Here is a 72,089-nt window from a genome sequence, read left to right on the forward strand (position 1 = left end):
GTAAATTTTTATAATATTAATTTTATTACCCTAATGATGTAGTATTCAAATTTCTTTCTGAATTTTGTAAATAATGAATTAATTTCTTTATGATGAGTTCTATTGAGAATAAATTGAGTTGATGGCTTGAAATGAATTGTGAAATGTTGAAATTTGGACTGAAATATTTTTGTATGAAATTTCTTTTTCAGGTAAATTGAAGAACTATTTTTATCCAGTTTTAATCATAACCACACGAATTTTCTGCAAAATTTTAAAAATGCCTAATTATTACTAAATAAGTTTTATAAAACATCCTTGAGTTGAAGACACTCAAAATAAATTTTTATCACCACGCTACATTTAAAAATATATTTATTTTGTCAAAATCTCTTGTAGTATATTTAATAGATTATCGGTAGATGAAATTCAGTAATATATTAGGTATATTATGGGATTATGTTATACCTTACAGAAGGGTAGGGTATAACAATTAAAATCATTGTCATTAATTATATAATGGTTGATTAAACTCATAATATTTTATTATTAGTCGTGACCTTGTTGTTAATTTAAAAAATATTTAGTTGTTTAATTGCATTTGTTTTTTTATTGGCCATATATTGAACCATTTAGAATATTGTTTAAAATTTTTGTTTTTCATTAATTTAATGAAATAAAAAAATTAAACAAGTTAACTGTTAAAATTCTTTATTAACTACCATAAATTTGGCTTATTAATGACCTATTTCATACTATTTTAGAAAATGTAAGTTAAATGCACATAAAATACTTAGAAAAAAATGTAAGTTAAATACATAAGTCAAATTATTATATTCGTCATTGGTTTCATAAATTTAAATATTATAATCATCATTAAAATTTGGACCAAAGTGTTTTTCAATAAAATATTTTATATATTTACCCAACATTTAAATTATATAAAAAGTTTAAAAGCAATCACTGATAAATGACCCATATATCATTTATTTGATATTTTTAAATCAAAATTTAGAATATTAACGAAACCAATTAAATGGTATGTTATTTTTTAAGCTTTTAAACTCAAAACTAATCTTTATGCGAGTGATACTCATCCATAATCTAATTCTTTTTAAGTAATAAAAAAAAAGTTTAAAAAAGAATATGTTGATTACTTAAATAAAAAATTTATATTTTTATTAGCTCACATAAATAAAAAATTAATGAGATCATATTTTAATTTTTTAAAACTTTAATTAATTAACATTAATTGTAATTTATTAAAATAATTTAATTAATTAAAATTGAGATTGTAATATTAAATTTAGTCCTTAAAAGTTAGGGGAGAGCATTCGATTCAAACCGAATCAAATCATGAAAACTGAATTACATATTTTAGAAACTGAACCGAACCGAAATAGATGAAAAATCAAATCAAATCGAACTCCTCTATTTTGATTCGGTTTTGTTCGGTTCAAACTGATCGGTTATGATTTTTTATTATTTTTTAATTTAGACTTGATTTTCAAGTTATTTGTTCTAATTTTACCATTGGTTTGAACCTAATAACTAATAATCAATGAAATTAAATAATTTATATATATAAAATTACATATAATTCATAAATTCTCCAAAAATAAATCAATTCAAAAATCAATAAAACTATTCAGTTCGATTTAGTTTGGTTTAATCGATTTTTTTTCCTTCAAAATCGAACCAAACTGAAATAATTAAAATTTTTATAATATAAAACCAATCAAACCGAATTATCTTAAAAATCAAACTAAATTACCAAATTAAAGTGATTCGATTTATTTTTTCTGTTTAAATCGAATAATGCTTTCCCTTATTAAAAATTAACTAACAAAATTTTATAGATATAGGTAACAATAAATGCACAATCGAATATTTTAAATTAACTATTAGTCATATTCTAATAATCTAAACAATTTCGATAAATATTTTGAAATTGTGAATATGGAACATCGGTCAAATATTGGGTCAATTTTTATTTTTGACCAAAAATATTGGCTTACTACCCTATGCGGATCAAGTTGCTACAACCTGCATAGCCCATACAATGCTCCCCGTTTTTTTTATTTATCATATTAATATAATTAGTAAATAAATAAGTATTTATATCAAATTTATATTTTATAGAATAAAAATTATTAAATGTTAATTATTATTAAATAATAATTTTAGTCATTCATTACATTACTTATTAATTATGTGCATATACTTTAATTTAAGATAAAATAATATTAACAATATGGTAATTATTATTTACTTATTATAATACATTGAATAAAATATAATTTAATAATAAAAATATTTAATTGTAGAGCCTAATTATAAAAGAGGATAATAATAATTAGTTAAAAACATTAATTAATCTTTTTAAAAAAAAGCCTAACACTATTTTTATGATAATAGGATAATAGGTTTGGTGTTTAAAAATAATATCTATGTACATTGTTTTAAAATATTTTTAATTATTAAATAATTAAAAATATTTTAAAACAATGTAAATTAATTATTTTTTAGATAATAATAATAATAATATTATTATTATAAAAGCATAATGATATCAATCAGAATCATATTATTTGAAAGTAGCGTTTATAAAATAAAATTACTAAAATATATTAATAATTTATTATTATTATTATTATTATTATTATTATTATTATATTTTCACTGTAGTAAGATGAAAGTTTAATATTTCATTAATACAATATTGATATATAAAGTAATATTCATTTTATCATAAAATAAAATCATATTAAAATTGTTTTAATAAATATAATAATAATTAACACAAATTTTATAATTAAACAGTCAAATAATTCAAAAACAATTAAATAACAATGATAGAAGAATAAATAATTAAAAAATAATTAAAATTCATATACAAACAATTAAGTAGATTGAAAAAATAAATTGAAATTCAAAAATTTAATTAGTAAAATAAAATACTTAATTAAAATTTTGAAGGGGATTCAAGTGTTTTTTTATAGTTCAGAAAATTTAACCAATTAAGAAGACAAAAAAAAAGTAGAGTAACATGTAAAAAATTTTCAAAATATATCATGCAAAAATAAAAAAAATATATATTTTTTTAGAAATAAAATAATTAAAAAAAATAAAGACACTGGAAATAAAGAAACACAACAGGAATAAAATAATTATAAAATTATTATTAGAAATAGTGAAGACTTTATTATAAATAAAATTATTTTATTGAAAGTAATAATAATAATTAAATAATTTTAAGCAATTGAAATTAAAATAAGAATATATATATATATATAATTTAAATATATTTAAATGTCCTATATAAGTAGTTTAAATTAAAAATTAAAAAAAGAGAGTGATAAGGTAATTTTATTGTTTATAGTATCAATAAAAAGCGATGCTTTTAAGTATATTTATATATAATATAATATAATGTATCGGAAAAATAATATTTGCAATGGTTAGCAAAAGGCCTAGAAGTAAGTATATCTGTTTACGTGGCACATCACCAACATCAAAGCAGATAAAAAAATAAAAAAAGATTAAGAAAGGGATAGAGAGGTCATTGTACTTTTCACAAGGAACACTACAAGTTTGACCCACTTTAGTGATATGTAATAATTTCAACTTCAATCATAGTTCGTAGGTGAAGCCTTGTGAATCACCATGCAATTCAAGATCCACTTGTTGCTGCTATGAGCCAAAGTTATCAGTTTTAACTTGTGGCTTAAATTAGTTCAAGATTGATCATGAATCCTCTAATTGCCTTTATTATCTTGTTTTCTACTTAATAGCCTTAACAAGCATTTGCTGATAGATATGCATTGCTATTACAGCCCTCCCACGGATCAAATGGCCCCAAGGTTGTTAAGGCTATTGCTATTCCAAGCCTCAAATCCGGACATGATCAAGGATAATAATTCAAATGTTATCTAATATATCTATTAGTTCAAATATTTGAATTTGTATTACCTTGTTTGTAGGATCTTGTAACAGACCTCATACTATGTATTTATTAATATCATCAATGAACAAAAGAAATGTAAGGTTTTCAGTTCTAAATTTTCTCCTATTATCAAAGCTTTTCATGGTATCAGAGCTTGATCCATAATTATCAATTTTTCTTATTTTTTCTGCAAATCTATGGCTTTATCTAGTACTAGTAACATCACCCATAACTCTAGTAAATCTCTGGTTGCAATCAATGGAACTCAACTTCCATTGAAGCTTTGAGCTCAGAATTACTCTACATGGCGTGCTCAGATCACTCCACTTCTTCGAGGACACAACCTCATGGGTTATGTCACTGGCACTATCACTTCTCCTCCTACTCATATTGAGAAAAATGGTACTCACATTTCTAATCCAGATTATGAGTTTCGGGGATGCCAAGATCAGTTAATCCTAGCTGCTATCATTGCTTCGGTTTCCTTCTCGGTTATGAACACCATTACAGATGCTAAAACCTCAGCGGAGGCATGGAACAAACTTCAGGTAGCCCTTGCAAATAAATTGGCGACACGAATTCTTTCTTTACGAGAAAAGCTATCACGAACCAAACGTGATTCTCGCCCAGTTGCTGAATATCTTCAGCTTGTCAAATCCATTGCGGAAGAACTCTCCCTGTGTGGCAGTCCCGTAAATGATATGATGTTGACCTCATCATTCATGTCTTGGGTGGAATTGGCTCGGAGTTCCGTGACATTGCAGCGACAATCCATGCCAGAGATACTGTCATTTCATTTGACGAACTTCAAGATAAGTTGCTTGCCCATGAATTATATCTCAAACAGATTGATCCCAATTTCGATCCCACCCCTGTAACAGCAAATCATGTTCGCAAGGCAAATTCTAGCAGGCCATCCTATCATCAATGGCAAGGTAATTCCTATAAACCATCCAATCCAATTCAGTCTGCTAACAATAGTTCTCAGTTTTCAGAGAACTCTTCCAGCCTTGTCAACTCCGCATCATACTGTCAGTCATCTATTTCATCCTTACAATAAAAAATTCCAGCTCCCAAGCCAAAGTACAGTGTCAGTTTTGTGACAAATATGGTCATCATGTGAAGAAGTGTTTTCGGGCTAGAGATTATTTAAGGGTTCTCTTCTCGCAAAATCCACAGGCTCACCACTCCACAACCAACTCTAATTCGAATTCTCAGTGGCTTCTAGATACTGGGGCTTCTCATCACATCACCAATGACTTGAGGAATCTCTCTCTCCACGCACCATATGATGGGAATGATGAGCTGCATCTCACAGATGGTTCAGTTTTGTCTATATCACATGTTGGTTCTGGTATTGTGTCTTTACCATCCAAAAAGTGTCATCTATCCAATGTTCTTCGTGTCCCATCTGCCAAAACAAACCTTATTTCTGTATCTCAATTTTGTGATTCCAATCAAGTGTCTATTGAATTCTTTTCTGACTCTTTTCTTGTCAAGGATCAATTCACGGGGGAGATTCTGTCCAAAGGCAAAATTGATCAATCTCTTTACAAGCTCAAATCCTCATCTGCACCAACTTGCTTCAATGTTCGCCATTCCTCAACTGCTTGGCATCAACGTCTTGGACACCCAATCTCCAAAGTTTCCTTTGTGAAAATTTGATTTGCCTGTTTCTTCTGTCAAGGAGGACGTTTGCCATCCTTGCAAGTGTAATAAAAGTCAACGTCTATCCTTTGGTACTTCAACTCTTTCCAGTTCTAGACCTCTTGAACTTTTGTATTCCGATTTATGGGGTCCAGCCCCAGTGCAATGACTAAACGGTTTTCATTATTACACAATTTTTGTGGATCATTTTACTAAATATATATGGCTTTACCCGTTAAAGGCAAAATCTGATGTTCACAGCGTTTTTCCAACATTCCAAAAATTGGTTGAAAATACTTTCAATGCTACAATTCACTCCATTTACACTTATGGGGGAGGGGAATACATTGCCCTTAAAAGATACTTTCAATCTCGTGGCATTAATCACCTTCAAACACCTCCACATACTCCCCAACATAATGAGGCTGCTAAGCGTCGCCATCGACACTTGGTAGAAACGGGTCTCACCTTATTACACACTGCTTCATTTCCATCATCTTTTTGGTCCTTTGCATTCCAAACAACAACTTAATTAATTGATTACCCACACCCCTTCTCAAATTTTCCTCACCTTACCAAAAATTATTTAACCGATCTCCCAATTACAATTCCTTAAAAGTATTTGGGTGTCTCTGTTATCCGTGCCTCAGACCATATGCAAAATCAAAGTTTGATCTCAAATCAGTCTCCTTCATATATCTTGGATATTCTCTTAATCAAAGTGCGTATATTTATTATGATTTCAAATCTCAAAAATTCCTTATATCTTGTCATGTTATATTTATTGAAAATAGTTTTCCTTTCCAATCTCAATCACCTACAGAGTCCTCGTCTTCCTCCACTTGGTTTGATTTTCCTTCAGCTGATCCATAACACATCCTAATTCCTTTTCATTCTCCATCTATCACGCAAACCTCATATCCTATTTTAACTCCATCCATTCTGTCCACTTCCCAAGAAGAGTCAGCTTCCCAACTTACATCTCCTTCTCACCCTCCAGCTTTAACGTCATCCAGTTCAACCCAAAATCACCATCCCATGGTCACTCGGTCCAAAAATAATATATTCAAACCCAAAATCATTCATCAAGTCACCAAACATCCCTTACCTGAAATACCAGAACCAACTAACGTCACTCAAGCTCTCTCTCATTCCTAATGGCGGTCTGCAATGTCAGAGGAATTTAATGCTTTACTTAAGAATGGCACTTGGGTTCTTATTCCTCATGAATCTCACTAAAATTTATTTGGTTATAAGTGGATTTTCAGGATTAAAAGACATGCAGATGGATTTGTTCAGCGATACAAGGCCTGTTTAGTTGCAAAGGGGTACAATCAAAGACCAGGCATTGATTTTGGTGACACATTCAGTCCTGTAGTGAAACCAGTGACAATTCGGGTTGTACTCACATTGGCTGTCACTAATTCATGGCCATTGCTTCAGCTTGACGTCAACAATGCTTTTTTACACGGTTCTCTACAAGAAGATGTGTATATGAAGCAGCCTCCGGGTTTTGTGGATCCTACCAAGCCTACTCATGTTTGCAAGTTAGTTAAGGCTCTCTATGGCCTCAAGCAGGCACCCCGGGCCTGGTACAAAGCCTTGAAATCATTCACTTTAAAATATGGATTTCAAGCATCTCGCAGTGATCACTCATTTTTTATATTTCAGAAAGGTTCCATCTGTTGCTATTTTCTGGCATATATTGATGATTTCATTGTGACAGGCAATAATTCAGCATTTATTTCTCGGTTTCTTGAAGATGTAGGAGCTCAATTTTCCTTTAAAGATCCAACAGATTTGTCCCTTTTTCTTGGCTTTGACGTGCAAAAAACATCAACAGGAATTTTTCTCTCTCAACACCATTATGTTCGTAAGCTTCTTCAACTTGCTCACATGGACGGTGCTAAGGGGGTCACCACACCTATGGCTACTGCCTCCCATCTAATTAAGTCTTCTAATAATGCACAGGCAATTGATCCTACCGAGTATCGTCAACTGGTTGGAGGGTTATAGTATCTAAATCTAACTAGACCTGATGTGGCCTTCTCCGTTAACAAACTGTTTCAGTTTATGCATTGTCTGAGCAATTCTCACTAGCAAGCTCTCAAGAGATTGTTGCGATACCTCAAGTCCACAATCAATTTCGGTATCCATATCACACCTCAAAGTCATCCTATTTTTCATACCTATTTCAATGCCGATTGGGCGGGTGATCCATCAGATAGGACTTCTACTTCTGGATATTTGTTATATTTTGGTCAAATTCCAATCAGTTGGAGCTCTAAGAAGCAAAGAACAGTTGCACGTTCCTCTACCAAGGCTGAATATAGGGCGGTTGCATCGACAGCTGCAGAGGTTCAATGGGTTAAGTCTCTTCTTTGTGAACTTGGGTATTCGGTTCCCATGCCAACCATCTATTGTGATAATATCTCAACCATGTATACCTGTCAAAATCCAGTACTTCACTCCAAAATGAAGCATCTGGAAATTGATGTGCACTTTGTGCAAGATTTAGTTCATCGTGGGGATCTTTGTGTGTCGCATATTTCATTAAAACATCAGCTTGCTGACCTGCTTACAAAGCCTTTGTCCAAGCAACAATTCATCTTAAATCCAAGATTGGCATCCAAGATGGATCCTCAATCTTACGGGGGAGTGTTAAGGCTACTGTTACTCCAAGCCTCAAATCCGAACATGATCAAGGATAATGATTCAAATGTTATCTGATATATCTATTAGTTCAAATGTTTGAATTTGTATTACCTTGTTTGTAGGATCTTGTAACTGACCTCATACTATGTATTTATTAATATCATCAATGAACAAAAGAAATGTAAGGTTTTCAGTTCTAAATTTTCTCCTATTATCAAATAAAATATGATCACAACAGCCTCTCTCTCTCTCTCTCTCTCTCTCTCTCTCTCTCTCTCTCTCTCTCTCTCTCTCTCTAGGCCTGTCGATATTAATGTTGAAATTATTATTAACAAAATAACTTTTTTAAATATACTAATTGAAAAATATTAAAAAAAATTAAAATTAAAATTAATAAATTTAGTCAAAATAATATTAAAATAATAAAACAGTTTTTTTTCGAGCTGCTTTTTTTAATGGTATCTAATATGATGCTTTTATTTAGAAAAATAATGTCGACCTTTCAAACGCAATACTAAACAGATACTATACACACACACACACCAGAATATATCAATCTTCATTGATATCTAGGGTTAAGCATATTTAGATCCAAATTAAAAATCAAATCAAATCGAGTTTATTTGGTTTGATTTTCCATTGCGAGCGGTTCAGTTCAATTTTCAAATTTAGATATTTTCTATTTTTCGATTCAAGTTTTTAGTAAAAAAAAATCATTTTGAAATATATATATATAACATTAGAAACCCTAACTCTGCAAAACCCATTCCTAGTGGCTCCCAACTCTCTGCCTCTGTCCTCTCTAAATCACGATGCACTTCTCTTCTACTTCGACTTCGACTTGTTCTTCTTCTTGATTTCTTTTTCTTCTTCTTCTTCACATGCAACAGGTCCGACAAGTGTTCGCACCAGAGCTTAGTTGATCCAAATTCATGAGGATTGGTTTTTGGCTCCTCTATATCATATGTGTATTGATTGAATCTATTGTGATTTGGGTGTATTTGGGAATTGTGATTTGGTTGTATTAAATTTGAGATTTGGGTGTATACTATATATATTTGCTTTTGTATTGAATATGTTGTGATTCGCAATGATTTGTATTGATTTGTATTGAATCTGTATGAATGATTAAATGAGTTTTGGAATTTTGCAATTTAGGCAACAAATTAGAGATTGGTGATTTGGGGAAAATTTTAAGGATTTCTGATTTGAACAGTTTGAGAGCAAACTGATGGTTTTAAACCAAATCAAGCCAAACAAAAATAGTTTAATTTAATTATGTTCCTCTATTAAATCGGTTCGGTTCAATTACATTTTTTATGAAATTTGGTTTTCGGTTTGAATGGTTTGATTTGAATCGAATGCTCAGCCCTATTAATATCAACAACTTTACATAGTCCATAATACTGGGCATAACAAGGCTTAACTACAAACCTAGCCCATAGCCATACATAAACTTAAGAAGTCCTATGTTATAATAAGCATGCAAATCTAAGACACACACACAAATCGCACAATCACACAGTATTGAAAAGAGAAGAAGAATAATATATAATTTAACGTGGTTCAACCGTAAGATCTACGTTCACAGGCAAGATAAGAGAAAAAAGTTACACTATGATGAAAAGAGCATGATACAATCAATCAGAACTCTCAAACCCTAATCCTAATGTATTTTCCGAATATCTCACAACTCTGCCACAAAAGGTAGAATATTACAATATTCATAATGGTCCATACTGTCCGTGCCCTCCATTACCACCACTGATTTCACTTTTTATCCCAATCGGGTCACAGTGCGAAACTTTCGGGTTGGGTCACAATTCAGGTCCATGAAAAAACATATCCCAAAATTCAAAGCCATAAAAATAACCATTCTTCCCCTTAGCTTTAATTTCCTCTATCATCAACAAAATAAAAATAAACACTCTATCTTGCCATATGCCCTCACAAGGGCATTATTGGGCACTACAAATACCAACCAAGTCTAAGCAATGCCTAAACTTGCTGACTGGGACTCCTTTGGTCATCATATCTGCTGGATTATCATGTGTAGAGACTTTTTGCACAACTATAGTCCCCTGAGATATAATGTCCCGAATGAAGTGATATCTGACATCAATGTGCTTAATTCGCTTATGGTACATTTGATTTTTCGTGAGATATATTGCACTTTGACTGTCACAAAACAATGTTTCCTTGTTCTGTATCAATCCAAGATCACCCACCAAACCTTGTAACCATAAAACTTCCTTTACTGGCTCTGCTAAGGCCATATATTCAGCCTCTGTGATAAACAAAGCAACTGTAGCTTGCAATGTTGCCTTTCAACTGATAGCACTTCTAGAAAGAGTAAACAAATAACCTGTCAAAGATCTCTTTTTGTCTACGTCCCCTGCAAAATTTGAATCCACATAGCCAACAACTGAATCACTCATCTTGGCCCTGTCAAATGTAAAACCAACATTTGTAGTACCCTTCAAACACCTCAAAATCCATTTCACTGCCTGCCAATGCTCTTTCCCAAGACACGCCACGTATCTACTCACAACACTAACTACATGTGAAATGTCAGGTCAGATCCATATCATAGCATACATGATGCTACCAATAGCACTCAAGTAGGAACACTAGACATGTGCTCCATCTTCTCATCTGTTTTTGGTAACATGTCTGCAGATAACTTGAAATGGGCAGCAAACGAAACAGTCACAGGCTTAGCATTATTCATGTTGAAACGTTTAAGTACTTTCTCAACATAGGCTTGTTGAAACAAGAAAAGCTTCCCAACACTTCTATCCCTGGTAATTTTCATTCCCAATATCTTCTTTGCAGCACCCAAATCCTTTATCTCAAACTCATCACTCAACTGCTTTTTTCAGAATATTAATTTGTGACATGCTTTTAGCAGTAATAAGCATATCATCCACATACAACAACAAATAAATAAAGGAATCATCTGAAAGCTTCTTATGATACACACAACTGTCATATGAACTACGATTAAAGCCATTACGAACCATGAATGTATCAAATCTTTTGTACCACTGCCTAGGAGACTATTTCAACCATATAAAGATTTCTTAAGTAAACAAACATGATTTTCCATACCTGGAATGACAAATCCCTCAGACTGACTCATATAAATTTGCTCCCCCAACTCACAATGTAAAAATGTTATCTTCACATCTAGTTGCTCAAGCTTTAGATTATGAAGAGCAACCATAGCAAGTAAGACTATGATAGAACTATACTTCACAACTGGAGAAAACACTTTATTAAAGTCAATCCCCTCCCTCTGAGTAAAGCCTTTTGCCACCAACTGAGCCTTATATAGAGGTGCTTCAACCCTTGGAGTTCCTTCCTTTTTCTTGAACACCCATTTGAAACCTACCACTTTTTGTCCCTTAGGCAATGTTACAAGCTTCCAAGTCTGATTCTTGTGAAGAAATTCAATTTCTTCACTCATAGCATCGACCCACTGATTTGCATCTGAACAAGAAATAGCTTCTTTATAATTATTGGGTTCATGCACATCAATTATTTCAGCAACTGATAAGGCAAACGCAACTAAATCTGCATATGCATATCTCTACGGTGGTCTAATCTGTCTTCTCTCTCTATTAGTTGCAATGCTATATGGTTCCTATTGCTATTGCTCAGGTGCATCCTCTTGTTGATCAAGATCTTGCACCTCATTCTCTAAATCACTGGACTAAACTGCTGAAGTATTAATATCAAGCTCCACCTGTTCTCTGACACCGTGATCTGATTCTGCTATTGACTTCTCCCTCTGACTGTTCAATGAAGCAAACTTATTAAATGTTACATCCCTGCTGATAATTAATCTTGGAGACTTTGCATCATTGCACCACAACCTGTAGCCTTTCACTCCAAATGCATACCCTAGAAATATGCATTTTTTTGCCCTCGGCTCAAGCTTACCATCTCTCACATGAGCATAAGCAGGGCAACCAAATACTCTTAGTTGAGAGTAATCAGCAGGTGAACCGGACTAGATCTATTAACCAAGAAATAGACTATATTAATTGCTTCAGCTCAGAAATCCTTTCCTAATCCTGAATGTGAGAGCATGCTTCGTGCTTTGTCACAAAGCATTATGTTCATACGTTCTGCAATACCATTCTGTTGTGGTGTCCTTGTACAAGTGCAATGTCTCACTATACCTTCATTGTTGTAGAATGCATCAAACTCACAATTGCAAAATTCTAACCCGTTATCAATTCTAAGACCCTTGACCTTCTTTTTTGTCTACTTCTCAATCATCATCTTCCACTTTACAAATGTTGAAAATGCCTTATCTTTTGTTTTCAGAAAATACACCCACACCATCCGAGAGTAATCATCAATCAAAGTCATGAAGTACCTGGCACTGCTCTTGAAAGGGATTCTGTTAAGACCCCATAGATCTGAGTGGATATAATCCACCGTTCCTCTGGTCTTGTACACTGCCTTTTTATCGAACTTGACCCTGGTCTGTTTGCCAAACACACAGTGTTCACAAAAGTCCATAGATTCTGTTTTCTGCCTGTCTAACAAATCCCGCTTGCTTAACATAGATAATCCTCTTTCACTCATATGACCAAGATGCATATGCCATAATTGAATCTGATTCTGATTATTACTTTCAGATGCTACTGCAGCTTCCCTTGAAATTGTATTGCCCTGAAAAAAATATAATCCTGAAACTAAACTACTCTTCATGAGTACCATAGAGCCCTTGCACACTTTGAGAACTCCATTCTCTACATGGTATCTGAATCCATGAGAGTCAAGTGTCCCAAGAGAAATCAGGTTCCTCTTTAGTCCTGGAACATGCCAACACTCTATAATTCTGACAACGCCATCAAACATCCTCAATCTAATGTTACCAATTCCTTTAACAGATAATGCACGATCATTGCCCTAGAAACACCTTGCCACTCATCTGTTTGTAAGTGACAAACCAGTTTCTGTGTGGACACATGTTATAAGTAGCACTAGTATCAAGAATCCAAGAATTTTGTCCATGATTTGAACTCACGAATAAAATTTCTCCAGCACTATCACCACCATTAGAATCAATAAAACTATCAACCACATTCACAGAACTTTCTTGTTGTTTTCTCTTTTTATTTTTCAACTTGGGACAGTCTCTCCTGTAGTGACCTTGCTCTCCGCACTCAAAATAGTTGGCCTTTTTCATTCTTGACCTAGATCTGGCCTTAGATTTCTTCCTGCTGGAAGAATCCTCCCTTGAATGTGTTTTTCCCCTGCTCACTAAACCATCCCCCTCAAATTTTTCTCTATTATCTGGAAATTTCTTTTTCAACTCCTTCGATTTTAGAGAATTACTAATATCGTCTAGTGAAATACTGTCTTTCTCATACAACAGAGTATCAACAAAAGTTTCATAGAGGGTGGCAAACAACATAAAACAATAAGGGCCTGATCCTCACTATCAATCTCAATATCAATATTCTTCAGGTCCATATTGATTGAATTGAATTCATCCAGATATTCTTTAATGGGCGTACCTTCGCTCATTCTCAAATTATAAAGCCTTTTCTTCAAATACAGGCGGTTGGTCAGCGATTTGGCAGAGTACAACTCCTCTAGTTTCTTCCATGCCGCAGATGTTGAGCTTTCACTAGTAATCTCGCATAGGACATTATCAGTTACGCTCATGAAAATCGCACTCAAGGCTCTCTCCTTTAGATCAGCCTTCTCCGCCTCTTTCATACCTTCTGGAAAGTTATCATCGATTGCCTTCCACAGACCTTGTAGAACTAAGGAAGATTTAATTTTAATCTTCCATAGACTAAAACTCAATCCACCATCAAACTTTTTCATCTCATACTTCGTTGAAGATGACGCCATCTGTAAACCCTAGATTTTGCGCACAAAGCCCTGATACCAGTTTGTTATAACAAGCACGCAAATCTAAGGCATAAACATAAATTGCACAATCACACAGTATTGAAAAGAGAAGAAGAATAACACAGGATTTAACGTGGTTCAACTATAAGGCCTACGTCTATGGGCAAGACAAGAGAAAAAAGTTCTACTATGATAAAAAGATAAAGATACAATCAATCAGAACTCTCAATGTAACACCCCTATTTGTATAGCCTGGTATATTTCACTGTTCTGGTGACCGGTGTCGGTCCGGACAATTAAGGGGATTAGAACCATACTTAAGACAATTAGATAAATCATAAACACAAATAATTAGTAATGTTCAAGTAGTTAAGTATAAATAAGAAAAACAGAACATAAGAAGTTAAACGAGCCGAGAGTCACAGCGATGGGTGACCTTCTCGGGAATGACTGCGAAGTCATTTTAAACTCAAATTTCGAACCGTAAAATGTGACGCTGCGGTCCTTAGGACCCTTATAAACACAGTGGAAAAGAGAAAATCACGAAAAAGAACTGTTAAGCCAGTCAAATAATTAGGTCAGGGAGCCGGAAAAAATATGAAATTACTTGCAAACCGAGATGAACCGGCGAGGGGCAATTTGGTCAATTGACCCCGAGAGCTGACTCCTGATCTAACTGTCAAATAAAATCGGAGAAAAGAAAATTTCGGAGCCGAGAATTAAATTAAAGAACTAATAGAAAAATAGAAAAAAAAAGAGGAAAATGAAAAAGTAAAAAAGGTGATGACATCATGCATGACCTCATGCATGATGTCATAAAAGAATTAATTAAATGAATTATTAAATTTGGATTTTATGGTATTCCATAAGCAAAATAAAAAGAAAAGAAATTGGTTTTTTTTTCTTCATTTCCGTCAACTCTCATCTCCTCTCTCATCTCTCTCATTTTCTTAACCTCCACCATTGAAGCTCACTAAAAAGCTTCTTAAACCTAAGATTTGAGCCATAAAATTTATAAGTTTCTTAATTACAACTTGTAGTTGAGTCTTGTTAAGAAGATTGGGAAGAGGAAAATTTAAAAAAGCTTGAAGAATCAAGAAGTTGGAAAGCTCCATTTGAGGTAAGCTCTCTTCCTTAATTTTGATTGAATTATAAGTATAGAAGTAAGATGAAAGTGGTTAGAAATACATGAAAACATGCAAAATCATACCTATCTAAAACCCTAGGAATTTTGGCCAGCAGCAAACTAATGTTGAAATGGGTAATTTTGATACAAATAATGAAGTGGTTAAGTGAGGGTATGAGTACTAAAAATGCATTTAGAATTCAACAAGTGAGTAAGATATGAAAGTTAGGGTTTGGACCTAGGGTTTGGGAGGCAAAATTGTGAGAAATTGGTAAATGATACATTTGACCTAATGTGAAGTGAAAAATGGTCAATAATGACCAAAAGAGATGTGTGGGAATTATTAGAATGGAAGTCAAATTCGTAGGTTGAATGGTCATGCTGCTGGCAGCACGACCAAGCCAACTTTGAAGGACCAAAACGGAAATTTTACAAGTCCAATTGATATGCCACCAATTGGGGATGAAAATAGACATAAAATGACACAATTTTCATTAAGGAACCATGCCCAAAAACTGACCAAAACCTAGTGAACCAATTGACCAAAGTTGGTTAAGAGCAGTCTGCCACTGCACAAACTGACCAAATGAACAGTATTTGTTCATTTGGACATAACTCGAGCTAGGAAGGTCAAAATGACCTGAAATTTTACCAGTAATTAGATAAGATATAGATCTAAAACTTTCATGAAGAACACCAACCCAAATTGTGCCATTAACCTAATCAAATTATTGAGCAAAATTGAGTTACGGAACCTGCAAAACTACAGAATTGCCATTTGAACAGTAAAGTTTCAATGGCTATAACTCTCTCTAGAAAACTCCGATGTAGGTGAATCTTGAACCGATGGAAACCTTAGACATAGTAAAACATTTCGTATGAAGGAAATTAGACCAAATTATGGACTTAACTTGATCAAATTATTGAACGAAGTTGGATAAAAAATCTGCCAGAACCAAAATCTGCAGCATGAGCGATCTGCGTGAACGATGGCGTATTTAAGCTATAACTTGAGCTACAAAACTCCAATTGGGGTGATTCAAAAAGGAGAATAAACTTAAGATAATGGGGAACATTTTCTATGAAGAAAGTTTTGCCAAATTCCAACAATAAAGTGACCAATGGAACAGTGCAACTTAGGACTCCAAAACTGAAATTTACCAAATTTGCCTAAAAGACTTAAGATTTGAGTAAACAACCAAAACCAAGTTTAGTGACCAAAATGTGGTATGTGGGTGAAGTTGGAGTTCTCATACCTATTAAGCCTTAGAAAGTCAACTATTTGACTTGAATAGTGTAGTGAATAGTAACCCGAAACACAAAAATTTCGAGAACGTCGAATTTAACACGTTAGAACTAGGTAAATGTGAAGCTAAATTTATTTTGGATTTATGTTAAGTTCTAGTACTGAAACATTGTAAAATTTTGTGTTTCAGTTGAAAAGAATACCGGGAAAAAACCTGAGGAACCGAGTGATGTGGCGAATCCGCAAGTATACGGGTCGTATCAAGTAATAAAGTAATGAATCAAGTATCGTTCCCACGAGGATTTGCTGTTTGATTACTAAACTATGAATGAAGCGATTATTTGGGCTAATGATTAATGAATAAATGGTAAATGTAAATGAGCAAGGTAAATTGATTAATCTAATTGAAATGGGTAAAGAGCAAACAAATAAATTCTAATTCTAGTTCGCAATTAAACTAAAATTAACAATGGGTAATTTAAACGAAAGTCTAATTATGGTGAAAGTGATTCCAGAGTTGGGGGGTTTATGCATAAATTAATTGAGATTTGTCTTGGGCATTCCAATTTTTAGGGAAAAATAGAGTTTGAAGGAAATTGATTCTAAATCCCTTTGATATCTTTTTCAAACAAATCAAAGTGTATTCTAAAATAACCAAACCTACTTTCGTATGTATTTGATTACTTTAGAACCCATTAAGTTTTGTAACCAATAATTAATTCCTCTTAAAGTCCTAGTTTATTTCTAAATCTAGGTGATTTTAAGTTCCAATCCATGATTACCCATCAATGACTTTCACCTTTCGGTCCTTCAATCAAAGATTAACACAATACCCAATGGGTACCAACATTAGGCAAGTAAATCAAGCACACAAGGAAGGAATCAAAACTCATATTCATATAAAATAAGGAGATACCCAGTCCAAATCCACAAATTAATCTAAGACATATTTCCCAACTCTGAAATCTAAAGAAATTACTCACTCATGATGGTATTTACAAGAAATATTGATGGAAAAGTAAAGGAAAACATGATAAGAGGACTGAAATAGAAAAACCCAGGTGGAAGAACCAAAGTCTCTGGTTTCTGGAGCTCCAAAACTGGTGCAGCAGCTCCTCCCCAAGAGAAAATGGCGTCTTCTCTCTCTCTTTCTATTAAATTTTCTTTCCTTTTTGTTTTTCCTCCCCTTCCTCTTGTGGCAAAAATAAGGAAATGATGAATTTATATGGTCCCTAAAAGTTGCCCTAAAAGTAATAAAAGACAAGGAGTGGATAGAAAATGAGGTGTAAAATTATCCAAGTCAGCAGCACTATTCACGTTCTGGGCATTCTGCTTAGGGTTCGGTTTAACCCTAAGCAGCTTATTAGCAAATCTTAGCCTCTGGTCGCACTGTCTGCTTAAGGTTAAGCAGACCTTTAGCAAATTTCGGCAGACTTAGAGTAGAATGGACTCTTCTGCTGGTGCTTGACTTGTGCTGCTCCTTAAGTACTGCCGCTTTACCCTAAGCATGACCTTAAGCAAAGTCTTAAGCAAATTTCGGCTAGTTTGCTCTTTCAAGGCTTGATTTCTTCAACTTTCCTCCATGCTTAAAGAACTTTAAATCTCTTCAAATTATTTCCTATTGCACTCATTGATCTTCGATTTGCCACAAAATCCTATCAAAACAACAAAAATTACGAAAATCAAATATAAAGTATCTAAAATTAACAAATAAGATAAAATAAAGCTAAAAATATAAAATATACTAAAATATGAGGGCAAAATGAATGCAAAACTACCCTAAAATGCCTATATGAATTGAGTATAACAAATTCCCCCAAACTCAAACCTTTGCTTGTCCTCAAGCAAATTAAAACAATTAATACAATTTAGGGTACCTTACCTTAAATTTGTGAAAATTACTTATCCAAACTCTCAAGCTTACCTTTAGCCACCAACACACCATATACCCACTTTCAAGATGCAAAGAATTCAATCCTTACCAAAGTTATCACCGCTTAGCCTTGGGTCAATTATCCATATCATTAAACCCAAACCAATCAATCACAAAGAATAATCATGCCTAAATAGACTATAGGGTAATCCATAAACTAAAGTGTCCCAAATAATGATGGAAGTAAATGAATGTATTAGTGATATCACAATCCCATAGGCAATTCTCCTATTCCAATCTCCACTAATGTAGCAAAACACCATCAAAAGATCAAAAGGACTTTCAAGGGTTGTAATGGGGCTAAGGGGGGTGATAATGTGGCTAACAAGAAAAGGATAAAGGTAACAAAATATGAGAATAATCAAATTATTAAAAGATCAAGATACACAAAATATATTTTTATTTTTTTTATTTTTTTATTTTTTTTTTTACGTGTAATCAATTGGGAGGAGGAACTTTACAACTTTTCACCAATGCTAGCATATAATTTTGAAGCTTTTATAGGGACTACATAAAAAACATTTACTTGAATTATAATTGTCCCTTTCAATTCACCCCCAAACTCATTTCTTTGTGTACTTGGGTGGTGAATTACTTTACATACTATAATTGAATTTGCTAACCTTTTTATTTTAGTCACTTCTCCCAACTAATTGTTATATATATTTTTTTTTCTTTTTTTTTTCTTTTTTTATGTGTATCTATCACTCAAAGAATTATTCTCATGGAGGGTAGGTAAGTGTTTGGGTTTATGGCTAGGCATTAATGTGGGTTTTAAAGAAATAAGAGGGATAAATATAGGCTCAAATTGGTTCCAAAGGGAAATTTTGAAGTGAGGTTGGCTAAGGCTAAAATATGGGTTTAAAATTCAAAGAATGCCTTGATCATTTCTTTTTCAAGTGCATGCTATGATTTCGCCTTGAAAGGTTTAGAAAGATTGTTCTAGGATTGGTGAGACATCAATTAGCTATTTCTTACCCTAGAGTTTTCTCTAGGCACTCAAAGTCAATGCAATTGATTGGGTGGCCCTTGGCTAAGAAGATATAAACTAAAGCAAGAATCTAATAACTTTGCACCTATCTAGAACTTTCAATCCATCAAACCCTTCTAAAAGTAAGCTTAATTGCTCTTCAAAGCAACTCTCAATCCTCTAAGGACAAGGTAAAAATTTATTTTTATGATATGCATGATCCTAAAATGAATGCATAAATCAAATTAAAACTAAGTATAATCTATATGAAAACTATATGCAAATGTATGTATATGGGTATAGACATGTGTGTGGTATATGTAAAAGTGTATGGATTATCTATATATGGATGAAAGAAATGCAATAAATGAATGCATGAAAATTTTAAAGAAAATTTTTTAAAAATTTTGCAAAAATTTTGCCCTCACCCCCAAACTCAAATGAAACATTGTCCTCAATGTCTAAAATGAATGCAAATATGGGCAAAATTGTGTGAACTAATCAATGAATGAAATATATACAATTGGGGATTAAATCAATATAAGCTCAAGTGTTTCAAAATTAGCTCAAAATGATATTAACAATGAAGCTTTAGAGAGAAAAATGTGGAAAGGTATCCCAAATGTATGAATTTACACTGCTTAAGATGTTGCTTAACCTGTTGCGTAGGGTAAAGCGAAAGCATAAGCATTGGCAACATACCATAATCATAAATAGTAAAAGGGTAAACTGTTACCTCTAAATGATGTGAAACAGATGCGGCTCAAAGAAAATTGTGCAACTCATCAATGTCAACAAAATTAGGATTGAAGAAAAGATAAAGTGCAAAAATAATGTGCAAGAAAATGAAAAAATGTAAAGAAATAAAATCTAACATTTAAATAAAAAAAAATTAAACCAAAAAGCATTCACAGAGTAACCATGTCCATAGCAGAAAATAAAATAGAGTAAACTAAAAGAAAGAAGTGCAGGTATAATCATAAAAACTAATTACCAAAGTATTACAACTATTACCAAAGTTTGAAGATTAAAATAAACAGATTACAAAATAAACCTAAAACAGAAATTAGAACTATTGCTACTGATCAAGCTCTGCTGTCAAGGCTTTGGTGCTGCGTCAGGATCTGCTTCAGGTTCTGCAGTAGGTTCATTGTGATCCAAAGCTTCAGAAGCAGTTTCCAAATTTTCTGTGAGGTCTTTCATTTCTTGAAACATGGCTTGGCCCCAATGATATAAATTGTTGTAGGATTGGGCCAGTTTGTTGTAAAGCTCCAACATTTGAAGCTGATGTTGCTTCTGTTTCTTTTTAAGAGATAAAAATCTCTTTTTAAGTTTCTTTTCTAGCTTCTTCTTTTGGTTAACCTGCTGCTGACCCATGGTTTCAATTTTGATTTCTAAGCTCTTCAAGGTTGCAAGAATTTCTGTGGTGTCAGGTGAGGGAACAGATGGTTGGACAGTGAAACTTGCTATTCTGGATTCCAAGGATCTTAAGAGGGACAAAATGTCTGCTGAAAACTGTGGGATAGACTTGGTTGGTTATGGTTCTGCTGGTGCAAAGGTAGTGGGGTCTGTAGTACCAGTGGCATCAGGATGCTGCTGTAACAGAGTATAGGTATGGCCTATTTTCTCACAAACATCCATATGCAGCAACATTGTGCTGTCTATATATGATTCCCCAGAAACTGGCAGCAATTTATATAGACTAGCATCAAAGCTAAATGAGTTTGCTATAGCAGTTATATACCCCCCAAAAACTATACTACCTTTAGTATGCTTCGTGACAATTTGATGCCAATGAGTAGCTATGAAATGGGCTGTGCTTACTTGTTTTCTCTCCTTCATGCACCATAAGAGAAACAAGTCACCAGCACCCACAATCTTATTCGTGTCCCCTTCCTAAAGCGATTAAGAAATGAACCTATGGAGGTATTTCAATACATGATCAACTATCCTAGAGGCTTTTGCAGTCCTCTGTCTATAGTAACCCCCAAAAGGTGCAATATCCTTCCAGAATTGAACAGGGTCATAAACAGTTTGCTGCCACTCAATATTTTTATACCCCGAATCTTGAAAACCAAAAATTGCATTCATAGCATCCATGTCTAACTCCCTATCAATTCCAGCACATCGAAAATATATCACATCTTTATGTTCAGGCACTGTTGGTTTGAAATTCAGCTTTAAGGAACTTAAAAATTCCAGGGTCAAATCCTTGTACACTGGTTCCCTAATTTTAGCAAAATCAGTCCATTCTTGACATCCAAATAGGCAAATACAGAGTCATAAATGCCTAATTCTTTCAAAATCTGCTCATCCATATACTTGTTTGCCAAAATAGGTTTAGAAACTAATTTCTCATAGGCATTTTTCATATCCATATCCCTAAAAGCCCAAGGTAATGGAGAAATTACCTCCTCTATATTATCGGCAGATGACGCAGGTGCTGGAGAGTGTAAGGGAGGCGAGTCTTGGTGATTGGACCACTGGTCTTTGGTGTTTGCGAGGAAGACACAGTCCTTTTCTTTGGTAGTTCGGAAGGGCGGTGAGGTGGAGAATTTAGGTCGAAAGGAATAGAGGGTACTCGTTTCCATTTTCCGACAGGGGTTTCCTTGGGTCTACCTGCAGCCCTTTTAGTTTTGTCTTTAGTTTTCGCTTGAGTAGGCGCAGGCTCAGGCACTGGTTCTGGGGAATGGGTGTCGAGAATTGGTGTTTCATTTTGCGGTTCAGTTTGCGGCGAGAGGGGAGTCGATGGAATGAGAGGTGGTATTTGGCTTGGGGGTAGTGGTGGTGACTGAGGTGGTGGCGATTGAGGTAATGGCGGCATTTGTGGTGGCGGTGACTGAGAGAGTGACGGACTGGGGCTGGGGTTAGGGTTTGTGGGCAATGAGGATGGAATACCCATTTTTGATTTGATAGAATGTTGAAATCTACAGAGTTTGGGTTTGTGGGAAGACCACATTTTAGTTCTTACCATTTTAATGAAAAGAAATAAACCTTTCGGCTTCTTGAAAAGATTGCCGAAAAAAATGGCGTGGGAAAGGAGTCGACGAGGTTTATCGGGAGTGTGAGCGAGGCTTTTGGAAAATTGGCGGACATTTTGGGCTATTTTAAATTGTGGGGCAGACTTGTGGTAATATGGGTCATGCTTGGGGTTAAGCATAAGGTTCAGCAGAATTTGCTTAAAACTCTGCTTGACAAGCAATGTCATCAGCAAGTTTCGGCAGATTTTGGGAAAAATTATGGTTTTGCTTACCAAAAACAGTCCAAAAGCTATGGAATTCTATTATGACCCTCAGCAATTACCAAATACACACAAACACCATAAAATTGAGGGATTTAAGTTCATCATCTCTAAGCACTCATCAAACACAATATATTTCCATTTAGCTCATGCAAACATTTTTCAATCAAGGCACTAATTGTGATTACCTTTTTGCACACTTAATGAAATGGTCTTCTTCCTAAACTTATACCAAAAGCACATTTTCAGCAGCATTTGAGACAAGTTCTAATCAATCAAAAATTGCAGAAAATACATAGAAATTGACTTCTTAAGCAGCATGAACAGTAGCGTGAACAGTAACAAAAATCTGCAGATTTCAAAAACTAGTAGCAATTCAAACAAAAACATGCAAATTCCTATCAGACTACAAAATTATATATACACTAAAAGGTAAAACTTAACAAACACTATTTTTGCACTTCAATAAAGCTCACATCAGTCCTAAATATCAAAATTGATCCTCATCTAAGTTGCATTTCACAGAATTTACACAAAACACACAATCAAACATGTGCTATCAAGTATATTGCAATATCAGCAATTTAGCACAGGTTTAAAGGTGTTACTGTTCACAGGCACTGGATAAATTGCAGAATTTTGCTTATACTTGCTTCCTTTCAATTCTTTGTTTTTGCCACAAGTGTAAACTTGCCCCATCTTCATGAATGACCTACAAAAGATAAACAAATGTCACTTTTGAGTTTAATGAGGGTAAAAACTGAAAATGAAGTGAAATGGAAAATTAATGAACTATAAAAGGATATGCTTGGGTTGCCTCCCAAGAAGCGCTTGTTTAAGGTCTTAAGCTTGACCTTCCACTCCAATTCACCTAAGTATCCCTGATTGGAGAACTAAGCCATGAAATCTCTACAACCTTTTGTGTGGGTTCTCCAACAATATAATGTTTTAATCTCTGCCCATTAACTTTAAAAGTCCCTGAGGTTTCATTGCCTATCTCAACAGCTCCATAGGGGTATACTTTTATAACAGTGTAGGGCCCTGACCATCTTGACTTTAATTTTCCTGGAAATAACCTTAACCTAGAGTTGTATAGAAGAACAACATCACCTTCCTGAAATTCTTTCCTCCTAATATGCTTATCATGCCATCTCTTAGTTCTTTCCTTGTAAAGCTTGGCATTTTCATAAGCATCCAATCTAAGTTCCTCAAGTTCATTTAGTTGCAGCATTCTTTTTTCTCCTGCAGTTTTTAAGTCAAAATTCAGTGTCCTTATGGCCCAATATGCTTTATGCTCCAACTCCAAAGGTAAATGACAAGCTTTCCCAGAAACTAATCTAAATGGGGTAGTTCCAATAGGAGTTTTAAAAGCTGTTCTATAGGCCCAAAGAGCATCATCTAACTTTAGTGACTAATCTTTTCTTGAACTATTCACTGTTTTCTCAAGAATTCTTTTCAGCTCTCTATTGGAGATCTCCACTTGACCACTAGTTTGTGGATGGTAGGGTGTTGCAATCTTATGCTTCACTCCATATTTTTGTAATAATCTTTCAAATTGATGGTTGCAAAAATGAGAACCTCCATCACTTATAATGGCACGTGGAGTTCCAAATCTTGTAAAAATGAACTTTTTAAGGAATTTAATCACAACTCTAACATCATTAGTTGGAGATGGTATAGCTTCAACCCATTTGCTCACATAATCTACTCCAACTAAAATGTATTTGTGTCCCAAGGACGATGGAAAAGGTCCCATGAAATCAATGCCCCACACATCAAATAGTTCCACTTCCAATATATTTTGGAGGGGCATTTCATCTCTCTTTGAGATATTACCCATCCTTTGACACCTATCACATGCATTTACAAACTTCCTCACATCCTTAAACATGTGTGGCCAAAAGAACCCTGCTTGAAGAACTTTTTCTGCAGTCTTTGTCACACTCATATGACCCCCATAAAGTGAAGAATGGCAATCTTTAATAACATTCCCTATCTCCTCATCAGCTAAACATCTTCTAATCAGCCCATCTCCACATCTCTTAAACAAAAATGGCTCCTCCCAATCATAATCCTTCACATCAAAAAGAAATTTCTTCTTTTGCTGCCATGTTAGATCAGGTGGAAGGATTCCACACACTAGATAGTTCATAAAATCTGCATACCAAGGGACTTGTGCATTCATGATTACTAACAGTTGCTCATCAGGAAAATAATCATCTATTGGGGGCTCTTTTCCCAAATCATCTCCTTGTTCTTGCCTCAATCTAGATAGATGATCCGCTACCACATTTTCTACTCCTTTCTTATCTTTAATTTCCAAGTCAAACTCTTGAAGGAGTAGCACCCACCTTATCAATCTAGGTTTAGCCTCTTTTTTCTGAAGGAGATACTTGATAGCTGCATAATCCGTGTACACTATTACCTTTGACCCCACAAGATAGGACCTGAATTTATCTACTGCAAATACCACTGCCAAAAACTCTTTCTCTGTAGTAGAGTAATTTATTTGAGCATCATCCAAGGTCCTACTTGCATAGTATATTGCATACACCTTCTTATCTCTCCTTTGTCCCAAAACAGCCCCAATGGCATAATCACTAGCATCGCACATTAACTCAAAAGGTAATGACCAATCGAGTGGCTGCATAATAGGAGCAGATATCAAAGCTTCCTTTATCCTGCAAAAAGCATTCATACAATTAGTATCAAAATTAAATTCCACATCTTTACTTAATAAATTGGTAAGAGGTTTAGAAATTTTAGAGAAATCCTTGATGAATCTCCTGTAAAATCCAGCATGCCCCAAGAAACTCCTCACTCCCTTCACAGATGTTGGGGGTGGCATTTTCTCAATAATTTCTACCTTTGATTTATCCACCTCAATACCCCTATTTGACACAAGATGTCCCAAAACAATTCCTTCTTGTACCATAAAATGGCACTTTTCCCAATTCAAAACTAAATTGAACTCTTCACATCTCTGCAAAACCTTAGACAAGTTAGATAAGCATTCATCAAAAGATTTACCGTACACAGAAAAATCATCCATGAATACTTCCATAATACCCTCAATCATGTCAGAAAATATGGATATCATACATCTTTGAAATGTAGCAGGGGCATTACATAGTCCAAATGGCATCCTTCGATATGCAAAGGTACCATAAGGACATGTGAAGGTAGTTTTATCCTGATCATCTGGGTGAATAGGGATCTGAAAGAACCCTGAATAGCCATCCAAATAGCAAAAATAAGAATGATGAACTAGTCTCTCAAGCATTTGATCTATAAATGGTAATGGAAAATGGTCCTTTCTGGTTGCATTATTCAATTTCCTATAGTCTATACACATTCTCCATCCGATTCTGATCCTTGTAGGTATTAGTTCATCATTTTCATTTTTCACTACTGTGATGCCCCCTTTCTTAGGTACAACATGGACTGGACTTACCCAATTGCTGTCAGAAACAGGGTAAATAATACCTGCATCAAGCAATTTCAAGATCTCCTTTTTCACAACCTCTTTCATATTTGGATTCAATCTCCTTTGTGACTCTCGAGAGGCTTTATGATTATTTTCCAACAAAATTCTATGCATACACACAGAAGGATGTATTCCTTTAATATCATCAATGGTATAACCAATTATCCTTCTATGCTTCCTAAGAACTCTCAATAATTTTTCAACTTCACAATCAGTCAATTTAGCACTAACAATCACATGATATGTAGAATCTTGGCCTAGAAAAGCATACCTGAGATTTGTTGGAAGAGGTTTCAACTCTACCTTAAGTGCTTCACTTTTCTCAAGCTTTGATGATGAAATTGTTTCTTGCTTCAAGTTCCCAATCTTTTCAATATCAGCCATAGGCAATGGTGGATTTCCTTCCAAAATTGTAGCATATTCTGCAGCTTCTTCAATCTCATCCCCTTTTTTGATGTTATGAACCAAACAAGCTTCTAAGGGATCTTTAGGATGTTGCTTTTTAAGCATTTCTCTAACCTCTTCATCTATCACATCAACTCTCAAGCATGAGTTTGAATCATCTTTCTTCTTCATTGCTTGAAACAAATTAAATTCAACTTTCTCTTCCCCAACTTCTAATGTAAGCCTCCCATTTTTTACATCAATCACAGCTCCAGCAGTAGCAAGGAAAGGTCTGCCAAGAATAATAGGTATGTGTACATCCTCCTCCATTTCCAATACCACAAAATCCACTGGTATGAAAAATTTTCCAACTTTCAGAGGAACATTCTCAATCACCCCAATTGGAAATTTAATAGACCTATCTGCTAACTGTAGTGATATGGTAGTAGGCTTCATTTCTCCAATCTTCACTTTCTCATAGATAGACAATGGCATCAGACTAACACTGGCTCCAAGATCACATAAAGCCTTATCTATACTGATATCCCCAATGTGACATGGTATGGAGAAACTTCCAGGATCTTTCAGTTTGGGTGGAAGCTTATTTTGCAAAATAGCACTGCTTTCTTCCGTGAGAGCTACAGTATCAAATTCCTCTGATTTCTTCTTGTTAGATAAAATTTCCTTCAAAAATTTAGCATATGAAGGCATTTGTGCTAAGGCATCAGTGAAAGGAATAGTCACATGCAAAGACTTCAATACCTCCAAGAACTTCCCAAATTGTTTATCCAATTTTGCTTTCTGAAATCTTTGTGGGAATGGTAAAGGTGGCATGTAGGCTTTAGGTGCAACATATTTAGGCTCTTCTTCTTTGCTCTCCCTCTCCTTACTTCCTTTTTCTTCCATTGAATTTTCTTTCTCAGCTTCAATTCTAACTTCAGCTTCAGTTTGTTCGTCTCCTTCTCTATTTTCCTCTTCTTCAACTTTCTCTTCAATTTTTTTATCTCCATTTTCCAATATTTTTCCATTTCTCAATGTAATAGCCTTGCAATGCTCCCTTGAATTTTCTGGCTGGCTAGGGAGCTTCCCAAATGCTTTGTTACTTGAAGAGCTAGCTTGTTGAGCTATTTGATTCTCTAACATCTTATTGTGTGTTGCCATTTGATCTACTTTAGATGCTAATTGAGAAATCATTTCTTGTTGACTTTGGTGGCTCACAAGTAGAGTTTCAATCATAGATTCCAATCTAGCTGTCTTGTCTAGTTGTGCTTGTTGTGGTAGAGGTGGAGCAGGTGCATTTTGAGGTTTAGAAATTCCAGGAGGGGGGCCTCTATTCTGCTGAAAATTCTGATTTTGTTGATATCCAGAAGGTTGCTGAAAATTCTGATTTTGCCCTTGTCTACCTCCCCAAGAGAAATTGGGGTGGTTTCTCCATGCTGGATCATAAGTTGCAGAAAATGAGTTACCACCTGGTCTTTGATTGTAGTTCCCCACATAATCCACTTGCTCACTTGAAAAATCTTGATTAAGTGTAGAAAAATCTGCTGCACAATTGACATTTGCAGCTCCAACTTCTACTGAATTACTAGAACCTCCGGCTGAAGAATCTACTTTCATGCTTAGCTTGTCCATTTTCCTTGTCAAAGCATCAAACTTAGCATTAATCATATTCATGGCATCAAGCTCAAACATACCAGCTAGTTTCTTGATCTCATTCCTCTCACAACTCCATTGGTAGTTGTTATAAGCAATTTTATCAAGAGCAGAAAAAGCTTCATCTTCAGATTTCTCCATAAGGTCACCTCCAGAAGATGCATCAATTGTACTTCTAATGGCTGGTGAAACTCCATTGTAAAAGTGTTGAACAAGCATCCATTTAGGAATCCCATGATGTGGACATCTCCTTTGCAAATCCTTGTACCTCTCCCATGCTTCATACAAGCTCTCATCATCTCTAGGTTTGAAAGAAGTCAGCTCATTTCTCAGCTTAGCTGTCTTGCTTGGTGGAAAATATTGAGCTAAAAATGCTTGAGAAAGTTCATCCCATGTTGTGATAGAACCCGGTGGCAAAGAATGTAACCACTCTTTAGCTCGGTCTTTCAGAGAAAAAGGAAATAATCTGAGTCGAATTGCATCATCAGAAACTCCATTTATCTTCAACATATCACTGATCTCAAGAAAGTGTGCTAGATGCACATGTGGACTTTCACTTGGATTTCCTCCAAATTGTGATTGTTGACCTGACAGAGTGCAGGCTTCAGTTCAAAATTATTAGCTTCTACCCTTGGTCTTGTGATACTTGGCATGAAATCTCCAATGTTAGGATAGGCATGATCTTTCACAGAGCGGTTGTTATTGTTGTTGTTGTTGGCCATTTCTTCTTGTAATTCCTCTTTGCTCTTGTGCTCTTTCTTGTTGTTGTTGAGCTTTAATTTCAGCTTTTCTCCTCTTAAATTCTACTCTTAAAGCTTTTGCTGTCTTTTCTATTTCTGGGTCAAAGAATAAATTGATTTCTTCACTTTTTGTCCTTCTCATAAAATAATGCACCCGAAAAACAAAAATAAACAAATTCTCAAAGTAAATGGTAAAAAGAAATAAAATAAAATGCCCAAATTAACCAAACAAACAATTGTTCAATATCAAACAAAAATCAAATCCCCGGCAACGGCGCCAAAAACTTGATGTGGTGAATCCGCAAGTATACGGGTCGTATCAAGTAATAAAGTGATGAATCAAGTATCGTTCCCACGAGGATTTGCTGTTTGATTACTAAACTATGAATGAAGCGATTATTTGGGCTAATGATTAATGAATAAATGGTAAATGTAAATGAGCAAGGTAAATTGATTAATCTAATTGAAATGGGTAAAGAGCAAACAAATAAATTCTAATTCTAGTTCGCAATTAAACTAAAATTAACAATGGGTAATTTAAACGAAAGTCTAATTATGGTGAAAGTGATTCCAGAGTTGGGGGGTTTATGCATAAATTAATTGGGATTTGTCTTGGGCATTCCAATTTTTAGGGAAAAATAGAGTTTGAAGGAAATTGATTCTAAATCCCTTTGATATCTTTTTCAAGCAAATCAAAGTGTATTCTAAAATAACCAAACCTACTTTCGTATGTATTTGATTACTTTAGAACCCATTAAGTTTTGTAACCAATAATTAATTCCTCTTAAAGTCCTAGTTTATTTCTAAATCTAGGTGATTTTAAGTTCCAATCCATGATTACCCATCAATGACTTTCACCTTTCGGTCCTTCAATCAGAGATTAACACAATACCCAATGGGTACCAACATTAGGCAAGTAAATCAAGCACACAAGGAAGGAATCAAAACTCATATTCATATAAAATAAGGAGATACCCAGTCCAAATCCACAAATTAATCTAAGACATATTTTCCAACTCTGAAATCTAAAGAAATTACTCACTCATGATGGTATTTACAAGAAATATTGATGGAAAAGTACAGGAAAACATGATAAGAGGACTGAAATAGAAAAACCCAAGTGGAAGAACCAAAGTCTCTGGTTTCTGGAGCTCCAAAACTGGTGCAGCAGCTCCTCCCCAAGAGAAAATGGCGTCTTCTCTCTCTCTTTCTATTAAATTTTCTTTCCTTTTTGTTTTTCCTCCCCTTCCTCTTGTGGCAAAAATAAGGAAATGATGAATTTATATGGTCCCTAAAAGTTGCCCTAAAAGTAATAAAAGACAAGGAGTGGATAGGAAATGAGGTGTAAAATTATCCAAGTTAGCAGCACTATTCATGTTCTGAGCATTCTGCTTAGGGTTCGGCTTAACCCTAAGCAGCTTATTAGCAAATTTTAGCCTCTGGTCGCACTGTCTGCTTAAGGTTAAGCAGACCTTCAGCAAATCTCGGCAGACTTAGAGTAGAATGGACTCTTCTGCTAGTGCTTGACTTGTGCTGCTCCTTAAGTACTGCCGCTTTACCCTAAGCATGACCTTAAGCAAAGTCTCAAGCAAATTTCGGCTAGTTTGCTCTTTCAAGGCTTGATTTCTTCAACTTTCCTCCATGCTTAAAGAACTTCAAATCTCTTCAAATTATTTCCTATTGCACTCATTGATCTTCGATTTGCCATAAAATCCTATCAAAACAACAAAAATTACGAAAATCAAATATAAAGTATCTAAAATTAACAAATAAGATAAAATAAAGCTAAAAACATAAAATATATTAAAATATGAGGGCAAAATGGATGCAAAACTATCCTAAAATGCCTATATGAATTGAGTATAACACCGAGTCAAGGCCAAGAGGCGACTCGCTTGAGGTTTGTGCACAACGTATACTTTTTATAATCATCTTTTGCATACTGTTTTGAATAATGTGAAATATGGAATTATGGCATTCTTATGATGTTTTGATTTAAATTGTTGAAAGTTATTATGTATATTGAAATGACAATGTTTAGCAAATTGTTAAGATAAGTTTTGAAACCACAGTGTCATGACCATATATTTGAACACCTCACTAGCACGACTAGTAGAGGTAATTAGTTTCGAATTTTGATTCCTTCTCTGGAGAAGTGTTGAGGTGTGCTAGTAGAAGAGGATGTGAATGGATATCCATATATTTGAGCTAGCTAGCCTTGTGATGTGATTTCTCTTTAGCCTCTGGCTATTGAGATTCTATTTGTTTCGAATGGCATGATCTAACTGTGGGTTTTATGAAATGTGTTTTGATACTTCGAAATGAACTTGGTTTGCATTAAAATTTCATAATTCATGTTTTGTGTTTAATGCTTATGTTTAGTCAAATTTTTGAATAAATGTGATTATATTCTGCATAAAGATTATTTTAGTATGTTGTGCACCACTGAGTCCTAGTACTCAGCGATGGCTTCTATTTCTGTCGCAGATACAGAGACTAGAGGAGCAGCAGACTAAGCTGCTGAGGTGAAGAGCTATCAGCTTAAAGTCATCGGGTATAATTTATACCCTAATTGTAAATATTTCTTTTCATGTATGTATTGCATATAAATGTATGGACGTGCAAATGGGTCTTGAGCAGCTTGTACAAAAATTTGTATGAAGTTTGTAATAAAGTTTAGTTTGTATTTCTTTTGATGTAAATTTTGTAAGAATGTACATAAATTGTGTTGTCTCTAATGAAATATGAGTACAACTATTTTATTTAATTTAAATGAAATGTATTGCTAGTATGCTGAGGATTATTGAGTTTTGAACTTGAGAAATTTATTGAAATGATTGTGAAATTGATTGAGTTTGATTGTGAAATCGAAGTAGTGGTTAAGAAAAACTTTTAGAAGTGTTTTTTTTTACAGGTATTTGAAGAACTGGTTTCTCAAAATACAGACAGAACTCTGTCAAAATTTTTATAAAATTTGCGGAAAACTAAAATGGACTAAAAATATTAATTAGATTTATTTTTAATCATATGTTTTAAACACCTATTAGATTATGCTCACCACTTATCAAAAATAAGAAAATTGTTTTAAATTCCCTTGTAGGGTACTTAATGAGTTATCGGTAGGTGAAGTTCGGTAGTTCATTAGGTATTCTACGGGATCATGTTATGCCTTACAAAGGGGTAAGGTGTGACACTCAAACCCCAACCCTAGTGTGTTTCCCGAATATCTCACAACTCTGCCGCAAATGGTAGAATATTACAATATTTATCCTAGTTCATACTGCCCGTGCCCTCTGCTACCAGCACTGATCTCACTTTTTATCCAAATTGGGTCGCAGCGTGAAACTTTTGAGTCGGGTCACAATTCGGGTCAATGAAAAAACATATTCCAAAATTCAAAGCCATAAAAATAACATCCTAAAAAATTCCAGATATCAGATCTAGTTCGTCAACTTGGCAAGCAAGAAAGGAAACCTTTACCACTGCCATTGCTCTGGGTTACTAATATTACGAAACAAGCACACAAGGTAGGAAACAGCTGAAAACTCAGCAAAACTAAAGCACAAACAAACTACTAGCTACCTCAGAAACAATGTTTTCATACACTAAAACAAGGAGCACCAAATGAGCTAGAAAGGCAGGCGCATGTCAAGGTAGTGATCTAGGACCATGCAAACATCAGTGAGGCCAGAAATAGGCTTGGTAGCGCTTCGGCTTTTCACTCTCATATAATCAAAGGATTAGAACCAAGCAACCAAATGATCAATACTCGAGACACCCTTAAGTTGCCAGTCGAACGCGGATAATTCTAAGAAACCAACATTGAACTTTCACAAACAACAGATCCTATTCTCAGTCCCTCTCCCTTCAGCACCAAATCTGCATCATAAACAAAACTAACTATTCACAACCCACAATCGGAGATAAGGAGGGATGGATGCAACACTGGTCAGGCAAGTAGCTATCTCCCCCTGATAAGAGCAAGGGACAGCAGTGAACAGCCTCTCAGCGAAAACTGACTAAATTGAGAGGAAGAATAAACTTTCACTAACCAAGAGAGACAATGGCTCTCACTTGATATCGTTTTTCTCTATATCTAATATTAAGAAATGAGGTTGACAAAATTAATATGTAATCTATAGCAAGCTCCTCTATTATAAATTTGTTCGTCAAAACACGCTACCTCTTGGGATATGGCTTGAGAGACATAAGCTTCATGTATGAAAGGTTTATAAGTGTTGTCAAACCAAATCAAACCACTATGACTTACAAATCTCACATATGAAGGGTTTACAAGTGTTGACAACTAAATCAAACTAAAGTCATTTTAGTAGTGGGGAGGCCAATTCATCATAGAGGTCCGCCTATGCATGTTTTATGAATCCAATCTCCGAGCCCACGAACTTGAGCATGTGTTTGGAATATTTGGTCGTTGATCAATTCCAACATGGTATCAAAGCATTGATGTCCAAGAGCCTAAATCCAAGATTCGAAAGCACGGTGGGCAAAGGGTGAAACCTGTAACTTGAGCCTAAAAGAGCCAAACCCAATGGATCTAAAAGCTAGTCAAGGAGAGCTAAACCCTGAGGGCATAGCAAAGAGAAGGTAGATCTAAGTAAATGGGCCATCTATGTAATGGCAAGTAACAATCAAGCCTATGAGCCTAAACTTTAACCCAATTACAATTCACAGTGAACGCAAGCATGAAAGGTTTACAAATACTAGCAAATCAAACCATGCATTTTGGTGATTAAAAACTCAATTTCCGTCGCAATTCAGCATAGAAGCCAACCTGTGCTTGTTTTATGGATCCACTCCCCGAGCTCGCGTACTTCAACACGTGTTCGGTGTGTTCGATCGACATAGACTAGCATTAGATCATTTATTTAATCATATGCAAATACATATGTATATTTAAAGTAGCTACTAACCTGTCAAGAATCAGGTCCTGAATTTGAATGTTGAGTTTCTAACTAGTGAAAGTGACAAAGAACTGAATATTACCCTGGAAACATGTAAAGAGAATTAGGTGCATAAGCATTCTCTGGAAAATTAGGCTTACCCACCACTACTTCATTGGCCGCACATAAATTTTAGAAATATAAGATTAGACATAGCAGATGCGAGGTCAATTTTGCTTCATTATCTATACTACCCCAACTGTGACTTAAAAAAAAAAAAAGCCCACATATTGCAGGCACTGTTAATTGCACTAACTTAAAGATATGTTGTAATCTGAAATGACTTGCTACCAAAAACAGCAATAGGATAGCTTCAAATCTATTATCTTCACCGACCTGAAGCTACAAAATTATTATTGAGAAGCTTAGTTTGCATCGGTAATTTTGTGCTCATGTGCCATAGTCATGTATATAATTATTTTCCATTTTCAAATATCATAATGGTACAAAGACTATATTACAAATAGACCCCAAAAAAAAAAGTACATTATGAAGAAGAGGGCTTATTTTTAGACAAAGGGAAGCGTAGAACTTCTAGATACGGAGCTTTAAAGTGCCAAAAAGGCAAACGTATCAGCCTTAACTCTTCACTAGAACTTGAAAAGGACACGTTGCTTAATCTTGTTGATTTCTTCTCTTCCAATTGAAACGAAAATACAACTCTTCACTGACCCCATACTCTTTCTTCACTTGCGTCTCAATTTCTTGAATTCTTCAGTCTCTTTAATGGCAAAGAAGCACAGAAAACTCTTCCCAGCTTTGAGTGCAACAAACCAGACTGGAGATTGTCCAGACTTCTGCGACCCAGCCTGCCCCTATAACTGCTATCCTTATGCAGATTACTATTACCTGTCTCCATCACCACCACCTCCACCTCCTCCTTCTCTCTTACCCCCAGAGCATCACCTGTCACCTTATGTGATCATTATAGTTGCTTTGCTCGCCAGTTTCTTCCTTGTTGTTAGCTATTATGTTATCATAGCTAAGTCCTGCCCTGGTTGGTGCAGTTCAAGGAACAACAGGCAGCCACAAGGTGAAGCGGATAATATGGATGAAGAGTTTCTTGACGAGAACCAGGTTGATCACCCGATTTGGTTTATCACGACAGCAGGTTTGCAACAGTCGATTATCAATTCGATCACAGTTTGCAAGTACAAGAAAGGCGAAGGGCTTATTGAAGGTACCGAATGTTCAGTTTGCTTGAGTGAGTTTCAACAAGATGAGACTCTTAGGCTCTTGCCTAAGTGCAACCATGCCTTCCACATTTCTTGTATTGATACTTGGTTAAGATCTCACACAAATTGTCCTTTGTGTCGCGCACATATAGTCAATGATCCTGTGACCACTCCCCTTATTTTGGTAAATCAGAATGCTGATAATCAGAACACGGTAGTCAGAACCCCAATGGACGATTCTGAAGTTGATGGTGAATCAGGCAATTCTCAAGAGAGAAATGAACAAAACAGGGCTGGAACAGAGGTGGGAGGTGAAATAGTACATGTTGGAAACGAAAGAATTATGAAGGAAGACATAAATTCTACCGAAAATGGTGACATTGAGAAAATTTATGAGTCTGGTGATGATTTTCAGATTGCAAAAAGTGAAATACAGCCAGTGAGAAGATCTGTTTCAATGGATTCTTTGACAGCTGCAACTATGTATCTCAGTCTAACCAATACAAGTGCAATTGAATTGGAGGGAAGTTCGGTTAATCAGAAAGAAAACAGTGAACAGCCTGGTTCAGGTATTGTTTCGAAGCAAGATGCATTCAAGCAATTGGGCAGGTCTTCCATCACACAACATCTGCACAAAAATCCTGTTCCTATGAAAAGATCATTTTCTTGCTCATCGAGACAAAACAGAAACTTGAATTCAATTCTACCCTTGTAAAGACTTGATATACTCTTTTTGGTAATTATATTTCATATGAGATAGCAGCAAATTGGAGACTTCTCGTTCCCTCCCACATCCCAGTAATGAAGCCAGGGCTTAAACACACAAGTCACGGGATGTTAAAGCATTGGGGAAAAAGAGAAAAAGAGGTAAGTTAGAAGAAATCAGCTTCAGATGAATGAATAAATAAGTTTCAAGATGTGAAGCAGAACCAGAATAAGTTTCTGTATCACAAAATTGTGATTTAGCTGATGCCTTAAGGGAGAAGGCATCGCTTCCACCAACAACAACCCATTATGCTTTTGTTATTCTGATGTGTGAAAAATTGTTTCTGCAGAGATGAAACCATTGATTTGGTCTATGAAGAATGGTTTTAATTTTTTTTTTCTTTTTCTAATTTTGGCATGGAGGTAGGTAGGTGTCAAATCAAGTTGTTAATGAATAATTCTTGCATATAGAAATTGCCAATGTTTAAAAAGAAAAAAATATGGCAGAAACCATGGACGATTTAAAAAAGGCAGGTGTTTTTCCATAGAAAAATTGGCAATATCATTCATACGGTAAAAAAAAAAAAAAAATTAGATGAAAATGAAATGGATTAATACATCCATTAGAGTTAGATTCATTGTTTGTTGAAAATGAAGAGTCAAAAGTCTTATGATTATAATTTGGTGGAGATTTAAAAAAAGAAAAAAAAAACTAATACCATAAAAAAAAAAAGAAAGTTTTAAATTTTGGCAATTTGATGATTTCGTCACAATTTGAAAATATTTGTTGGTATATTTGAAAGTCTAGGAACAATGCTATTTTTAATCAGGAAGTTCCTGACGCTCTGAAAACTATTTTTATTAGAGCTACAAAAGCCTGTGATGAGCTTGCCTCCCTCTCAAAGAGTCACAGGTTCTGCCCTCCTGGAATCGTAATGTTCAATTCAGATGCAAGCTCTAACCCAAATCTAACAAAGCGGACTTAGTGGTTGTTTGTAGAAATCAAAGGGGGATGGTTATTGATGTTATGCTCCACATAGGATTGTGCACGGTTTTAAGGGGAATCGAACTGAATTGAAAAATTATATGAAATTGATAAGAACCGTATCAAACCGGAACCGAATCGAGAACGAATTTATATATATATATTTTTATATTTTTTTAAATATATTAATATAATTATATATATTTATATTTATATATATAATTATAAACTAAATACAATATAATATATATATATATATATATTCTTAATTAGATTTATATCTTATAATTAAATATTATATGATTAATAAATAATTAAAATATATATTAGATGATGTACTTATATTATTATATTATATAATATATTTAACATAAATTATATATACACTTTATAATTAAAGATTATATAATTTAGGTATAGCTAAATTATATATTATATGATATATTATGTATTAATTATTTAATTTAAAACTTAAATGCTAATTCAAGAATGAATTTTTAAAGAAATAATTATATAAAATTGTTTTAAGAACTGAGAGCTGAACAGGAATCGTATCGAACCGAATCAGAACCGAAGAATCGAGAACCCTATCAAATCAAAATCAAAATAACGAAGAATCAAATTGAAACAGTACAAAAATTTTGATTCTATTCTAGTTCCTAGTCAAACCCCAAACCAAACCAAAACTGAACACTCCTAACTCCACCCCCTTGTGGGTGAAGCCATGGTGAAAAATGAAGGCCGATGGGTTATATTTGAAAGGAAATTTTTATTTAGAACTCGAGATATAAATATATGATATCATATATTTAATATTAAATTCACGATAAATTAAGTTTATGCCAATATTTGAAATTGATTATAAACCTTTAGCTTAATGCTTTTATGGATTGAACTATATGGAAAATTTATTCACTCACTACTTTAATCTTTTAAATTCAAAGAAAAAAAAATATTTATTCCATTTATTTTAATAAAATTAATTATTTAATCTTTTTATTTCAAAAATTATATTAATTAATTTTTATATTTTTATTCCTTTTACTTTTTAATTTCTCCATCTATTTTTATTCAAATTAAAAATAAACAAAATAAAATTAAAATACTAATTAAAATATTTTTTTAAAATTGAAAAAAAAATATTATTATTATTTTTTTATCAAGAAAGAGAAAATATTAACTTCACGAAATGGAAAAATTAAATAATAATTTTTCTCAAATTCAAATACGATGCTTTTGACAAGTGAGTGTATCAGCAAACATTGAAAAAAAATATATATATAATATCAGCGAACGGAGTCGCTGACTGGTTGGCAGAAGCAATCATTAGGTGCTTGAACTTTTGCTTTGTTGTCAATTGGGTTACCAACCACCCAGCATCTAATGTACTCGAATAATGGGCCCGTCGTTTTGGACCTAAAACATCAGAGCCTCATCTTCAATCAAGTCTCACACAGGTTCTGCCCTCCTAGAATCGTAAAGTCCAAATCAGATGCAAGCTCTAACCCAATTCTAGCAAAGCGGACTTAGCGGTTGTTTGCAGAAATCATGGCCATTGATGTTATGCTCCACCCCCCTTGTGGGTGAAGCCATGGATGGCCACGGCTTATATTTGAAGCGAAATTTTTATTTAGAATTCAAACTATAAATATATGAGGCTATATATTTAATATTAAATTTATAATAAATTAAATTTAAATAAATATTTAAAATTGATTATAAATCTTTAGCTTATTGCTTTTATGGATTGAATTATATGAAAAATTTATTCACTCACTAATTTAATTTATTAAATTTAAAGAAAAAAATACTTCATTCTTTTATTTTGATAAAATTAATTACTTAAATTTTTTATTTCAAAAATTTTATTAGTTAGTCTCATATTTTTATTTTTTTTTATTCTTTAGTCCCTCCATCTAATTTCAATCAAAGTTTATGTTGATTAATATATTCAAAGAATAACAAATTATTATTATTATAAGTATTAAATAATTTAAAACTTAAAAAATTAAAAATAAAAATATTCTATAATTATTTTTATAAATTATAAAAATTTAATAAAATTTAAATTGAGATCGAATGAATTAAAAATAAATAAAATAAAAATTAAAAGATTAATTAAAATATTTTTTAAAAATTTAAAAGATAAAATATTATTATTTTTTTTAATATGATGAAACATTGAAAAAAAAAAAAAAAAAGTATATCAGCGAACAGAGTCGCTGACTGGTTGGCAGAAGCAATCATGAGGTACTTTGAACTTTTGTTATGATGTTAATCGGGTTACCAACCTCCCAGCTTCTAATGAACTCGAATAATGGGCCATCGTTTTGGACCTAAAACATCAGAAGCTCATCTTCAATCAAGTCCTAAACTTCTAATCTAAATCTTACATCCTTCTTGGGTCAGCTACTCTAATCCAAAATTAGGCCAAAATCTGAACTGTAGGAAGATTCTAGGGCCCCCACCCCATCCCCTTAATATTTTTTGGTATCATATTTTAATTCTCATAGTTCATTTTAAATGATGAAACTGTAGCAAAAATTTTCTAAACCCTATTCTTCTATAATTTATTTCCACGTTCTACCAATTTTTAGAGCATTTACTTCTATAAGTAATTTCATATTTAAGTGTAATATAAAATAATTTATTTGATGTTATGAACAAATTAAGTATTTTCAATTTTTTTTTATAAATTTTAGGTAATTAATTTACAATATTAAAATTAATTAAAAATGCACTATTCAAGCTCCAATTAATGTAATTAATATTTATAGCTTTGGGCCTGTGGCCCACATGTAATAACAAAATGTTAGAGATTAAAATTGTGTTCTTTTCATGCAGCGAAATTTTTTCCTGAACTCAATTTTATATTGAAGATGAGAAGAAGAGGTGCGATTAGTCAGCTTATAACTCTAGCTAAAGTTGTTAAGTATGCTTTAATTTGTGTAGCTTTACCCCTATTGGAAATTATAATTTTGTAAAAGTTTAATTTAATTGATTTTTTTATCCATTTTTATGTTTGCAATAAAAGAATTAACTTAAAAAATTAATTATTTTAAAATAAATAAAATTTATGTATAATTGTGTGAAGATTTTTTTTAAAATTCATTTTAAAATTAATTCTTTTATTTTAAACGTGAAAATTGATTAAAAAAAATAAATTGAATTAAATTTTCGTAAAATTTTAGATTCTAAATTGACAGGGAATACTGAAATGTGTTATTCTTGCTTATGAATTCTCTTTGTTTTCTTTTTATGTTCTATTTCTGTAAATAATGTATAACTGGTATCAGAGCTGTTAGATCCTGAGCCATGGTTGTGCTGTAGTTCTTCTCCTCTTTTCATGAATTTCATGAATCTATAAATTTTTCTAAATTTCCCTATGTTCTATCTAATCTTTCTATTCTTTCTTCTCTTGTTAAAAGTCTTACCTTACTATTTCTTTCTCTTATCTAAACCTACGCAAAGCATGGCATGCGTCCTAACTACTTAACAACTTCAATCGGAGATGTCAACTGACTAACTGCGTCTTTTCTTCTCATCTTTAATATTCTTGTGATAAATATATAAAATAACAAAACGTTAGAGATTAAAAATGCATATTTTTTGTATGTGGGAAAACTTTTGCCTAAACTTAATATATCACAGATTTAAAATATAATATGTACAGTGATATATATATATAAAATAAATAGAATTCACATATTTGTGTTAAATTCAAAATAGGTTAGGTCTAAGTAAATTTTGTCCATGCGTGAATGGTTAAGTTGAAATTATATAGGATCAAAATCTAACTAAAAGATAAAAAGTTGATATCTCACAAACTCTTACTGTTATTATCCACAAGCTCATGTGGTTTTTCTGACAACTTCTTGTTTTTTTCAATGATAAGATAAGCTTTGATATTTGATACTCAACATGAAGTACTGAAAATCAGAGAAAAGAAAATCCAAAGGAAATCACATTCATATATGCACAAAATATACAATGGCTTGGACAACTATGAATAGAAGTTTCTTCTAGTCAACTATGCCTATTTTGTTTCAAGAATTTTTTTTTTTCCGCATAGCTATGCTTACAGCTCAACTGTCATTAATTAGTGTATAATGATCGATTATTACCAAAAAAATATTTCTTAATCTCTTGTTTTAGGTGATTATAATCTGTTATTGGATCTTCTCTTTTGTTATTAATAAAAATACTGAAATATGAAGATATTGCAAGGTCTCCTTTATACCAAACCAGGAATCAAATTGACTAATAATCTCAACAAAATCTAACAAGAAAAACCATTGGAGAAACAGAAATATCAAATTTGACAAATTGTCGGCTGTTTGTTGAGTATTTTATTAAGGAATTATTAATGAACTAAATAAACAAATTAATTTTGATGATTATATGGCCAGTTCTTCTTTATTTTTGGATTCTGCTCTGTCGATATTGTTATTATTTTTATAGATTAATTGAACAGTAAGGGGCAGAAAATATATGAGAAAGTGACAAATTTAATGTGGCTACATACACACAATCGCCATAAGATCTTATTGGAAGCTTAAACTTATATCATTCGGAATAAATTTTAAAAACAGTTCAAAGTTCACCAAAAGATTTTCTTAGGATATGAACTCGTGAATTAGGGCAACATACTCAAAGGCCAAATTCTTTGATAACATTCAAGAAAGGAAAATTGATACATTGCACAAAAATTTATTAATTAATGATATCTAGCTATACTTAACTAATGTGAAGATTAACTCGTAATAATATCATATTATTTGAGTTTAAGATTTTTTTGTCAAACTATAAGTTGTAATTTTGGAGATCTTATGGCCATGCTCTTTTATTTTTTTCATTTTGTTTAATTAAGACTTCAACTTGAGATGTTATATTTTCGTAAATGATTTTAGTATAAGCTAAAATTCATTATTTTCTAAATTAATTTAGCTTAATTAAAATTTGAAATGAAAATCTAATAATTATAGAGATAACATAAGTACCACTGAGTAAAAATTTGTTGGTTCCTTGTTGAAATTTTGAATGAAAAAGGCACCCTACTCGATCATAATTAGAAATAGGGTTAAAATAAATGAGAAATACACAGTTTCTGTGCATGTTTGAAATGATATAGAATATAGTAGTACCTTCGTGGGGCTAGAGAGCTCGTATTATTTTCACATTCATAATGATTTTTCATTAGAATATTCGCAATCATTTATTCATTTGCGAAACTTCTTCGATCCAACGCAAACTCTCACTTTATCATGTAAATAGATAAACCAATGCTTCCATGAAGTTGCTACTAATTGTCGTCATCCCAAATAAAGCTCTACAGTCTCCTATAATTCCAATATTCCATGGTGGCCCTCAAAAGAAACATGCCTAACTTTGCCATAAATATTTCATATTTAAAGTTAATAGCATCATTCAAAGCATACATAGAGCTCGGCCCTTCCAAAGCCTTTCTAGCTACCTCTTTTTCCCTAAAGTAAGTACAAAAATAATCTAAGGGATCTTTACCGTACTTATGTGGATTGAATATAAAGATATTCAATCCATGCATATATTGAAATGCATGTGTTATGCTAAATTTTCCGATACAGAGAGCCTTCTCTCTGAGAAAGTTCGTCAAGACCATCATTCCTTGATTTGAAGACGAATACTGTGTTGCTGTTGCTATGCTAGCTAATAAGTCAGACTATTTTCAGTGCCTGTTTTGCCACAGTAATAGTATTAGAGATTCTGTCACCTTCCTGCTCATGGACCCAGAGGAATAGAGCTATGTAACAAGCACCATCATTAAGATTCGATCCCAGCCAGAAACTCCCCCATGATAATTTATATTTAAATACAGAAGTTCTTTTTGTATTGATGAAAAAGAAAAATTAAAAGGGATGGTGTGTTTTAATTAATAGTTTAAATTTACTTCTTATTATACTGTGTAAGATATATATAATCACTCGACTAATATAAAATTTAATTTTCAATATATTACTTGGAGCAAGAGTGATAAATATGTATATTTTAGTCTAGAAATACAGTCATGTGGCAGCATTCCCTGTAGGGTAATTGAGCGTTTCTTTCACTTTACCTTCTCTTTCCATGAGGACAAGAGGAAGCTAAGTATGTTAATTTAGTGCCTCGTTGTTTATCATGTGTGAATGTGATTACAAGGGAGACAAAAAGGAAAAGAGTCGAGAATAAAATGTGGTGGGTAATCATCAAAAAGCTGTGTAGATATAAGAAAAGCAAGACCATGATATTGATAGAATATTAAGCCCAAAAATTGAATTGATAAGTGTAGCAGTCAGTGTATTAAAAAATATTGCATTGACTATTCGCATTTACAAAATAATATCCATATTTATACGAGTGAAAATGCATATATATCGAGTGCAACAATAATTTGCTATTGATACTGCCCCATGATATATGTCCTAAACGAAGTTACTCTCATTTTTACTTAAAAAAGGGTGGATTTAACACTTTGTTTTACTGGTGGTCGAGATGCCTTTTCAAGAAAAGAGCAAAATCATGGTGGTGAAGACGAAGCCTTTTGCATCTTCCAGGAACGAGCATTTCGATAAAGAGAGCTAGCATTTTGGATCAGGTCATTATGCTTAGTGTATTATTGATTATGCATGATTGCCAAGAACTTATAAACTCAAGTGTGCTAATCATTGATTGATGTAAGTTTATAATTGGCCAAGTAAAAATCTATATTTCCTGCTTTTTTTTTTTCCATTTTGTAGAGGTCAACCATTAATCATTTCTTTGAAGTTAAATATAGTTTGTATTAATTAAGATATTAAACCCATTCTTAATTCCTTACTTCTGATCTTTTAGATTAACTTTTAATGTGATATATGATGTGTCCTGATATAATACTTAAAATTTGAATATATAATCATTACAATGTATGAGATGGATGAAACCATATGTGTTTATTCATTACTCAAATAAAAAGGGGATAAAAGGTATGACTATATATTAATTCATGCATTATATCCAATAAAGTTCTATGCAAGTGACATCGAATATTAAAAGATTTAATTATATTTTCTTCTAAATATTTGACTCTTATCTGTGGGTCTTGCATGGTTGTAGCCCAACGTGCATTTGGCAACTCCAAGTGCATAGTTGAAAGTGAAAAAGAAATGAAAAGGGTGTACCTTTTATTTTCCTCATTTTTCGAATATCTCACCTACAGAGTTTCTGGTGTTACATACCATATAAAATAATGTTATATATATTATGTCCATTGATCTGTGTGCAACGTAACTCAAAATTAGAAATTCTTTTTTTTAGTCAAAAATTTAAACTTAATTCATTATAAATAGGTGTTATTATATATTTTATATTTTAAATTTATAATAAATTATTTAAAAAATTAATATTTTATATAAATTAATTTAAAAAATAGTTACATACTTAAAAATTGAGAAAGATAATACTATAAAAATTTATTAAGTATAAAATTAAAAATAAATAATTATAATATTTTATATTATTTATGTTATAATAAAAGAAGGCAAATTATTTTTAGAGGGTAGTAATAATTAAAATAAAATAAAGTTTTTAATATATATACATATAAGAATTTAGAAGGATTGGGGCAAAGCTTGTCCCCCATCCCTTTGTCCTCATGGGACAATATAACCATTTCAATGACGGAAACTAAACTGAGGGGTTGTTGGTTCTGTTCTTGGTAAGTGGCTCCTAACTTTCTTATTAATAAATCATTCTACTTAAAAAAAAAAAAAAATGGGGTCTGATATTCGATTAAACTGCATGGAATTGAAAGATCTTATTTCTGTTGCAAATGTGGAAATTTCTTTACTTATGAACTCTGAAATGAGTGATTATTTTGTTGTTAACCATGGGTATTAGAGATGCTCCCTGAGCAAAATGGACATTCTTCACTCATTTCAAGACACAAGGAATTTATTGCTTAAAGAGATTCGTTGCCGTACTTGTGACTTGTGAGTCATTTATAATTAAAAAATATCTTCTAAAAGAACTAATTAATTAATTTTTTGTCTTATATGTTCTTATAAGTTTATGACAGGTGATTCGATTGGACCACGACTACCAGACAGCAGACCCTTAGACTGCTTAAACAATAGCTCAAAATGATCTCCAAGGAGACTGATTGAGGCTAGAAAAAGATTTTCTTTCTCTGAAAAAAAAACAAAAAACTGAAATCCATTATGAAAGGCAATTAACAGCCTCAATTACAGAATTAAAACCCATTTAGTGTTACAATTCAATTTTGGCTGAAAGCAGTTTCCTCTTCATGAATCCTATGTAGCATTTGATTAACTGCAGCTGCAATCTCATCCACTGTATTAAGGTGGCAACCTTCCTCAACCTGTCTCATAATATAATATTCATACCAAATTAAGAAAAAAATGAACATTAAAGGACTAAATAAAAGATAAAAATGGACTGACTTGACTTTATCAACTCACCTTGACACTAACTGAATAGAGAACCAATTGATCAACGGTTGTGACATTTAGGTGGAGAACACTGAGCCTTAAGGCTTGCAAACCTGCTACCATCTTCAAGAGCTGTCTAGGTCTTTTCTTTGAAAGTATTTTAAGATTGGCATGGCTCTCCACCATGGTCACTTCTATGTCTGCCATAGACCACTGATTTTGATCAACCACCGATTCCTCCTCAGTGGCCGGAGCTCGAGTTGAGTACTGTGGGAAGGCGAAGAACTCAGCAAATGGTGATGAAGAGAAGCCACTGACATCAGCTGGTTCCTGCTTGGTCTTTTTATGGGCCTCCATGGTCTGCAAGAGCTGCTCTAGCTCCTTCACAAAATTAATGGCACCTCCAATTATGGATGCTTGGTCACCCTATGGTAATAATAAAATAATTAATCACATGATGGGACGAATTAAAACAAAAGCTAATCAAGATTTAACAAAATAAACCTGCAATTAATAGTCAGAATGGTGATCCAATTTCAGGAAGTGGGTATGGAAATTATTGGATCTTTTCGACCCCAAAAATTCTAAAGAAGATAACAAGGGTATACCGTAAACATGCCAATTAAGGATCCAGTAAAAAGGACTCATCAGTAACTTACCCTCTGAACGTAGGAAGGTGGCATCAGAGACCTGAGCACAGCAAGATACTCGTTCATCTGTTTCCTGCGGTTGCGTTCAACTGCAATGTGAGTCATCCTCTGGTTCTCTATTTCCTCCATATTCTTGGTACTCTTGGTGCGTCTTCGCTTTCGCCGGCCAGCCGTGGCGGGCGGTGGAACCATTGGATGGAATACTCCAGAAGGTGGAAGGAGATGTTGATCAATAATGCAAGTCTCAGGTGAAGAATTAGGATCCCATTGATCTTTTGCATGTTGCATCACGGAAGGAGATGAAGAATCCCAATTTGCATGGAAACCATGTTGTTGCTCTATATTATTATAGCTGTTTTCAGGAATCCCAAGAAAAGCTTTATCTTCTTCTTGTAAATGAAAATCATAGCCCCAAGCTCCGCCAATTGGCAAGGAGTAACAATCCCTGTAGCCATAACTAAAAGGATCTTGGGGATACACCACTGTCTCGAGTGCCATATCTCTCCCTCGAGACCTTTATTGTTTACTTTGTATGTAGCTTGTTTCTGGGTCACAGAGGAAGACAAAGAGGAAGGGAGGATTAATAAGGGCATATATGGTATAGACCCACGGGTAGGTAGAGTCCAAGAAGGGACTGTGTTGTGGGTTAAGGGGTTGAAAGGTCGGAGGGAGGGGAAGAGAGAGAGGAGGGGGGGAGGTTGGTAGCTATCAGCTGAAGCCGGAAGCTGACGATGAAAAAAATGAAAAAATGTGTTTCCTTCTAAGAAACCCAAAGGAAGATAGCATAAGCCCAAGTAATTACATACCATAAGGCCTAGTAAAGTCGCCTTTTTATCTCCTCCTTGCGAAAAGAAAGTCGTGAGAAATTAAATGATCAAACCCTTCCTTAGCTACAAGGCGTTGCACGTGAGATTGCATCGTAGACCAGTCACTAATCACCAGAGACCACACAACACACAAGCAGAGGACAGGGACAGATTCTCTTTCATTGTGTTTCCTGAAAATTAATATAGAACACCAAAACTCAATATATAGCCGAAATCATAAAAAAAAAAAGAGGAAACAAATTTATGTGGGTCCCAAGGCATATCCCATTTCGTGAAAGAGCACCATTATTATTCTGATGACAGTCTTATCCTTTGATCACTGCTTTCTGATATTAGATATAAAGGCTAATTTGGTCGTTCCACTGATTATACCATTCCCAATTAGTTTCTTTTGTTTTTTGGTAGGGACCCTGTTAGTTTCATTTGTCAAATAATATAGTCGGACAATTGGACATGAAAAAGACGAAAAGCTGATAATTACCCACCGATTAGAAATTATTATTATTTTAAGGAGGATAGAAACTCGAATGTGACATCTGAATACTACATTTTTAGTTAATGAATCAAATTAAATTATGCATAGAGAAATTATTTGTTATATCTTGAGTACTAGTGTTTTTTATACTCGTATAAATATGAGTCCTTCTATGTGAGTGATGGAACACATACTCTAAATATGATAGAATTTGCCAGGCTTCTTTATATTAAAAAAAATTGCAAAATAATCTTTTAATTATATAAAAATTATATAACTTAAAATTTTATTCTTTTAATATAATTAAAATTAATACGATTAACATGAGTGACAATTTATAAAAATAGCGTGATTGAATCACCTTTTATAAAACTATTTAAATAAAAAATTACCATTTTATGTAATTTAATTAATATAATATTTAATCATAAAATTTTACAATAAATCATAAAAAATAATGATAAAATTATTTTAATCCTCCTAGTTTTATAAGTGTTTTATCACTCACACACATATTTAGTGAGTATGTAAATTATGAATATAAACACGAAATCTGTTTATAGTTTGATACAAATATTTTATTTATTCTTAATAGTCTTGGACATGAAACATAAGATATATACTAGTAAAAATTATATTCATTATATTTGATGCATAATATATATGCATAATTATATCATAAATATAAAATACATGATTATTAAATATAAAATTTAATAAAATAACTATTTTATTAAAGGAAACAAAGCTTTGTTAAATGTAAATATTTCAAATTAAAAGTAGGGTTAGGATATTTTGTTATTTATATAATTTATTTCTGTTCTAATTAACATGCATAAAGGTTAATGATAATAATAGAATAAATAACAATATTAATTCACAAATGAATATGACATTAATTCTCTAGGATATCTCCATCTTTCTTGGGGAATTAATTTACACCGTGCATAATGCTATAATTAATTTAGGTTGTAGGAATGAGTCATTCCATGCATTGGTTTACCATTCTTCTATTTTCAATGCATGGACAGAAACAATCAAAACAAAATAAAAAGAAAAATCCATACCCAATTGGCATTCCTTTGAATGTATCACCAAAATTGTAGTTTATTAGATTCCTTGACTAATTAAGCTCTTAATAATTCCAATTTGGTATTGTTCCTAATTTAATCCAGTCGTTTTCTTACTCAACATCTTTTAAAAAACCATCAACTTGGTTATGTGGAGAGTAACAACTTATTTATTTTTGTATTTTGTTTAAAAACGCATTTTAATCAATCTCTACTACTTAACATCATTCTCCATTCACATAACATTTTCATATATATATATATATATAAAATGAGTAAAATCGCTTAAAAAAATAAGACCGGATCTAATTCACTGATGAAAACTAACTCTAAGGGAAAAGAGTGCTCAAAATCACCCTTGTTCCAATCAAATTAAAAAGGACTAGATGTACATCAATCAAAACAATAGGGATTTAATTTAAGCTAATGATGACTTACTGTCAATGAAAATGCCAACACTAAACATCAAGCTTTCATGTCTAATAATCTAGCTAGGCTATAGATTATTTTATCAAAGCAAGTCACAACTCATCACCTAACAAAACACCAAGATTAACCTAGAATTTAATTATTAATTATAATTTCTATTGCATATCATAGCATGTGGGTCGAAGCGTAAAGTACGCACCCACAAATTCTAATTAAGGCTTTAAGAATGTCCACACATCGGCTATTAAATTAATCAAGTTTAATTATGGTGATTTAGATTGGAATTGCTGGCTTAATTAAATATTTAAGCCGTACTTACAATCTCCGTTTCTTGACTTGTTCAAGCAATCGTGTATCCTCTGCAAATCTGCTTTTGTTGCAACTTGCCTCTTTTAAATTCCTTCTCCTGATGGGGTTTTCTCCCTGAACCAAATGGGTCTCGTTCATGGGCTCTGTCATGGCCTCAAGTTCAAGCCCAAGTAGAAAGATAAAGCCGAAAATCAAAACCAGTCGATGGATCTCAGACGACTCTGGAGCTAGGTTTGGATGACGGATAAACGCTCACAAGCATGTGTAAATCCTAAATCGATGTGACCAATAATTAATTTTCATTCGGAGAACTATCCTCCATTTTTCTTTCCATTTCATACCTCTTGAGTGCGTATCAAGATAATCATGTTCCAACAAAAACAAAACTGTGGAGACGTCATAATGCAAAGATTAGATCACTCAGTGCATGCATGAAAATGTAATCAATTCATCTCTGACAATTATGGATCATTATTATAAAACCAAATTACAAATTAAACAATTTCTTCAAATCCCTTTACGCTAGTGCATATTTCTGTTCTGGGTTTAAAACTTGTAGGCTAGGCAACATGAAATTAATTTAATTAAAGATGGATCGATCTTTCTATAATTAAGTCTCTCTTGGATTTAGTTACAGCTTCATTGGACTGGACCCATTATTGCGTTTCTACTCGCTTTCTGCTCACAAAAGGCAATGCAGGGACGATCAAATATAAAATTTCTGAAGGCGGCACCATTAGATTCCTTATTTGGATCAATCATTCCGTCTAGCACAGGATATATATATATATATATATATTTAACTAATTTTAATATCCATCTGGTGTATTAAGAATAAATAATTTTAGAATATTCTTCAACGAACTTGAATGCTAATTAATTAGAAAAGATAACATGATATTTTTTATCAACTAAATTAACTTGATAAGGGTATAAAATACATACAAAATTAATTATTATTCTTAAAAAAAGGCTACTAAATATTCCTTTTAATATAGAAGAGCAATTAAGAATATAATTTCCTAAGTCATACAGCAGGCTGCAGGTGTGATGAGACGGAAGAGGGTAATGCCAATTTATCAGAGGTCCAACTATTCTAATTAACTAAGTGTGCTAATATTGTTGTTCTCTATCAACATCTTCACGTTTCTCAAATTTAAAAACATTAATTTTCTTTTGTATGCTTCTGAATTTTCATTCTCTACATATGTCAGAATTTTTAAATTAAAAATAGAAACTGATGAATAAAAAGAAAGTTCAAATAATATATATATATATATATATATATATATATATTTAACCATTGTCAAGGCCTACGCGTTACTCACACTCTGGCAGGAAGCTGCACCTTGCTAATTATTAAGAAAGTAAATTTTCTCCATATTTATTAATTAAGAGGACATGATGGAGAGTAGAAGAATGACTTGTGAGGAATTTTACATTGAAAAAAAATATGAAATAAAAGATAATATATAAATATTAAATTAATTTATTATTTTAATGTGTAAAATAATTTAATTACTTATATAACTTCATATTAAAATAAATTGATAGGTAATTTATTTAGTACTCTCTAATTTAGAACCTTAAATTATTTTATATTAATCTTATAACTTAAAAAAAAAATTAAGTACTAAATTATATATTTAATTTTGTTCTTAATAATTAATGAAAGTTATAAATTTAATATTCTACAGACATTACATTCAAAGGCAACATTTGCAATAAACAATTGGTAATAAAAGGATTTAATTAAATTCTCATACAATAATATTTAATTTAAATATTTTTTTAATTTGATTTAAATATTTTTTAAATTAAAAAAATTAAAATTTTTCACTTTAAATATAAAAATTAATAAAAAAAATAAGTCAATTGAATTAAATTTTTATAAAATTCTTATTGTAAATGGGAGATTTTTTCTGCCCGAGTTTTATGACAGTGGCTTGAGACCACCAAAAATATTTTGGGTAGTTTATTATGGGGTTGGAGATAGGTTTAACTTTAAAAATTACTGTTTATAAATACAATGAATATTAATTTTTTAAATTTATTTAATTAAAAAATAAATATTTCAAGAAATTACAATTTACTTTTGATAATTATAATTTTAATAATTTTTATGAATTTTAGTATACTTATTATAATATTATTCAGTCAGTCAAAACTAAACTTTCAATTTTGATAATGTCCTCAAGTTTTTGTTAACAAAATTATAGTGAAGGAAAGAGGCCAATTTTTTTTTTCATTCAATTAATAAAAATAGCCATGTAAAATATATAATCAATAATTTTAATATTGAAAATGTGATATAATCTTCAAAATAATACGAATTTCTTAGACACATTGCATAGGATTCACGCAGCTCTTGAATTATTTTGATGTTTCTACATTTTTTTAAATTAAAATTTTCATCACAATTATTATAATTTTTTTAGTAAAACTCTCATCAAAATTTAGAATTTTTGTGATAACAGTGTAGTAATTGAATGTATCAAATATTAATGAATTTTAAATTAGTGATACTAGAGTAATATTTAAGATTATAAAATTTTAAATTTCATCAAATCAAAATCTAATAATTAAAAAAAAATCGAATTTATATTATAAAACTAAATATTCATGTCCAGCTGATAGTTTATTTTTCTTTAAATATTTCAATATACAAAAGAAAAATAAATAAATAAATAAAACATTATTCTAGCCATTGAAAAAATATATATATGCATAAAAAGTTTAATGATGGAAGGATTTTTATGTATATTTAATTTTAGTTCACATTTTTAATTTTATTAATTTAACTATTAATTATTAATATTTGCTTCAATTTTAACAATCAATCAAATAATTTAATAGATGAAAGTATATATTATAATTAACAAGACGAGCTAATTGGAAATGGAGATTTATATTATATTAAAGGACTTCATATTTCTTATTAAAAAAATAATTTTATGAATTAATAAATTTAATTCAATTCAAGTAAATTTTGAATAAATCAATTTTTAAACTAAAACTAATGTTAAATTTAAACATCAAATCAATAAAATTATAAAAGAATAAGAATAAAAAGATTTTTATTTTTGCATGGGAACAGCACACGTGGAGTACGTATGCACGATATTGACGTCTTGAGTCGTCCAACGCAATTGGACAATGAACAATTTGGCCATTATTAGCCGTACACGTGTATCCAAGCTGCCCCGTGAACCTGTCTTGGACGTCGCAGCATAGCCAGCGCATTAAAACCGCGGCAGCACCTTTGATACCATGGGCTTTTTTCTTCGCCACTATCCTAATAATTAAATTATTGCCATGTCTCTTTATCTTAATTAATTAATTGAAGTATGTATTTGTATTGATGGAGTCCAATTGAGGAAAGCCACATAATTAAATACCTAGTATATATACGTGGCTAACGGAATATGAAGTTAAGTGATAAAAAATTTTTCTTATTTTTAAATTATATGTATGTCTTTGTAATGAGAATGTTAATAACTTCAATTTTGATAATGGAGGGCAATATAAATAATTAAAAAGGTCATTGATAAGGGTAGTAGTGTTAGTGACAAAGGTAAAAATACTAATAATAATGATATTATGAACAGATGTGACATTATACTATCTATGATGTTTGTGACAATGTTGTTAATATTAATATATAGAAATTAAATAATGAATAAATGTAGGTGTTATTCACCAATTTTTACGTTACACTTGATCGGAATTTTTTTATTAATTTGTCATTTTATATAAATTATTTCATATAGAATCACAATAATATAATATAATTTCTTCTATTCTTAAAGGTTATAGGGTTTAGATTCTATTTTTTTTAAGGAAAATTACACTTTAATATCTTATGTTTTGTGTGTTTTATTGACATGAGATTGAAATTTATTTATTTATTTATTTATTTATTTTGTAATTAGAGATTTGTGTCATTGCGCCATTAGCACTTACAGAAAAAATTGTTAAACGGTATCAATGTATGTTAACATAGTAAGTCTCTTTATACTGTTAAATTAGCATGGCAAGTAGGTCTCACATACTTCACCTTATATAATCATATCATCCATCCAGTTCCAAGTCAGGAAGAAAGGGAAAAAATAGAATATACTGATATTTATCTCTTATTGTGAAAAAATTAGCTGACAGACTAATATATACATCCAAATAGGTGCATGTCAATTTAAAAGAACAAAGAGATTTACTACGCAAGCATATATTGACGTCATTTAGTAATTTTATTCTTAAGTACTAATGATGTTGTAATATAAATTTTTAAATGTAAAAAAATAAACCTTATACTCTTATTAATAAAATGCACAAATTACAGAGTTTATTTTTTTTTTTTATGAAAAGAATTTTAAAAGTGAAGAGTCGGGTTGTTAGGGTTGATTTTTTTGTTGGGGCTTGTTTGGTTAATAGGCTTGAGGATTCCTATGCCAGCAATTTCATTGATAAAACTAAGTGTACCCAGTTCTAGCACTAGAACTGCAATGCCGCTATAAGGCCCAATGACCTCCAAGCTTTTACGAGATTCATCAATTTTGCTTTCAATGACAAAAATGTTCAATAGATTAGAACTCTAATTTCCAGTTTGTTGGATTAGTCTTCTTGGTTACAATCTGAGCTGGTATTCAAATGCCTTTCTTCTGCACAGACATATATATAACATATATTGATTACTTCTCCAGTTATGACTTATGCAGCTTCTTAATGGAAGATTTTTTGAATACTTTTTGGAATTGCCATTTTACTTTATGTGTGTGGTTGGATCTAGTGCTTACTCTGTCTGGGTTGGAGCTTGTAGATTCGTTGTTACTGCGTGGGTTGCTGTGCTAGGGTCCTCTTCTTTTAGGCACGTGATATGCAAGGGCCTAGCTTTGTTCTTCAAGTTATATCCTCTTCTTATCGGCGGTGAATGGTTGGCGCAGTAGTAGTTTTTCTGACTGTTCTTTGAATCTTGGTGACGGTGCTGCATCTAATTCTTAGATGGATTTGCGGGCTCGGATCCACAACCTGCCTCTGCTAGGTTTCCTTGGATCTTGATTTGTTGGGCTAGGGCAGATGAGTTGGGTTAAAATGGCTATGGGTTTCCCCAGGCTTAAGGCCTCATTATAATTTGTTGTTGGGTTGAACACTTTTTGTAATGAGATTTAAGCCTTTTTTATCAAACAATTTCTACTAATCTCAGGAAAAAAAAAAAAAAAAAAAGCTACTGCAAACTATGACTTGGCTTTTATTTATTTATTTATTTATTTTTATAAAATATGAAATTAGATAAGCATATTAATTTAGAAAAAATATTATTGTGGAAGCTGGTGATAGTGCCTCTCATGTCCATTCTGATAATAGTTGGTAGATAGGGAACGTGCGTGTGTGGCCTCAAATTGAAATTAAATAAAAAAAAATATCAAATTTAGATTTAAATTATTTTAATTTTAAATTAAAAGTTAAATTTTATTTTTTAGAAAATAAAAAAATATTTTTTAAATTAAATAAAATTAACTAAATAGAATTGAACTAAAACTGAAAGGGAATAAAATAAAAATTAAAATTAAAATTAAAATTTTAATCGAGAAAAATTCTTTAATTCAGTCTTAGATCCTCAACTTCTATGATTGAAATTAAATCCCAATTCTAACCTTAAATCGAACCGCTCCTGTGCTTATCTCTCAGCTTATCATGTTTGCATTCTCATTCTTTTACAATTTTTAATAAATAGCAAACTCCAAGCTGGGCCTATTTGATATTATTATTAAAATTATTATTGAGAAATTTATTTTTTAAAATATATTAATTTGATAGTGTTAAAAAATAATTAAAAATAAATTTAATCAATTTTAATCATAAGAATATTAAAATAATAAAATAATTTTTTTTAAATTATTTTTTTAATAATATCTAAAATGATACTTTTATTCAGAAAAATAATTTCAGATTCTAAAACTCAATACCAAATAGAGCTTAAGCCATAGTAGACAGAGTGTGCAGCCAACCTAGCTTTCAAAGTTCAAATCGGTTTCTATTGAGTATACGTATCATCAAGGTTGTCAAACTAGCTTTTATAACTTAGAATCAGTGAAGGATCTGTAAAATTGTATTATAAAATAAAATCGTGAAATTATAAAATTTTACAACTTACTAAAAATATTTTTTTAAAAAAGTATATAATCATATTTATATAAATGTATTAATAAATATATATATATATATATATTTATTTAAATATAAAAGTAATAGAGAAACTTTCTAATTTATTTTGAAACTTTATATTCAAATTATTTTAATTTTAAGTGAAATATTTTTCATCAAGTTATCAATATGAGAATAATTAAAATTATGCACACATTCACATATATAAATATATATCAATTTCATATTTGAAAGTATAGTTTAAAGTTTTCAACTTTGAAAATATGTAAATATAAATAATAGAAATATTTGATTAATAATATATAGAAATTAGATGATAATTAAAATATAATAAAAGTTGTTCAAAAAATAATATAAAAATTACAATGTATACATAATAATTGTAGTTGCAAAAATAATAGTTATTGCTATATTTAAAAATTTGAAAAAAAAATTAAAAATATGTTAAAATTAACAAATGATAATAATTTTGATAAATTAAAAGGAAATATTATAAATTGTAAAATTTTTAAATATAAATTTATAAATTTATAAAATCGTGTTGTTTTTAATTTAATTTAATTATTTAAAATTGTGATTTTACCATAATTTTATTTAATTTTAATTTTACATACGTGTTTTACTATTTTAATGATCCTAACTGGTAAAATTGTACGTGTTACCTCATAATTTTAACAACTATACGTATTATAATATCGTTTTATAGGAGTTGCATGTAGATTACTTGTTAATTTAGTAGTCTAAAATTTTTTATTAGTTTTACAAATGAAGACCTTCATGCTTCCTTTTTTTTTTTTTTTTTTATTTGGGGCAGGGCATGGCCGTGCCCAACTCCATTAGTTTTGACTTGAGGCCTTTTTTTTCTTTTCTTTCTTCTTTTTTTTCAAGCCCTCGATCAAATATTCATATAATTGGGCCTAGGAGTCCATGGAAATTGAACGAAAAGGCTATTTCCCTAGAAACAACACAACTCCGATAACTCAAGAGGGATTCAAATCTGAACTAACTTGTAATTTAAATTGAAAATAGGTAACTAACTTGTAATTTTATCAAAGTTATAATTTACCATTTAAATAATCAATTTTTATTTTTTTGTAATAAACAAAATAGAAAGAGAAGAGTTAAAATTTCTAACTGGCAAGCATAACAGAATGGAGATATTCCTAGGCATGCCATGAAGAGTCTCTCTTCCTTTTTTTTCTCTGTCGTTCCCCTACTTTGCTTTAGGGTTAAGTCCCTCTCTTATTGCTGGTGTGCGGCCTCCTCAAGGTGGGTTTCGTCCCTCCCATTTTGGGATGGTCTGTGTATATGTTTTGTTTTTCTTTTGTAGGTCCAGTGATGTCAATGAAAGGGATTTTGGTTTTGACCCGAGTAGTCTTGCGTTTTCCGATTGCATATGTGTTATGGGTGCTCACAGTGCATCGATGATGGTTATTTGAGCTACATGCAAAATTAATGGTGGTTGCTCTCTATTGCAAAGGGAATGGAGGAAGTTTCTCGATGGTTGAAAGAGCCGATTGATGGGTGCTATCACCCTTTACCTACAGAACTCCCCTTCTGCTTCGTCTCCTCTTTAGGCTACTAATCTAAGTTTGAACGTTTCCTCGGGTAGGGCGGAGTTAGAAAATTATTTTTGGAGAGTTAACATTATTGATTGAATAAATTATTTAATTATATTTATTTTTTATATATTTTTTATTTTTTATATATTTCCTGTTTACCGTATATTTTAAAAATATATATATATATAAATATTATAATAAAATATAATTAAGTTATAATTTTTTTTAATGGTGTTAATATTTTAGAAAATTTTTGAATATATAATAAAATTTTTTTTAATAATTTATATTATTTATATCTTAATAAAATAATATAATTATTTTTTTAAAAAGTTAATAGGTAAAATAAAATAATTTTATCTAATATAAATTAATTTTTTCTCTATGTATGCAGGAAAAAATTAAAAGAGTTGGGGAACCGAGGCACCCCACCCCCCTCCTCTCTCCGCCCCTGTCTTGGGGTCCTTAAACTTCGCGTGCTGTTATAATCTTGAAGGGGCTTTCCTACCTATGGTTTTCTACTTGCTCATGGCTGTTGATTTTGGATACTGTAGGAGGGAATAGCGCCATGGGCGGACGTTCCTAAGGTGAATGGCATTAAGGGTGTTTGGCTCTGGTTCGATTTGGAGTTTGCCTAATAATTGGAATCAAATTTCAATGTTTCGGTTTCGATTCAATACAGTTCTTTGTTCTTCAGCTCGGTATAGTTTTAATTTTATTCTCGGTTCTTAAAATAATTTTATATAATTATTTTCTTAAAAAATCATACTTAAATTAACATTTAAGTTTTGAATTAGATTATTAATATATAATATATCTTTTAGTTCTTTCTAAATTATATAATCTTTAACTATAAAGTGTATATATAATTTAGGATTAAATATATTATATAATATAATAATACAAATATATCATATAATATAATTTTAACTATTTATTAATCATATAATATTTAATTATAAGATATAAATAAAATTTAAAAAAAGAAATATATATATATATATATATATAAAATAATACTATATTTATAATTAAGAATTATAAGGTAATTTAATAATTTATAACTAAAATTATTAAAAAAATATAGAAAAATGAAATATAATATTAAGTTGTATTTAGTTTATAATTATATACACATATATAAATATATATAACTATATTAAAAGTATATAATATATCTAAAAAAAATATAAAAAAATATATGTATAAATTCGATTCTCGGCTCGGTATGATTTCGATTCAATTTTTAGTAAAAAATAAGAATCGAATTAATATATCAAAATAACTTTAATTTAGTAGGATTTTTATTAGTTTGATATAATTCTTTGATTCGGTTTGATTTTCCAAGAACCATGAACAGCTCTAAATGGCATTGCAAATTTGATAAGCCGGGTCCTACAATCTAATACACTACTTGTATGAAATTAGGGCACTTGTTGTTTATCTACTTGTTGGGCTTGGTAATAAGGTTAATTCATATTATGTGGGTGTAACTCTTTCTCTTGGCCTATCAAAGTCTTTTTAATGGACCATATCTGTCACGACCCAACCTATGGGCCGGACCGGTAGTAGGACCTGGGCCAGCCTAAAGCCTTCGAGGCCCGTAGTAAGCCTAACTATTCATTAACTCAACTCTAAGGCCCATTTGGTCCCAATTTCAAGAATTCAACCGGACAGAGTCCGGCCATAAAATGGACCTTTCAACGGGGAGTTTTTGACTCACCCTACCTGTAAACACAATATATATCAATTGGGGAGCTCAGCTCACCCTCCACATACTCATAACAACATAAAATAAATGGGAGCTCTGCTCCCTCATCCAGTCCATCAACATGCATAGAATAATAAGTTTACAGATCCAAAATAACAATTTATATTACAGACCCAATTCAAATGAATATTTCTAACACATGCGGAAATTCTAGAAGTTTATAAAATTACACAAACATAAATAGATGACCTGTGAGGGAGAGAAGCAGGTTAACCTCAAAAATATCCTCCTGTGGCCTGGAAAAATATTAAACAGGAGTGAGCATTCGACTCAGAGAGTAAAATATCAATTTTAACCATAATCTCTATAACTATCTAAAGCTAATGCATCCTGTAAAGTGAAATGCAACATCAGCAACAAATTCACATCATAACAGCAAAAAGGTAATTTGGAGCACTCACGCACCCAGTAATATCAATCATAATATATGGAAGCTGATCCCCTATACAGCTCTCTTAAATCCAACCTGTGCCAGCGAAGAACTCAGCTCGGACTTCTACTTAATAGCCAAATCGGGGTCCCAGCGAAGAACTCAAGCCGTGTCTACCCCTAAGGACTGGGTCCCAACGAAGATTTCAAGCCGTGTCTACCCGTCCTATCCATAGTCCACACCACATCACACGCACGCCAACGCACGCACAATGCTCCAAATTACCACAACAACATCCATGGCACTTTAACAGTTGTGAATGCAACATAAAACGTGCCTAGAGTTTAACTACATAATTATATACATATAAGTGATGCATGGGCATGCTTGAACATATAATAATATCGAAATTACAATTAAAATTAATATTTTACTCACAGACTTGACAGCGATCACTGTGATAGCTGGGCGGAGGAAGAAGGCTGTCCCGGCTCACCTGACAATTATATTACAATTATTTAATACAATTGACTCAATACAAATCATGAAAAGACCAAATATGTCCTAAGTCGTGCCGAAAATCCGGCAGAGTCTCCCCTATACCTAGGACCTACCCAACCTGCAAAAGGGCTCAAAACACACTTCTATATTCACAATCCATATATCCACAACTCAATCACATCACACAGCCTCTCCTGGGCCCATCAAATCAGTCATCCATCACAATATGTAAAATTTTAATTTAGTCCTTATAATTGATCATTGTTGCAAAAACTGCCCAAATAAGCTCTAAAAATTCTAAAACTTTGGCCCGCAGTCCTTAGCAATATTACTAGGCTATTGCAAAAAGAATCATAATTTTCTGAGCTACCACGAATATTTTATGAATTTTTAATCCTATTTAAGCACTAGAAAATTACGAAAAAACAAGGTTCGGGTTTACCTTTGTCGATTCTGACTTCGGGAACGCTCTCGGGATGTCTGACAATGGTGGGGTAGCCAAAACCTCGATCCAATTCGGAGACTTTTCCGGTAGTGGGTTTGTCTGGCCGGAAATTCACAGACCCGAACAACTATCGAATTTCCGCGAATTGAGGATACCTACATGAAGCCCACTACACGGGGGTTAGTATAAAATTTTTACGGAATTTTCTAAGCTCATTTAATGCTAGGAAAAATACTGCGAAGTTTCGTGGGACCCACCGAAAAACGGTGTCGAAAAATTTTGAAATTTATATCCCTGCGAAGCTCTCGACGAGTGGAGCGCTCTGGTACTCTCGGTTTTCTTGTGGGGTTTACGGTTTGTGAGAAATCTAGCCCAAAAGTCAAAATGGACTAAAACTTCCCAGGCAAAAATTGGACAAATCGCTCGATGGATTTCGGTGTTCTTGTTGTCTATGGAAATCTCTAAAAAAAAATGAGTTTAGACACAAGTCTCGATCTGATTGGTGGCCGGATCGGCTGAATTTTGGCCGGAAAGACAAAGCGGCGCGCTTGCGCGTCGCGTCGCTTTGGGAGCCTTTTTCCGGCGTTCTAGGTGGCGGCCCGTGGACTGGGACGGCTGGGGATGGGTGCCAGCGGGCTGGGGTGGCAGGGGAGGTGGTGGCGCGGCAAGGGGAGGAGGGAGGAGAGAGAAAACGGGAGAGAAAGAGAGGGAGGAGGAAACGCGCGCGGGAGAAAAAGAGAAGAAGAAGGGGCCGGTTCGATTCGATTCGGCCGGTTCGATTCAAGATACAAAATTTTAAATTTTTACTCTGCCTTGGGACCTAAAACGAGACCCAAAAATTTTAGAAAACTCAGAAAAATTCGTAGACTCCAAATATATTTTTAGTTTTGCCACGTGGTCTTTCAATTAATTTTTAAAAATCATCAAAATTTATATTTTCGAAAAATCGAACCCGATTTTTAAAATCCGAAAAATCTCAAATAATTTACTTAAAATTTAAATAATTAAAATATCAATATTACTCATAAAAAAATAAATTTAAAATTTTTGGGGTGTTACATTCTTCCCCCCTTATAGAAAATTCGTCCTCGAATTTTACACAAGGCAGAATGTAACACCCTAAAATTTTAAATTTTATGAGCATTTTTGGTATTTTAATTTTATTTAAATTTTAGGAATTTTTTTGAGAATTTTCGGATTTTAAAAATCGGGTTCAATTTTCTGAAAATATAAACTTTGATGAATTTTAAAAATTTATTTAAAGACCACGTGGCAAAACTAAAAATATATTTGGAGTCTACGTATTTTTCTGAGTTTTCTGGAATTTTTTTCGGAATTTTTGGACCTCGTTTTCGGTTCCGAGGCAGAGTAAAAATTCAAAATTTTATATTCTGAATCGAACCAGCCGAATCGAACCGGATCGGATCGGACCGGTCGAATCGGACCAGTCTTCTTCTCTTTTTCTTCCTCCCGCGCGCGACGTTCCCTCTTCCTTCTCTCTCTCTTTTCTCTCTCCTCCCCTGCCACACCGGCCACCACCTCCCGCCACCCGGCCGACTGCGCTCCACCCCGCCACCCTGCATGGCGGAAACCGCGCGTGAATCCCCTCCCTCGCGCGCGCGGCATTTCGGCTTCTCCGGCCAAAATCCGGCCGATCCGACCACCAATTGGACCGGGTCTTGTGTCTAAAATCATCTACTTGGCGAGAGCTTTCCATAGACACCAAGAACGCCGAAATCCATCGAGCGGTATGTCCGATTTTTGCTCGGGAAGATTTTAGCCCATTTCGACTTTTGGGCTAGATTTCTCGAAAACCGTGAATCCCACGAGAAAACCGAGGGTACCAGCACGCTCCACTCGTCGAGAGCTTCGCTGCGACATAAATTTCAAATTTTTCCGACACCGTTTTTCGGTGGGTCCCACGGAACTTCGCAGTATTTTTCCGAGCATTTAATGAGCTTAGAAAATTCTAAAAAATTTATGTACTAACCCCCGTGTTATGGGCTTCGTGTAGGTATCCTCGATTCGCGGAAATTCGACAATGATCGGTTCGAAATTCCGGCGCATGCACTGCACGGAAAAGTCTCCGAATTGGACCGAGGTTTTGGCTAGCCCCCCATTGTCAGACGTCCCGAGCGCGTTCCCGAAGTTGGAATTGGCAAAGGTAAACCCGAACCTTGCTTTTTCACAATTTTCTAGTGCTTAAATAGGATTAAAAATCCATAAAATATTCGTGGTAGCTTAGAAAATTATGATTCTTTTCGCAATAGCTTAATAATATTGCTAAGGACCGCGGGGCAAAGTTTTAGAATTTTTAGAGCCTATTTGGATAGTTTTTGCAAAAATGGTCAATTATAGGGACTAAATTAAAATTTTACATGTTGTGATGGATGATTGAATTGGTGGGCCCAGGAGGGGCTGTGTGATGTGATTGAGTTGTGGACATATGGATTGTGAATATAGAAGTGTGTTTTGAGCCCTTTGCAGTTGGGTAGGTCCTAGGTATAGGGAGACTACCGGATTTTCGGCACGACTTAGGACGTATTGGTCTTTTTCTTTGTTTGTATTGAGTCAAATTTATTAAATGATTGTAATAAAATTGTCAGGTGAGCCGGGACAGCCTTCTTCCTCCGCCCAGTCGCCACAGTGATTGTCGTCAAGTCTGTGAGTAAAATATTAATTTTAATTGTAATTTCGATATTATTATATGTTCAGCATGCCCATGCATCACTTATATGCATATAATTATGTAGTTAAACTCTAGGCACGATTTATGTTGCATTGATAATCATAAAGTGCCATGAATGTTGTTGCGTAATTTGGAGCGCAGCGTGTGTTGGCGTGCGTGTGATGTGGTGTGGACTATGGATAGGACGGTAGTCACGGCTTGAGTTCTTCGCTGGGACCCGATCCTTCGAGGGGTAGTCACCGCTTGAGTTCTTCATTGACCCTCGATTTGGTTATTAAGTTGAAGTCCGAGCTGAGTTCTTCGCTGGCACCATGTTGGATAGGGGATCAGCTCCCATATATTATGATTGATGCTACAGGGTGCGTGAGTGCTCCAAATTACCTTTTTGATGCTATGATGTGAATTTATTGCTGATGTTACATTTCATTCCACAGGTTGCATTTCATTCCACAGGTTGCATTAGTTTTAGATAGTTATAGAGATTATGGTTAAAATTGATATTTTACTCTCTGAGTCGAACGCTCACTCCTGTTCAAAAATTTTTACAGGCCACAGGAGGATATTTTATTCTGGGTTAACCTGCTTTTCTACTTCGCAGGTTGTTTATCAATATTTGTGTAATTTTATTTACTCCTAGAATTTCCGCATGTGTTAGCAATAATTATTTGAATTTGGTCTGTAATATTATTATCATGTTGAACCTGTAAACTTAATATTCTATATCTGTTTGATGGATTGGATGAGGGAGCTGAGCTCCCATTTCTTTTATGATGCTATGAGTATGTGGAGGGTGAGCTGAGCTCCCCAATTGAGTATTATTATGTTTACAGGTCGGGTGAGTCAAAAACTCCCCGTTGGGAAGTCCATTTTATGGCCGGACTCTGTTCGTTTGTTTTCTTGAATTTGGGCCCAAATGGGCCTTAGAGTTGGGTTAATGAACAGTTAGGCTTACTACGGGCCTCGGGGGCTTTAGGCTGGCCCAGGTCCTAGTGCCGGTCCGGCCCATAGGTTGGGTCGTGACAAATGTTGGTATCAGAGCTTAGGCTCCAGATTCTTAGGGAATGTTGTCTAAAGTGTTGGGAAGAGTCTACTAGGAGTCACATGCGGAAAAATAGGGTCCACATTCGTCTTGCATTGTCATCTTTGCTTCTAGTTTCTGCTTTAAATAATTATGTGTAAATATGAGTCTATAGAGCTGTGTAATGTGCAGTTTTGAATTTTATGGGCTAATGCTGCTGAATTTCAGGAAAATGCATAGAAGGTGAGAGCGCCATCGCACTGAACCAGATGTGCCTGACGAGGTGTCGGCACAGGATGAGGCGCCTGCCCCGAGGAGGCGGGGTAGGAGGCCTAGAGCTGCTCAAGTAGAGGAGCAGCCACCCCCAGTACAAGATCAGTCCTTTATGGCACAGGGTCCCATGGACCCCATGGCAGCTACTCTAGCTAGTCTGTAGAGAACCATCGACATGATGGCGCAGTATATGGTCCACCCTCCACAGCAGCAGCAGTCCACCGCACCAAGAGGGGAACCTTACAAACAGATCATAAATTTCAAGAAGTTGGTGCCTGGTACTTATGATGTGTCAGACGATGCATATCGGTTTTTGAATTCCCGCATGTGCAGAATGTAATTACGATTAATCGATAGAAGACTGATAGAGTGTATGCAGCATGTCATGGGGCCTATGCCTAGACAATGGATGAATGACTACGTGTTACCCTGGATGGAGGGCTTGACATGGGCTCAGTTTGTGGAACTTTTTATTAATCGGTTTGTGCCAGAAAGCTTCAGAGATCAGAAGCAGTGGGCATTTGAGTCCTTAAGACAGAATGGCGTGTCCAGTAGATGAATATGCTCTGAATTCGGAATTGAGCAGATATGCCCCTACAGCAGTATCTACAGAGACTATGAAGGTGAAAAGATTCCTAAAGGAGCTTGACAGGAGGTATGGAAACCTGGCCATGATGTCTGATCAGTCTTTTGACGTGGTAGTTGATCGAGCCAGACAGATAGAGATTAGCTATGCTGTGGATGACAGCGGAAGAGCAAAGAAAAACAGAGCAGAGGGTTCTACCGGTGTTCCCCAAATGGGTACTCCGGATAGTGGTGGCCAGAGTAATTACAGAGGAAAGAGTAGGAACAAGAGAAGTGGTTTTAGACACAAACCACGAGGATTGCACTGTGGTACGGATCCAGCAGCGGGTCACGCCTGAGTACAATCAGCCTGGTGCAGTTCAGATCCTCTTTGGCACCGTGTGCACAGTGTGGAAGAGGACATTCAGGACCTTGTTTGATGGGGTCAGGAGTATGCTTCAGGTGTGGCCAACCAGGTCACTTTGCTAGGGAATGCCCCATGTTCAGCGAGCCACAGATGGGGTCACAGGGTTCTGTTGCAAATGTTCCTCGCCAGTAGTATCCGGGTACTTTCAACATGGCAGTGGGCCAGTACAGGCCGAGGACAAGGGGGACGTGGATTTGGAGGCAGATCAGGAGGTAGAAGTCAGTATCAATATTCTGCCACTCAGGGTAGGGGTCAAGCTCGGGTTTTCACCCTGACCCACCAGGATGCTCAGGCTTCCAATGCAGTTGTGGCAGGTATTCTTCTGGTCTGTTCTTATGAGGCTCGTGTTTTGATAGATCCGGGTGCTACGCACTCATTTGTCTCCCCTGTGTTTGCCATGAGGTTGGGTAGAAACCCTACAACTTTAGAGTGCCCTTTGTCAGTAGCTACCCCACTTAGTGACAACATAGATGTAGATATGGTTTTTCTGGGTAGCCCAGTGGTAGTGGATGGAAAGATCCTCCCAGCAGACTTGGTTCCTCTACCAGTAATGGATTTTGATGTAATCCTGGGGATGGATTGGTTGTCAACTCACTATGCCACTTTAGACTGCAGGAACAAAAAGGTGTATTTCCACATACCTGGTGTGGAAGAGTTTAGCTTTGATGGTGACAGGAGCGTGGCTCCATATAATTTGGTGTCAGCAATTAGTGCCAGAAAAATGTTGAGGTGTGGATGCCAAGGGTATTTGGCATTGGTGAGAGATACATCTGTAGAAGGTGTCAGCATGGAAAATGTTCCTGTTGTCAGAGAATTTATGGATGTCTTCCCAGAGGAGCTTCCAGGGTTGCCACCAGGAAGGGAAATAGAGTTTTGCATTGATGTTGTGCCGGGTACAAACCCCATATCAATGCCACCTTACAGGATGGCACCAGCAGAATTGAAAGAGCTGAAGGAGCAACTACAGGAGCTTTTGGACAAGGGTTTCATACGCCCGAGCACTTCACCCTGGGGTGCTCCTATGCTATTTGTAAGAAAGAAAGATGGGTCATTGAGGTTGTGTATTGACTATAGACAGCTGAACAAGGTGACTGTGAAGAACAAGTATCCACTTCCTCGGATCGACGATTTGTTTGATCAGCTCCAAGGAGCTAGATTCTTTTCCAAGATAGACCTGCGATCAGGCTACCATCAGTTGAGAATCAGGAATGAGGACGTGTCCAAAACGGCTTTCAGGACAAGATATGGTCATTATGAGTTCTTGGTGATGTCTTTTGGACTCACTAATGCACCAAAGACCTTCATGGACTTGATGAACAGGGTGTTCAAGCCATTTTTGGACCGTTTTGTCATCGTATTCATAGATGACATTCTGGTATACTCTCGGACCGAGGAAGAACACGTGTGGCACTTGAGGATGGTGTTGCAGACGTTGAGGGAGCACCAGCTATATGCCAAATTTTCAAAATGTGAATTTTGGCTAGAAAGCATCTCATTCTTGGGACACGTGGTTTCTAGTGACGGCATTCAAGTGGATCCCAAGAAAATTGAAGCTGTAACTGATTGGCTTAGGCCTACAACAGTCACTGAGGTGCGAAGTTTTCTGGGTTTAGCTGGCTACTATAGGCGTTTTGTACAAGATTTCTCCAGGATAGCGGCTCCCCTAACTAAGTTGACCAGGAAGAATGTTCCATTCATTTGGACAGATGACTGTGAGGTGAGTTTCCAGAAGCTTAAGGAGTGTCTAACCACTGCCCCTGTGTTGACACTACCTGTGAGTGGTGAAGGATACACCGTGTATTGTGACGCCTCCAGAGTTGGCCTAGGGTGTGTTTTGATGCAGAATGGAAAGGTAGTGGCTTATGCTTCAAGGCAGCTGAAGAGGCATGAGCAGAACTACCCCACCCATGATTTGGAAATGGCGGCTGTAATCTTTGCACTAAAGATCTGGAGACACTATCTGTATGGTGAAGTGTGCGAGATATACACCGACCACAAGAGCTTGAAGTACATCTTCCAACAGAGGGATTTAAACTTGAGACAGAGGAGATGGATGGAGCTTCTGAAAGACTATGATTGCACCATCCAGTACCACCCTGGAAAGGCCAATGTTGTGGCAGATGCCTTGAGCAGAAAATCTTCTGGCAGTTTGGCGCACATTTCAGTAGAGAATAGACCATTGATTCAGGAGGTACATGAGTTGATGGATCAAGGTTTATTCCTAGATCTTTCAGATGAGGGGGTGTTGTTGGCTCACTTTTCAGTGAGGCCAGACTTGAGGGACAGAGTTAGAGTTTCCCAGCACAGAGACCAACAACTGATGAAGATTATAGAAAGAGTACAGCAAGGTGAAGGTGGTGAGTTTGGATTTGCCAATGATAGCGCCCTAGTGCAAGGTTCTAGGATATGTGTGCCCGATGTGGACAACCTCAGGAATGAAATCATGCGAGAGGCACACTACACACTGTACAGTGTCCACCCAGGTTCCACCAAGATGTACCATGATGTGAAAGATAGCTACTGGTGGAATGGTATGAAGAGAGACATAGCAGACTTTGTGTCCAAGTGCTTAACTTGTCAGAAGGTGAAGTTTGAATACCAGAGACCGTCAGGGAAGCTGCAAGAGCTGCCTATCCCAGAATGAAAGTGGGAAATGATTACTATGGATTTTGTGACTGGATTGCCTCGTACCACGCGAGGATATGATTCAATATGGGTAATTGTAAACCGTCTAACCAAATCAGCTCACTTCTTACCTGTGAAGACTACATATTCTGTGGCACAGTATGCCCGGCTCTACATTCGAGAAATAGTCAGATTGCATGGAGTTCCGGCTTCCATAATATCTGACAGAGGGCCCCAGTTCACTTCTCGGTTTTGGAGAAAGTTGCAGGAGGCACTTGGCACACTGATTGAACTTGATGCGGCTTTCCACCCTCGGACAGAGACGGGCGATCGAAAGGACAATCCAAACACTGGAAGACATGCTTCGCATGAGTGTCTTGGATTTTGGAGGACAATGGGATGAGCAGCTAGCTTTGGTGGAGTTTGCCTACAACAACAGTTATCACTCCAGCATAGGGATGGCACCCTATGAGGCATTATATGGAAGAAAGTGTAGGTCTCCTCTGTGTTGGACAGAAATGGGGGAAGCGAAGGTGCATGATGTAGACCTAGTGCAGTACACTTCAGAGGTAGTTCCTTTAATCGAGCAGCAGCTTGACTTTCGATGGCAGAAGAGTTATGCAGACCCCAGATGGAGGGATGTGGAGTTTGCAGTGGGCGACTATGTATTCCTGAAGGTTTCTCCAATGAAGGGAGTCATGAGATTTGGAAAGAAGGGCAAATCGACACCTCGCTATATTGGACCTTTTGAGGTTACGGATAGAGTTGGAGCAGTTGCCTACCGGTTGAAGCTACCACCCAACCTTTCTCACGTTCATCCCGTGTTTCACATCTCCATGCTCAGGAAATACATTCCAGATCCTTCTCATGTACTACAGCCAGATGTGATAGAGCTAAAAGAGAATTTGACATTTGAGGAGCAGCCTGTAGCCATAGTGGACTACCAAGTGAGACAGCTGAGATCCAAACAGATCCCTATGGTTAAGGTTTTGTGGAGGAGTCAGTCAGTGGAAGAGTGCACCTGGGAGTCAGAACGGGACATGCGTAGCAAGTACCCTTATCTGTTCAACATATAATCATGTGCTTTATTCTGCCTTGTGTAAAATTCGAGGACGAATTTTCTGTAAGGGGGGAAGAATGTAACACCCCAAAATTTTAAATTTTATGAGCATTTTTGGTATTTTAATTTTATTTAAATTTTAGGAATTTTTTTGAGATTTTTCAGATTTTAAAAATCGGGTTCGATTTTCCGAAAATATAAACTTTGATGAATTTTAAAAATTTATTTAAAGACCACGTGGCAAAACTAAAAATATATTTGGAGTCTACGTATTTTTCTGAGTTTTCTGGAATTTTTTCGGAATTTTTGGACCTCGTTTTCGGTCCCGAGGCAGAGTAAAAATTCAAAATTTTGTATTCTGAATCGAACCGGCCGAATCGAATCGGATCGGATCGGACCGGTCGAATCGGACCGATCTTCTTCTCTTTTTCTTCCTCCCGCGCGCGACGTTCCCTCTTCCTTCTCTCTCTCTTTTCTCTCTCCTCCCTCCCCTGCCACCTCGGTAGGCCGCGCGCGCCACCCTGCCACCCGGCCGGTAGTGCGCCGAGCAGCCGGAAGCGCGAATCCTCCCTCCATGAGCGCGTTTGGCTTCTCCGGCCAAAATCCGGCCGATCCGACCACCAATTGGACTGGGTGTTATGTCTAAAATCATCTACTCGGCGAGAGCTTTCCATAGACACCAAGAACGCCGAAATCCATCGAGCGGTTTGTCTGATTTTTGCTCGGGAAGATTTTAGCCCATTTCGACTTTTGGGCTAGATTTCTCGAAAACCGTGAATCCCACGAGAAAACCAAGGGTACCAGTAAGCTCCACTCGTCGAGAGCTTCGCGGCGACATAAATTTCAAATTTTTCCGACACCGTTTTTCGGTGGGTCCCACGGAACTTCGCAGTGTTTTTCCGAGCATTTAATGAGCTTAGAAAATTTTGAAAAATTTATGTACTAACCCCCGTGTTATGGGCTTCGTGTAGGTATCCTCGATTCGCGGAAATTCGACGATCGGCCAAGATGCGAAATTCGGCGAACGGACCCGTTACCGGAAAAGTCTCCGAATTGGACCGAGGTTTTGGCTAGCCCCCCATTGTCAGATGTCCCGAGCGCGTTCTCGAAGTCAGAATTGGCAAAGGTAAACCCGAACCTTGCTTTTTCGCAATTTTCTAGTGCTTAAATAGGATTAAAAATCCATAAAATATTCGTGGTAGCTTAGAAAATTATGATTCTTTTTGCAATAGCTTAATAATATTGCTAAGGACCGCGGGGCAGAGTTTTAGAATTTTTAGAGCCTATTTGGGCAGTTTTTGCAAAAATGGTCAATTATAGGGACTAAATTGAAATTTTACATGTTGTGATGGATGATTGAATTGGTGGGCCCAGGAGGGGCTGTGTGATGTGATTGAGTTGTGGACATATGGATTGTGAATATAGAAGTGTGTTTTGAGCTCTTTTGCAGGTTGGGTAGGTCCTAGGTATAGGGTAGACTATGCCGGATTTTCGGCACGACTTAGGACGTATTGGTCTTTTTCTTTGTTTGTATTGAGTCAAATTTATTAAATGATTGTAATAAAATTGTCAGGTGAGCAGATGACCTTCTTCCTCCGCCCGATCGCCCACAGTGATTGTCGTCAAGTCTGTGAGTAAAATATTAATTTTAATTGTAATTTCGATATTATTATATGTTCAGCATGCCCATGCATCACTTATATGCATATAATTATGTAGTTAAACTCTAGGCACGATTTATGTTGCATTGATAACTATTAAAGTGCCATGAATGTTGTTGCGGTAATTTGGAGCAGTGTGCGTGTTGGCGTGCGTGTGATGTGGTGTGGACTATGGATAGGAAGGGTAGTCACGGCTTGAGTTCTTCGCTAGGACCCGATCCTTCGAGGGGTAGTCACGGCTTGAGTTCTTGGCTGGGACCCTCGATTTGGTTATTAAGTGGAAGTCCGAGCTGAGTTCTTCGCTTGCACCAGGTTGGATTTAAGAGAGCTGTATAGGGGATCAGCTCCCATATATTATGATTGATGCTACAGGGTGCGTGAGTGCTCCAAATTACCTTTTTGATGCTATGATGTGAATTTATTACTGATGTTGCATTTCATTCCACAGGTTGCATTAGTTTTAGATAGTTATAGAGATTATGGTTAAAATTGATATTTTACTCTCTGAGTCGAACGCTCACTCCTGTTCAAAAATTTTTACAGGCCACAGGAGGATATTTTATTCTGGGTTAACCTGCTTTTCTACTTCGCAGGTTGTTTATCAATATTTGTGTAATTTTATTAACTCCTAGAATTTCTGCATGTGTTAGCAGTAATTATTTGAATTTGGTCTGTAATATTATTATCATGTTGGACCTGTAAACTTAATATTCTATGTCTGTTTGATGGATTGGATGAGGGAGCTGAGCTCCCATTTCTTTTATGATGCTATGAGTATGTGGAGGGTGAGCTGAGCTCCCCAATTGAGTATTATTATGTTTATAGGTCGGATGAGTCAAAAACTCCCCGTTGGGAAGTCCATTTTATGGCCGGACTCTGTCCGTTTGTTTTCTTGAATTTGGGCCCAAATGGGCCTTAGAGTTGGGTTAATGAACAGTTAGGCTTACTACGGGCCTCAGGGGCTTTAGGCTGGCCCAGGTCCTAGTGCCGGTCCGGCCCATAGGTTGGGTCATGACACAGAATAAAGTACATGATTACACATTGAACAGATAAGGGTACTTGCTACGCATGTCCCGTTCTGACTCCCAGGTGCATTCTTCCACTGACTGGCTCCTCCGCAGAACCTTAACCATAAGGATCTGTTTTGATCTTAGCTGTCTCATTTGGTAGTCCACTATGGCTACAGGTTGCTCCTCAAACGTCAAGTTTTCTTTCAGCTCTATTACATCCAGCTGCAGTACATGAGAAAGATCAGGAATGTATTTCCTGAGCATGGAGATGTGAAACACAGGATGAACATGGGAAAGGTTGGGTGGTAGCTCCAACCGGTAGGCAACTGCTCCAACTCTATCAGTAACTTCAAAAGGTCCAATATACCGAGGCGTCAACTTGCCCTTCTTTCCAAATCTCATGACTCCCTTCATTGGAGAAACCTTCAGGAATACGTATTCACCCACTGCAAACTCCACATCCCACCGTCTGGGGTCTGCATAACTCTTTTGTCTACTGAAAGCTGTTTTCAATCGTTCCTTGATTAAAGAAACTATTTCTGAAGTGTACTGCACTAGGTCTACATCATGTACCTTTACTTCTCCCATTTCCGTCTAACATAGAGGAGACCTACACTTTCTTCTATAGAGTGCCTCATAGGATGCCATCCCTATGCTGGAATGATAACTGTTGTTGTAGGCAAACTCCACCAAAGCTAGCTGATCATCCCATTGACCTCCAAAATCCAAAACACTCATGCAAAGCATGTCTTCTAGTGTTTGGATTGTCCTTTCGGACTGTCCGTCTGTCTGAGGGTGGAAAGCCGTACTAAAGTTCAACTGTGTGCTAAGTGCCTCCTGCAACTTTCTCCAAAACCGAGAAGTGAACTAGGGCCCTCTGTCAGATATTATGGAAGCCGGAACTCCATGCAATCTGACTATTTCTCGAATGTAGAGTCGGGCGTACTGTGCCACAGAATATGTAGTCTTCACAGGCAAGAAGTGAGCTGATTTGGTTAGACGGTCTATAATTACCCATATCGAATCATATCCTCGCA

At 34.4% G+C, this 72,089-nt stretch overlaps 3 protein-coding genes, 1 long non-coding RNA gene and 1 other non-coding gene across 5 annotated transcripts; 3 read left to right on the top strand and 2 right to left on the bottom strand.

Annotated features, from left to right (window-relative positions):
* Window positions 1–21,798: 21,798 nt before the first annotated feature.
* LOC131174663 (anther-specific proline-rich protein APG-like) lies at window positions 21,799–22,284 on the bottom strand. Its single transcript, XM_058138415.1, has one exon. It carries the CDS (start codon window positions 22,282–22,284, stop codon window positions 21,799–21,801), a length of 486 nt encoding a protein of 161 aa, XP_057994398.1.
* Window positions 22,285–28,376: 6,092 nt separating this feature from the next.
* LOC131175044 (small nucleolar RNA R71) lies at window positions 28,377–28,483 on the top strand. The gene has a single exon (XR_009145203.1). It is a non-coding gene; the product is annotated as a small nucleolar RNA R71 (small nucleolar RNA).
* A 5,746-nt stretch (window positions 28,484–34,229) lies between these two features.
* LOC110668943 (RING-H2 finger protein ATL54) lies at window positions 34,230–36,126 on the top strand. The gene has a single exon (XM_021830400.2). The coding sequence runs from the start codon at window positions 34,575–34,577 to the stop codon at window positions 35,736–35,738; it is 1,164 nt and encodes a 387-aa protein (XP_021686092.2). The 5' UTR covers window positions 34,230–34,574; the 3' UTR covers window positions 35,739–36,126.
* Window positions 36,127–44,865: 8,739 nt separating this feature from the next.
* Window positions 44,866–46,784, bottom strand: LOC110635800 (transcription factor bHLH96-like). The gene is made up of 3 exons (XM_021785304.2): window positions 45,814–46,784; window positions 45,185–45,580; window positions 44,866–45,084 (listed from the first exon to the last, which is right to left on the bottom strand). Exons 1-3 carry the CDS (start codon window positions 46,300–46,302, stop codon window positions 44,980–44,982), a joined length of 990 nt encoding a protein of 329 aa, XP_021640996.1. The 5' UTR covers window positions 46,303–46,784; the 3' UTR covers window positions 44,866–44,979.
* Window positions 46,785–56,095: 9,311 nt separating this feature from the next.
* Window positions 56,096–57,334, top strand: LOC131174512 (uncharacterized). Its single transcript, XR_009144841.1, has 2 exons — window positions 56,096–56,684; window positions 57,033–57,334. It is a non-coding gene; the product is annotated as an uncharacterized LOC131174512 (long non-coding RNA).
* Window positions 57,335–72,089: the final 14,755 nt, after the last annotated feature.

Source organism: Hevea brasiliensis, chromosome 16, assembly GCF_030052815.1.
Source record: "Hevea brasiliensis isolate MT/VB/25A 57/8 chromosome 16, ASM3005281v1, whole genome shotgun sequence".
NCBI lineage: Eukaryota > Viridiplantae > Streptophyta > Magnoliopsida > Malpighiales > Euphorbiaceae > Hevea > Hevea brasiliensis.

Excerpts from the sequence above, each read along its gene's own strand:
- LOC131174663 (XM_058138415.1), bottom strand. The coding sequence starts at position 22,284 with ATGGGTATTCCATCCTCATTGCCCACAAACCCTAACCCCAGCCCCAGT.
- LOC110668943 (XM_021830400.2), top strand. The coding sequence starts at position 34,575 with ATGGCAAAGAAGCACAGAAAACTCTTCCCAGCTTTGAGTGCAACAAAC.
- LOC110635800 (XM_021785304.2), bottom strand. The coding sequence starts at position 46,302 with ATGGCACTCGAGACAGTGGTGTATCCCCAAGATCCTTTTAGTTATGGC. Across the intron at positions 45,581-45,813 it reads CACCTTCCTACGTTCAGAGG|GGTGACCAAGCATCCATAAT; the intron begins GTAAGTTACTGA and ends TTATTACCATAG. Across the intron at positions 45,085-45,184 it reads TCTATTCAGTTAGTGTCAAG|GTTGAGGAAGGTTGCCACCT; the intron begins GTGAGTTGATAA and ends ATTATGAGACAG.